The sequence below is a fragment of the Mesitornis unicolor genome, unplaced genomic scaffold (genome assembly GCF_000695765.1).
Source record: "Mesitornis unicolor isolate BGI_N332 unplaced genomic scaffold, ASM69576v1 scaffold4101, whole genome shotgun sequence".
NCBI classification, from domain to species: Eukaryota; Metazoa; Chordata; class Aves; order Mesitornithiformes; family Mesitornithidae; genus Mesitornis; species Mesitornis unicolor.
Window position 1 is genome coordinate 17,287 of NW_010164303.1, and position 54,185 is coordinate 71,471.

Here is a 54,185-nt window from a genome sequence, read left to right on the forward strand (position 1 = left end):
GGCTTGTGTACATGCACCCTAAAAAGGGTCATATAGGTGGACCTCTTACAATGCATCTTTATCTCTTTATTTGCTTTCTCTGTTTTCTTCTTCTGGTCAAGTGGTCTTCAACAAACTCTTCATTGCTTTTCATTTCCCTCTTTAGTCACCCAAGGTGGTTAAAGAGAGGCCTCAATATGAGTTTATTGCTGAAAGTGACAATAGTGTTGATGTGTGCTTTTTTTCATCCTGTGCTCCCGGAACCAAGGGACTGATATTGTGTTCATCAATCAAAGTGACTGATCTTGCAGTAAGGCTCAGTAATATACAGTGATCTCCCAGCACTGCTTATCTTCAATGGTTTTCCTCCTCAGGCTCATCTGGGAGGCCACGACAGGCTTTCTTGCATCCTCACTGCTGTTGCTGGTGATGTCATCAGTGTGATTTTCAATTAAGTTCATAATGAATGTCACACTCGGTATGTACATAAAATATGTATCACATTATTAACAGAGCCTGTGACCAAAAATACAAGATTGCTGTCCATTTTGTATATAAAATGAACAATCTCCGATACATAACAACTTCTAAGTATTGGACTTCAGAAGGTGTTCTGGGAGAAACAAAATGCATTTCACAGTTGCTTCTGCATGTTTGCTTCTTGTATTTCACTTGGTGAAGAATGAAAATGCCCTGGATTCATTTTTGCATTTACAGTATTTAAGCCAATTTCATTTTTAGCCAGTTTTACAGTGTTTTCTTTCTAAACATCAGAAGAGGATTTTAAATTGCTTTTACAAAAAAGTTTTCTTCTTGTAATGTGAAAAGGCAATTAGAGCAGCTGCTGTTAATGATCTTAGTTTTATGAAAAGTTATTCTCTTGCCCTAATATTTAATTCAGTGGCAATTAAAGCTGAACAAATTCTGTAAGCTAATATAGTATGTTTTCCTAGATGAACACATATAATTAATGATGGACAGAAAATCAGCTTCTATATATATCAAGACTGAGGAGCAACACATTATGCACTCAGTTTGCAGCAAGTGATGTGAAAATAAATAAGGCATTATAAATTAATCTTGAGAAGAAATACAGAGACATTGAAATCAAGCACGTAAGTAGATATTAATTATGATGACCGATATTATTTTCAAGTTGAAACCAAAAGATCCTAATACTCCTTTGAGATCTTCTGTGAGAATGGCTAAAGAAAACTTTATGCATTATCTTCTGTTTTATTATTGCTAGTATGTTCTTTAAAATTACTTCAGGTCACCTTACTGAAAGCAAAGATGATGCAATTACTACAATTTATTAAACTTGTAACTTTAATAATTTTCTGGGAAAATGAATGTGTCAGTATCATGCACAAGTATAAGCTAGCCAAATACAAGAGTGATAAACAAACAGATCGGAAAAGCTAAAATATAGCCATATAGACTGAGAGGTACTTTGAGGTAGTAATTCTGCTGCTCTTGCCCTTCTGGGTAACTTCAGTATCTTGTGACTAAAACCATTTGAAGCTTTGCTACTGGGATTCAGAAGCCCAGATGGATACATATATGAAAACGGAGTTGTTCTGGATGGCAACCACTTCACTTCAGAGATCGCAAAAGTGTAATGGAATTGGTGCAAGCATCAGATCTCCCTGTGAAACCTGCTTATTCTGCTTAAGCAAGTTTTTGTGAATTTGTATGTTGTTCTTTATGAAATGAATAGAGGAAAGGTTATCAAGGGCATCAGTGGACAACATACTGAATTTTTTAATTATTCCTGAATCTTGTTATTTACAAAAATACCAGCTAACTCCAAGGACATCTTACTGTGGAAGTACCAGGTTTGTTCCTGAGACTTTTTTCTAAATAATGGCTGCATTCTTGGTCACTGAAATAATTTAGAGCTGTACATAATGTAGGCTGGCAGGAAAAGTGCATGAAGACTGTCAAAGTATTCTGCATTAGTGTTTGTAGATAGTGGATAAATAAATGTGTGTATGTCTATATGTGTAGACATAGTATTGTCTGTTTTTAAACCCCTGACCTTCTCTGTCCCTGTACAAATATTTTTCTTTAATACCATGGAGGTAATTATGCACAAACTTTGCAAAATTCCTATGAGTACTCCAGTGCATCTTCAAATACTCTCAGCAAAGTTGTGTATCTATTTAAGCTCCATTTTGAAGAGTACATATCTGCGTATGTCCAAAGCGTGTGTACATGGCTTAAAGATACACATTAGTCTTTTGGTCCTAGCAAAGAAGAATATGCGTAACCCACTGCTTTGCTAGATTTTATTATTACTGTCATTCCCTCTGGGAGTGATTGTATAGGAAAACAAGCTTCACTGTTTGAAATTTTTCTCACATGCTGTAAAATTCTGATCACTATGTGCACTCCCTCTCAAGCCAATGGGACCACATACATCAGTATAAAGCGCACAGAATCATTTGCTTGCTCTTCTTTAAAAGTGCTATTGTAAGAACTGTGAAGGATTTTTACAACACCAACCTATCTAGTTACTTCTAATTGCAGTAGAATATAAATTACTTTGGGCAACATAGAAAGAGAGAACTGATGAATAAATATTTTAAATTCATCTCTTCGAATGAGAAAATTGCTTTTGGAGGAATTGTTTCGTTTACACTGCACAGATGAATATCTAGTCTGACCTTTTAAAGAAGAAACCATGGGGCTTAACACAAGCATTTCTGTGGTGATGAGCACCACTTCACTTTCTTGCTTACTCTAATAACTTCTTCACTTAAGATCTGAATATGCATAAGTGAGAACATAAATGTAAACATATATTCTTATAAACATGCAATCAATTCAATTTCTAAGTCAGAATTGCGAAGCTCTTTAAAATACAGAGTTCTAACCTGAGAGCTGGGAGGAATGATAGCCACTTTGCTTCAAGTGCTGAGGGAAATAGATAGTTTATGCTGGGGTTTTGTGTTTTACGCCAGAAGGATTGGGGAAGAATATGCAATGTGCCATAATTTAAGCCCAGTGGGCAACTGAACCCCACAAGGACATTCACTGACTTCTTCCCCATCCACAGTGGGATGAGGAGAAGAAAAATATCACAAAGAGATCATGGGCAGAGACAAAGGACAGGGAGGGTTTTCTTGCTACTCATGGTCACGAGCAAAAATCAGACTCTCTCACCGGAGAAAAATCAAACAATTTGTTACCAGTAGCATCAGAATAGAACAGTGAGAGTTACAAACAGATCTTAAAGCCAGTACCTTTCCCCATCCTTCCCTTCTTTCTGGGCTGAGCTTTGTTCCCGGTTTCTTTACTCCCCATTCCCCAGGTGCACAGGGATGGGAATGGGTGTTGCACTCAATTCATTCCATGTGGTTTCTGCCACCTCTTCCTCTTCAGGGGTAGGGAGCTCTCCTTGCACTCTTCCTCTGCTTCCACGTAGCAACCCTCCCACAGGAGAAAGTCCTCCACAAACTTCCCTGTGGGTCTGCCCACTGCTGCAATTTCCTCATGAACTACTCCAGTGTGGGGTTCCCTCCTGCATGATGTAATCCTTCCCACAGACTGCTAAAGCACACACTTCCCATGGAGTCACAGCCTCTTCAGTGGCAGCCACCTTCTCATGTGGATCTCTGCTCCACCATTAAACCTCCACAGGCTGCAGGTGGGTCAACCTGTGCTCTCACCATGGGTTGCAGTGGCAACCTTAGGCTCCACGCACCTCCTCCTCCCTTCCATTCTTCACCAGCTTTGGTATCTGCACAATTTTGTCCTCACAGCTCGCTTCTTTTTCCTTTCTTCACTGCAGGTTTCTTCTGCTGGTTCCAAAAGAGTTTCTGGCTCTCTCTCAGTCTGAAGCTGCAGCAGGGCTTGAGTTTAAGTTGGGGCCAAATTGGCCTGGCTGGAACTGGTCTACCCCTCCCGCACCAGAGCTGCACTGGTCAGGCCCAGGGGCAAGAGAGGGTGGAGCATGCTCTGCATCCTTCTTAAATACACCAATTCACAGAGGTGCTGATTGGCTTGGCCTTAGTTAGAGGTAAGTCTGAAATTGAAGCCAGGGGAGCTTCTAGCAGCTACTTACAGGGCTATCTCTATAGCCCTCCCCACTACAAAAAAAACAACCCAAAGCCCCTCACAGAAACCCAGAAGGATTGGGAAAGAAATAAAATAAAAGGAAAGAACATCATATGCAATGGAAGAAGAAATTCTGTAATTCTAGTTATGATCTCACTGGTGTGGAAAAACTGACAGTCATTGCTGCTTCGGGAGAACAGGACTCAAAGTCTGCTAAGTGTGTGAGGAAAAAAATGTCCCCAGCATCTGCCCTTGTATTCTACACAAATGCAGTAAATGTGTATGCTCTGAGTACACATTTACATTTTGGACATTGTGATCAAGTAAGGATCCAATCTCATATCATACTATGCAATGATACAGGAGCCAGGAATCATAAATATGTACCCTTATGTAGATCTTTGTAAAAGTGAGGGTATGTAAGAACATTCTTTGTTTTAATTTTTATTTAACAAAGAAGATTAAAGGGCAACAGACTGGGCAGAAAGTTTATCTGAACTGCCATGTTAAGTCAGCTTATTTTGTTCACTTTTGACATAATTCTCATTAGTCCAATGAGTAAAACAGAATAAATTGTTCCTTTGTTGAATGAGTAGAAGTACAGGTGAACACTTCTGCTAGGTGATATTATGAAAGATAGTAAAGCGTTGTGTTTCAGACATTCTATGGCAGGTAAACTACTTTCTCTTTAGAGATTTCTTTTTGTCTTGAGCACTTCTGTTTGAATAAAATGTGTAGTCATCAATAGTTTCTGAGCAGCAGTTAGGAATAATTGAAGGTGCCTGGAGTATGAAATAGGCATTTGATGAGCCAGTATCATGAGCCATTGATGACTGTACAGTGACATAAGAACTTGCATCCAAGAGAGAATGTGATAGAACATGTCTCTGTATCCAGTACCTTCATGTCATTACAGATATCCTGAGAGTTACCACATGCTGAAGTTAGGCTGCTTACTGTGTGGAGACACTGGAGAGTATGAGTAGCTCACTGTCAAACACACCTTCTATTTAAAATTTTACAGAAACTTTCAAAGAAGACTCAATTTTTTACCTAACATCCTGCCAGATTAAAACTGATTTAACAAAAGTTTTCTAAAACCAAATTAAAGACTGAAAAACGTGAAACAGCTACTTCTTAAATTTAGGTAAGAGTGTTGGGTACTTATTGTGATGGAAGAGGTGAGATTACTTGTAGCAGGGGAGAAACAGGGCCTTTTGGGGATTGTAGAAAGGGGAAGATCAAATATTAAAATAATGAGATATCAGAAGTTTCTTCAGTGAGTTGTTAAAAGGAGACACTACACAAGGATGCAAGGTTTAGATCTTGCACAAAAGGGGAAAAAAACCTCCCAGACATGTGCTTCTCTTGTAGTTAGTATCATTAGTGTGGTATTACAGATTCTAGTGAGACAGAGACAAGACCTTGAGATCCCTGAATATCTTTCACATATTCAACTCTCTTATTTCCTGGTAGGCTGGCAGGTAAATCTGTCATTTGAAATGTTCACCTGAAATCACATTTAAAGTTGACTTTCCTTATTTACAACTTCTTTTCCTGCTTTCTTTGCCAGTTTACTTTCTTTCCTCCCAGCTCAGCTCCTCATCTTTTCCTTGCTGCAGTCTATCTGATATTTCTTAAGCAAAACAGGGTGTTATCCATGCCTCCCACAGTGCTAAAGACTCAGTTTCTGACTGCAGGAAAACGCAATAATGTGTTATAGAGGAAAAATTATTTTACTGTATACTGAGTCACTGGCAGAAATAGACTTCATTGTTATAATTACTTGACTACACTTTTGAACTATACAGATCTAAAATGAGCTGAAAGCATGAACTTTTCATTCCATTTATGACATGTCAAGAATCAAAGAGTATTTTAATTATTTGGTCAAATAACTCTACATTTCAAAACATACTGCAGGTCTTCTAAGGATAATTTAGAATTATATAAAGCAATTGCAATACACATTAAATATGATAAAAGCTTTCATTTTTTTCATGCCTTAAACATGTAGGATTAATGCTTCCTTGCCTGTTGTTCCCTGTAATAAACATTTGTTTCTTTCCTAAATTTGTTTGGAAAAAGTGGAATATGATCCCACAAAACATCAAAGAAATCTTGTTTTAATTAATAATTTCCTATCTTATATATCAGTCTTCCATATCTTATTAGTTAAAAGTGTGATTTGCCTGGGCAGAATTTAGATTACAGAGTTCAGGAAAAAACACAGAAAACTTGTTTGCCGTTGCCTTGCATCCTCAGTAGCAAATCTGGGGGATTTAACACAGTATACAATGATAAGAAAATACAATGGTGGGAGTTCAAATCAATTTTGCCCTGTTATAAGTAACAAAGAAGAACGTTGGTCTATTATAATGTCTCGGTAGTAATCAGTGATCAGTTAGCCAGACTTACTTATATCACTTACCCTGAGTTCTCTACAGAGTGGACAAGTCAAGTGTCTCTAAATGGGATCTATAAAGTGCATTTCCTATAGTTATGGCAAGAAATGTTGAGAGGAATAGGACTATTGCTAAAATCTCACATTCCTCTGAGGTTTAGGTCGATTTCTCAGATTGCAAAGGAAATATTTCAATTCACACAGTATCACAGCTCTGAAAAACTGCTTGAGTGTAGTATCGAGCATCACAAGTATATAGGTAACTACCTGTGTAAAGCAGTATCTGGAAGAATAAATTCCTACTCTCCCACACCAAAGAGAGAGCAAACTGGGTTGTTCTCTTTTAAAATATGATCAATAGTAGCAGGAGTGGCTTTGCACTGGAATTTCCCTTGCCTTTAAAGAGCTGATCAGTTTTCGTACCTACCTTATTTAAACCTTATCAGGATTAAGAATCTCAAGGAAATCACAACAGTCAGAATGAAGTCATCACAGAGATACTGAGAAGTGGTTCCTTGATTTGGGTTAAAGCCATAGCTGAATTCTAGTGAAGTCCTTCGGGAATCCCCTTCTTATGTATTCTTGTAGTTTTGTTCCTTAAATATGCGAAGGGTGATTCATAAAGTTTCTTGTTTTACCCACACACACACACACATATATAATATAAATACACACACACACACACACACACACGTCTTTGGTAAACTACATGCTACTTCGGAGATTTCAGCCTTCATTTGCATGTTAAAATGAAAGTAGATACAAAGAAGCCTGGTATCACAACTATATTTTTTTCACTTAATAGAATACGATGTGTTCAGCATTTACAACCAAGTCAGAAATTATATTTCTGCTACAGTTCCTCACTTTTTTAAAAAAAGTCTCCATAAAAGCTAACACCATTAATAGTTTCATGGGAATCCTACTAGCAGAGCAACTGTGCAGCAATACAGAGGAATATTTAAACCAAGCAAACCTTGAAGGCCAGTCTGGCACTTTCTATAATCTACTTGCATAGCTGAGACTGTTATTTCCCTTAAGAGGATGCTGAGGATTTCTGCAAGTTTAAAATAAATTGTAACTAAAAGCCAACCTACAAAAAAAAAATAATCCCAAACCAACAACAAAACAGCCAAAAAAAGCCAGTGTAACAAACTGTGTAACTGTGTTTCCTCTTATTTAAGTTCTGCAGCTTCTCATCTGATGTGCAAATTCTTGACTATAATTGAGAGAGTTCATTGCCAAACACTCGGCATGATTATTTATGTCTTTCCTTCACACGTCATGTAGCCACATGCAGAGGAAAGAAATTATTGGGTTAAGGTGGATGTTGAGAAAAATGTGTTTGCTCATTTGGAAACTGGAGTTTATTTATAAACCCCACAGATGGCTTCTGATTCCAGTTTTTGAAAATAATTGAAGAAATGTGTTTGATGCTGAATTAAAAGATAAATTTAAGAAGTTAATTTCTGTTTATCTAGAATGAGTATGAGTAGGTGGTGATTACGTGCAAATGATTACTGACTGAGACAACACATTTTTAATTGCTAAGTGGAAATTAGTTCTCTGTACATATCATGGCTCATGTGTCCTTTCTCAAGCTTGTATCTGACTTGAGATTATGGCTTAAAGTAGGTTTCTGAATTCTCTCCAGGCCCACCTTTTCTCTACTCTTTGCATCTCTTTCCACATAGCAGCAATCATCAGAAATGCAAATTCTAGTGTGTCCTTGATTTAACAGAGAAGGCAGGTTGAGGTTTATAGAAAATCTTAAGACCTTTGAGTTTCCTTTCCCCTCTAAAATCTGTTAGATTTTTGGGTGTAATTAGGGATAAAAGTCAACATAGTATTTGTCCTAATGAGGGATATTAGTTTACTGGAAACAGTCCTACATTTGTAAGCGTTCAGCCTTAGGGATAGGTTTTGATTCCTAACCAAAGCTGAACTTTACAAACAAAATTGGGACACCAAGCTCCTTAATATTAATACTTCAAGCATGAAACAGATCAAATTTCTGAAACTTTATTTTCTCCTTTTGTTGTACTGTTACGTTTGAGGCTGTTGAGACATACATCTGAGTGCTGTTTGAATGTACGTTGATCACCATTCTTCTGAAGATGTGCTGAACATCTGAATTCAGATTGCTTTCCACACAAACTTGCAGACTGGCAAATAGATAATAGATCTCAAAATGCTGAAAGGGGTCAAACTGTCAGAAATTGTGTTTGTCTTGGGAAAAAGTATTTTTACACTGATATGGGAAAGACATCTACTCAGGTGAAGAAAATACTTCTCTACCTCTAAGAGGACAACTCCATCTTGGAGTTTTTATATTCAGGGACAAGGGCCCAAAACCTAAATACAGAGAGTATCAAACTGTGCCTCATGATCCTTGCATAGCTTCATTTTAGGACTACTTAGCAATGGGGATAACTCAGCTGGAACCAAATCTGGAGAATTTGAGTCTCTGCCTGCAGGAAAGAATGACTGAGACCAGTGTTGTTGGGTTGCCCTGCGTGCCCATCTCAACTCAACTCTGCCCCAGAAAGAAAAAGAAGCCATCATCATGTGAACCTTTCCTGGAAATTCCCCCTTTTTCCCCAGCTCTCTATAACTTGCCTCGTGGCTCTCAGATTTATGAAGATATTTTAGCATTGCTTGCATGGTTAGTGTTGCATGGCTAAAATCATGTACATGAATGATCACTGTAAAGAGTCATGTGAAGGACAATGTATAAGTACATTTTTCTTGAGATGTCTGTCCATCTAGACTTGATATTTTCAGTGACAAAGAACATATTTCTTGACAGATCTTATACTTGTTCCTTACTCTATTACCATATTTACGGGAAGAAGGCACTATATTTTGTGTTTCTGAGCTGCAGCTCAGAAATTATTCATTGACTACATTAAAATAATGCCAACCAGAAAATAATGTGTTTAGCCCAGTTCAGGTACCCATGTTTCAAATCCTGTGTCTCTTTTTTTCTATGATTTCTTTCCCTCTGTACCAGTCCAATCATAAGAATACATGAAACAAGAAAGAGCTGCACAGTTATTATATCCAATATTCCTTAGCACTGCCTACCATTCTAAAAAGTGACCATTATTTGCAAAGTAATAGCTCAGTGCTGAAAGCATGAAAGAGTATGTAATAGCATGGCAATAAGAGTCTATCTGACCTAAAAGATCACTATATGTCTCTGTGGGAGAACTCTTTTTTGTATCAATTTGTTTCTTTACAATGCCTGTGACTTGAATTCTCAGTTCAGTCAGGCATCAAACCATATATTTTCTCTTGATAATGTTAAAAGCAACTACCAAATCTGTGAGACAGTAGAAATTATTCCAAGTTCTTGATCCTGTGAGGCTCTATTTTCATTGTACAGCCCAGAACACGGCGCCGTCTTTTCATGACAATGGCCCTGAGTGGGGGGAAGTGTAGATAAGTTGGTATTTATTCTGGAGCACGAAAGTTGGTATTTTATTTTGGACCATTAAGAATGAATCTCATAGAGTCATACTCAAACTGTTCCTCTTATTTCACCTAGTAATTGGCTGTCTACTGATAATCTCTCATGGGTCAGGGATGATTAAATGGATTCTTAAGGAATGTAAAATCCAGGATGTCTGGGAGTTGGTCAATAACATGAATAGAGATGAGACAGGTTAAAATACAGAAGTTCTTTCCCATAAAGTAATTACTCTGTGTTCCAGAAAACAGGGAGCTACTGGCTGAGTTTCAGCCTTAAAGCTGTGTAACTGAAAGCACCCCTTGTCTGCAGTAGAGTCTCTGAGGAGTGTCAAATTCCTACCATGATGTGATTAATTCCTAGTGCTGGTTTCAGTGACCATTCAGGTGTTTCAAGTATAATACTTGAGATGTGGGATCCTCTTAAATGAATCACAGACTCATAGTTAAAAAGCTCTAGTCATCTCATCCATCATTCAGCAAGGATGAGCATATTCTCAGATGCTATTCCACTGTGTAGCTGGTATCATAGCAAGACCTTTCTAATGTTCAGCTTAATTTTTTTCCTGTCTGAATTTTATTGCTTACTCCAGTTGAGTCTCAGGAGGAATTTTTCCTAGTCTTGCTTGGCCAGACTTCCTGATTGGCAAAGAACTTCTTATTTGGCAAGGCAAAAATGTATTAGTGAATAGGCTGTTGCTTCAGTATCCATACCAGCAGATCCTTGCAAAAGAAAAGCAGGGAGATGGGAAAAGGACAGGCTGTCCCAGACTTCAGTGGGAGATATCCCCTTTCTTATCTGAAAGGCTACAAGCAGCATTACGGGTGACTTATGACTAAATCCTGCAATGTGATGTGTTCTTTAGGTAAGCTCACCTCAAGAGACTAGGGTCATCACGGCAATGTACAGTGAAAGACGACAAAGAGATGTACCCAGCTGATACTTCCACATGATGTAATGCCAAACTATGTAGAGACATCGGCTCCTTAAAGCCAAAGATCACTACCAGAATGCAGCTGGTCCTAGCTAGTTAGGTTTATCTGCAAAACTAATTAGCTTGTATGCAATGCCATACAACTGTGGCTACAATGTTTTCAGCTCTGAAGCAAGCTCAGCTGACAGCAGGCTAGCTTTCTTTGCTATGCAGATGTGCAAATACATGCTAAACAGGCCTTGCCCTGAGGAAATGAGAGGACCTCGATTCTCTCACAATAGTGTCAAACAAAGCCATTCAACCATAGGTTCGGTTTCTCTCTCATCTAGTATTTTCCTGTCTAAGCAAAATGGAGCAACCTTCAACACAAATGCTTGAGAGACACCCAGCTCAAGAGTCAGTGCACGCTCCTGAGAGAGCAGCTGTGATTGAAGGTCATAGCAGGTAAAGGAATTAGATCTGTCTTCCACATCCCAGATGAAAATCCAGTACAATCAAATACTCTGGCCTCACTAGCCCATAGGTATGCGTGTAGTCATATAGTTTTGGCTGCATTCTAATTCAAATAATCACAATCTGAGTAATTAAGACTGTGAACTATATTTGCAGTTAGAGAAAGTTGATATTTCTACTCTCTGAAATTCTCATACTTAACAATATTTTGCAAAGGATCTGCTGTGCCCTCTCCATGATTCACCCATATTTTGGAAGGAAATGAGTAGTCTCTTGAGAGGTGTAATCTGAACCTCCTCAGACATTCAGTAAGAGTTTCTGGCTACATGTGACTAGCAGCATATGGTGGTTTTTTACCTTTTTATTTCTCAGGTTTGTATGAGTGCTTCAATTAGTTCTCTAATGGGCTAAGCTAGAAAAAGTGCAAAGTATTTTGAAACTGCTAAGTTCAGCAAAGACTGGGCCATGTGAACTGGGTTTCAGATATCTGTCTGTAGAGAAATGTGTGATTAAGAAGAGATGAAAAACTAGCTAGACTAGGATTGAAGAACGAATTTGAATATGGGAGGGAGAAGTTAAAAAGGAATCTTTAAATAGTTGAGATAAGCTTCAGTGTCCTTATAACTTTATTTGAACTACAATGTTAAACATTCATTGCCTGTCTATCTCACATCTATGCCCCTTGAGATATACCTCATACAATTCATCACTTAGGGAGTAATACATTTGTAAGAGTTGATGTTGATGTAGAGCTATCCTTCCTGGGCCAGCTAATCAGACAGTGACTTTCCTCCTGTAAAAGGGAAAGAAGCTTTGCACGAATGCACTCAATACATTTCATTTTGTCCCAAGACTCTCAAAAAACTGTTTAGTATGATACTGGGTTTTTTTTTGTAATGGATAGCTATTCCTGATTGCTAGATAGTGGTATTCCCTACCCATTCCCCTAGGGAAACTTTTCATTAAATTCTTGTAACAATTAAGGAAAGATTGGTTATAGAAAGCAAACTGGGTGGAGTATGAATCCCAGCAAAATCTTTGTGTATAAACATCTTTATCTTAATGTGTCTTGCAGAAGATAGGAAGAGGGGCTTTTTACTGATGGGACTTCCAGTTGCAATGGACAGCAGATAAACTGCAGAGTCTCTTGCTAGTTCCCATATACATTTGCATATCTCTGAATTCGTTCTCATATCATGTCTTTGAAACCTCAGATGACTCAGACATAGATGATTTCTTGTAAATTCAGTGCAAGTTGGCTGAAACATTAACATCTCAAGGAGTCTTAATAGCTTTCCAGATCCAACTTGTTCAAAATGCTGTTCAGACATGACCTGCTTAATCCTTCCAACGCTCCAATAAAATGTTTAGCATACATAAGTAATCTTTTAGAGGTGAACAAATAACTCATGATACTTTATTTATTGCCAGTTTGCATTTCTGCAAATTAAAAGTTTCTGAACACTTTGCAAATATTTTAGATGTGCATTATCCAGAAGAATCTGGTAAATTACTGAACGAATAATGTTTTTACCAATGAATCACAAATGATTGAAAATTGGTATGCTGGAACCAAAAAATATTTGTCAATAGGCTTGGTCAGCAGTGATGACCATGTAATACTGTGTCATTTGATGATCAGTGTATTTAGATAAATTACCAGCATAGTGCAAATTTTGTAATTTAAAACATGAAAACGTAAAACATTGACTTTCTTCTTTTCTGTACAGAATTTCTGTTCAGCTGGTAGATTCTGTGACCTCAAACATCCCTCAAAAGGCAACCCAAAAGGACTGCAACTGAATGCAAGCACATTTTCAAAATCATATTCAAGTTAATTTTTTTCTAAACCTCAGCAAGTTATTGTCACTCAGTATTACTAAAGACAAAGCAAATAAGCCATAATTCATATCAGCTTTTTGTCTGTAAGAAACACGTTCTCAAACACAGCTGTGATGTTCTAGGTATGTAGTGAAAGTAATACACTTGAATACATAATTGAACTCTTACCAACTATGCAATAATATCTGAAATGTTTAATTTTAGTTAAGTGTTTAATTTTAAATTTTAAAATACTGTCTTTCATTGTTACTTAAGCCAAGTTGTTAAGTAGGCAATGGATGTGTGGTATAGTGTGACAATTCCCAGTTTTAAGATTAATTCACTGTGTTGTAATAGCATTCAGCTCCTCCCTTATCTATTTCTCTACCAGAAATTCAGGAACATGAAAATGTTCAAAAAATGAGTTTCTGTCTCACTGATTTTATGAAGTCTATTTTCTGTGTCTCTGTCCCAGCCTCACCCAAAACTCCTGCCTGCAGTCACCCAGAATTACCTTCTTTTGCTTATTCATATAGAGAAAGCAATTTCTCTCAGAAGTAATTGTTTATTTTCCTTGACACTTCCCACAGAAATTACGTAGAGCTCAGAAATGAAAAATGTTTCCCTAACTGCTGCCTCTACACGCTCTGAGTGAGCTCTAAGGGGCAAACTTTGTGCATTTCCTGCCTTCTGTATTCTCCATCAATGGAGGGGCACTTAGTGTCGTTCGGACCTAAGGCACCTCGTTGGGCTACCTGTTTTCCAGTTGGACTCAGGAAGACAGTCGTCATGGCTTTGCCTGGGTATGCCCAGGTGAAAAGGATCAAATCTTAGTAAACAAGCTCTGCTGTTCCACCAGGAGAAGCCAAGTTCATTGATTCCTGGCTGTATTTAACCCGCACCGACTAACCGAGTTTAATTTTTTTTTCAGGAGGGCAAAGGGGATAGTTGCTGCTGATGTCTGCACATCCAACAAGGCAAAAGGACTACCCATTGGAGGACTGCTGTAGTATCACCTATAAGAGGTGTACATTAAGGTACATTACCTATAAGAGGGGCAGATTGCTTGGTGTATATTTTACCCAGCAAGTTTAGCAGTCCAAAACCTAACACTGCTATGCCTGTCAGCCTCCTCATCCTGTTCATTGTATGAAGTGCACACACTTGCACCTTCCCTTCTAGAGCCAGACTGGAACCAGCTATTATCTTTGTCTCTGAAAACAAACATGCCTATTTTGGTCCAAAATTAGGATACTTTTCCTTCCTTTCCACCTTTCACAGGGGTTACAAACTGACTAGCAGGGAGACTGCTAAAATTCAGTAAGTTTCTGTTTATATGCATACCAGGTCTAGTTTTAGTGTTCTTCATAACTGGAAAAGGCAGGCTTAATTATTCATTCCCACACTGCTATGTTTAGGGCACAGCCTAAATGTGGCTATGCTATATGTGGCTATGGCAAGACTGGCACAAACAGACCTGGTGTGAGCAGAAATTATTCCATGAATGAATCCAATGAAACTTTGGTTTTCGCCTTCTTTAGATAGGAAAATATTTTATCAGTGGCTATAAATCTGATGTAATCCCTTTATCCTCTCAGATTATACATATACAGGATAAAAATGTATCACAGTATACAGAATTATGGATACTGAGACTAAACCAAACACTGTTCACAGCTGGCTTGACTCAAAATTCCTCAAAATAAGTAGAAAACTTCCCTAGACTTTGAAGTGCTCTGGTCAGGGCCATATTAGGCATAAGACTCCCCTAGGGTTTATCTGTCGGTACAGTCAACAGCTTGCTTATGCAAATATCAAGTGTTTCCTGAGTTGTGAGAATGTTTGCATTTTGTAAAGCTCACCTGCTCTTCTGGAGCTTTAAATGTTTAATTATTCCAACATGCTGCATAGGAGGAAGAGTGGATGAGAAATTATGGAGGCTGAGAAAAAGGAGAACTGAGTGGAGACAAGAGACAGTATTTGAGCCAGAAGTCAAGAAGCAAAATCAAAATGAAGAAAATGGAAAGGCAGTGGGGAGGAGAGTAAGGAAGACAAGAAAGAGCATGTCCTGGAGATGGCCTGGTATAAGCTCGATTTACCTGTTGTTAAACTTCAAATGAAAGAAATGATAGGAGGAATACAGAATGCTTAGCGCAAAGATGGCAGCTCATGCTCTGATAGATCAGTTTTCAGGTTCTTGTTGCATGGTGTGTGCTGGGAAGGCTGACAAAGGGGAGGGAGAGGCAGAGTCAAACTGAAATCACCTACAGAGAAAAACGTGTCTCCACTTCTCTCAGTTTCCCCTGTGCTCTCCCCATCCCCCAGCCCCACTACACAGCTGTTTGTGGCTCAGTTAGTCACTAATGCGTTCAGTGTGTCTGTGCTGCATGCTTGGATATCTGGTGGCAGTTGCTGCGTGGAGATTTTCTGCCCCATCTCCAACAGTGACATAGTAAATAACTGAGTATAGCAGTGGGATGCTGTGGATGAGGACTGGTACTGTGAGTTTCTGTCTGTGCTCTGCTGGGAGCCATATGGGCTATGCCAAGGACTGAGTACCTTGGGATGGTGCAAGGAGCAAGAAAGCTGATGGGGCTGCGTGGTCTGCCACAGGAGTAACCTTGCTGCAAAGAGTTTCTTATGGCCTACTTGAGTGATTCTGGCTGTTAAGATTTTTGTCAGTGCTGGATTAGTGACCTGTTTAGGGATCTGGGGCAAACCAGTAAAACAGGCTGATGTATCCATGCTGTAGGTGCCAATCTGGGTTGCTGCCTTTTTCAGAAGTAAACAACTAGGAGCCATTGTTCGTCTTCCTAACTCTCTGCAGGACACAGGCTGTAAATTACATCTAGGAACAAAAGGTTGATGGCAGTGGAACCGGGTGCCCAACTTTCCAAGGGAGTGCTTTGCCCTCCAACCAAAAGAGTAGCTTATATGCCTTCCCATCATCACTCAGAGCCTAAAGAAAAGTGTGCAGTACAGGATTAGATACACTGAAGCATTTACAATTGTTTCCATTAGAAAATCTGGTTTCAGAGTTGATCATGGAAATTAAATCCAGTCTGAAATGCATGAAACAAGGTTACAGTCTAAGGACACAGGAGGAAATCTTATTAAAAGTACCATATCTTATCGAGATTACAGTTAAATGGGTATAAAATCCTCCCTCCTCCGCCAAAACTGTCTTACAACCAGTCACACAGACCAGCTGTAGTTTATGCAGAATGTACACTGCCATGACCAGAATTAAACAAGCTTTGTGTGTTTTATATTCACCAAAACTGTTCTTCAACCCCCCCTAACAAGCTTGAAATTTCTACCAAAATATGTTCAGCAAAGGGTATTTTTAATTAAAAAAAGGTCTTTTTGCTGATAATAGAAAAAAAGGTTTTCAAATTAGGAGCTTCCTTTTTTGAAGTTTCTGGGTTTTACCATAGAAATGCCAGCTATTTTGACAGAAACAAAATTCCATTCTTCCATCCTTTCAATTGTTCCCATTTGATGGTGAAACTGATCTCCATTGGTGTCATTTTTTTAACATAAGATCACGTACATTCACTTCCTGGTCTGTCTACATAATAAAATCCAAATAAATATACATTACAGGGAGAGGCTGCCCCATGGAATTCAGTGGAATTTTGGCCTTTGACTTCAGTTAAGCCAGAATTTCATCTTCTATGGGGTTTCCCACAAAAACATATATCGTCGTAAGCCATGCATGTTCTTCTTCTAGGGCTCTAGCATATGTACTAATAGGGTTTTTATCAAAATTAATTGGTGCTGGCTACAGTTCATGTATGTGATAAAATCACAACTGAGTTATTTTGGTGTTACTGTACTATATTGCACAATCATAGATTCAATATTGGCTGTGTCAACACTTTTAAAAATACTAGGGTTTTATCCTTTTTACTTGTATTGTTTCATTCTCTTTTGAAAACTTAATTTATTTGGTAGCAGTTATTATTTTACAAATTTTCAGTGCCAGTAATTCCACTGCTTGTTGACAAGGGAATACGCAAATTCCAAAAGCTCAAACATTTAACAATGTACTGTTAACAATAATGTCATGGGAACAAATACACAACGGGAATAAACAGAGAAGCTCAACTTAAAGCAATGTTCTGCTGCATTTCCTCAACTGCAGATTTGCTTTAGGATTTCTCTGTTCCTATATACTAAGAAGTTATGTGATTCTCACAGAGAAATCCCCCAAACAAAAAAATACCAAAACAACTTTTCCCAGAGCTGTACGCCTTCTCTGACTAAATTTTCTAGGTAACATCAGGACCTATATCCAGGCTAAATTTGGACTGCTGTCTACCTCAGGCCAACATATTTTGGGGTGAAATTCCATGTTTGATGTGGGAAAGAAGGAAATATTTTTGTGTCAGCTTTTTTATTTATTTGTTAAGGGTAGCTCTTTGAAGTGCTCAGTGCCTTGGAATGCAAGGCAATGTGTCTCCTAGGCAGGCGTGTAAGCAGGCAGATCACAGAATCATAGAATTCTCAAGGTTGGAAAAGACCTCTAAGATCCTCAGATCCAGATGACATGAAATGGACAAACTTACATGTTATATACATACAGTTCATTAATTATTTTTGTGGTTTATCACATGAGATGACGTACTGGGATGAACTACTTTTCTTGTATACACCTGTTTTTCCTTTTGCATTAGGTACTAGCAAATCCATGCACCTGGTCTAAACGTGCCTAATTCTAGCACAATTTTATAGGGCAGCAAGCAAGAGAGAGACTTTCCAAAATGGAATACCACCCACCCCTGCCAAACACACACAGAAGTACGGAGAAGTCCAAGATACATATCAAATAATATTCAGTATTAAGAAAACCTGTTCATCACCTGATGTCAGAAGGGCTAGAATTAGAAACTTCAGACCATGAAGACACTAGGAATTTCCACTACTGGTAAAATAAGATTTCTACCTTTGTAGCATTTGCTCACATCTCTGAAATGGACATTATTCTCCATTCACCTGTGCCAAAGAGAACTTATTTTTATTTTTTTTTATTCCACATAATTGTGAATATAAGATGTTAACAGAGAGGTATTTTATGTTCATAAAAAAAATAAGACTCAAAGATACCTAAATTTTAATTAAATATTCCATTCTATTGATTCATCCATAGGAATTAATTTTAAAAGCTGTTTAGCAATTGAAGAAAAAGATAAGCTTAGTAAACTTACCACATGCATTAACTGTGCACCAGCATTTATATCCCACTAAACTTCTTTCATATATTTTAATGCCAAACTCTCTATAGCTATAGATGTACAGGAATTCACATAACTGGTTTTTTTTCACTACTATAAACAGTAAGGTGTATAGAAGATTGTTTTTTCCTTGCTTTTAAAGCCTTTTTTTTTCAAAAGAAAAAGTAGCATATTCACTAAATAAAACATGTTTTAGCTGTAAGTTCAAAGTTACTAGATTCTTAATAAAAAGATCTCCTGTGCTTTAAGGAAAGATTTTTCAACCGTGTCCCATCAGATATTCTAGACCTGCTGGAAAAGCCTGTTGGAACTTGTTGCTAAACATTTAGCTCATTGGGTAAAGGATATCCAGCCATGTCTAAGTCAAAAGTCAACGAAAAAGCAAAGTCCCGAAGACCTCTTTGTGTAACGTTCTCGTGCCTGTTGCTGGAAAGGCCTGTCTGTATTTTTCCATTGTTTGTGTTAGCAGAGATTTAAAATTAATGAGAAAATTCTTTCAAGTGCGATGATTGACAAAACGGTAATCTGATATAAAACTATTCATTTCAAATTTGCCAAGGGAAACTGTAATCGGGGCATTACTGTCTGTCAGTCATTGCCACATTGGTTGTTAAAGGTGAGATGTACTGGCTTTGGTGAGCCCTGACTAACCCCTTGTTCCACTGCACACAAACCACTGTCGCAATCCTGCAGCTGTGGAGAGAGGCCAGTGTATGGAGACACCATAAGAAATCGTCACGGCACACAATAGACAAGCCTTTCACTTATCTACAGAGGCTTCGAGGTTTTCACCAGGGATTTGATGGTACCTTATACCATCAATAAAATAAAATATCAGCCTGAGTCCTCAGTATCACTTCTGGCACTGGCATTAGTTACCATTTTGGTGGGAGCAACCTTTGCAGAGAAGCCAAGGGTAGCATGGGCTGTGGGAGACCGAACTGCCTCGACTTACCTTCTGCATGAGATTATCCTCCTGGGACACGCAGAAACATTTCAGAAAAGCTCATTGCAGAGCACTCATTCTGCTTGCTCTAAATTGAACTGCAAAAAGAGAAAACTGTGAAATGGAACTAAATAAGCAAAATATTTTGAGTTAACATCCAGGCAGTTGTAGATGCTCTGCTGGGGTTCAGAAACTGGCGTTTTCTTTTCATCTGGTTTGAAATAACGAGATTTTAAAATGCAGGAGGGAAAGCTTATAACAAACAGGGACTTTCAGAGCTCACTCATGAGAGATTTTCCTGCAAGTGCAGTAAGTATAACTTACTCGAGTAAGAAGAGGTTTAGTGCCTCTTTAAAACTGAGTGTGGCTGCTTAGTCAGTACTCGCTCCCCTCCTACCGCTCCTTCTTGCTCTGCTGGGTAACTTTTGTGCAATATGGGTGTGACTTATGATGGAGCTCCCCCTCCCAGTTATGTCATTACTTCAGTTCCTTTGAATCAGAATAAAAAGTGCAGCAAACTTCAGACTCATTGACTGCAGGCTTAACAAGCATTGGGACTTATCTGCCTTCCGCAGCTTGCAAGGATCTCTGGTTTTTCCAAAAGAGTTCTGAGGAAACAATGGCCAACTTCTGCTTATGGGCAACTTTTGGATTATGTTTGCTGAAGCTTTGTCTTACAGAAACACGTAAGTTTTTAATGAATGAAAACACTTATGGTTGCTAATAAGTTGATGCTTCAGACAGCAAGAGCTCTCCTGCTAGACAGCTAACAGCTTTCTTGCATCTAATTTTACATAAAGTTTTATTATTTGTAAGAGTTATCAGAGATGCTGTAACCTCAGCCGTGCTGATCTGTACAGTCACAGAAAGCTGTGTGTTACTTTTAAAGGGCAATTCTAGATCTATAAAAAGAGAATTGTTACGTGTAAACTAAGAACAGAAGTACATTACGGAATTTAGAATCACTCTGGTAAAGCTCAGTTCGACAGCGTGAATGCTGTTACATACTTAGTGTGCTCTCCCAGCTCCATTACCGACAGTAGAGAAAAGAGGGGGGGTGGGGTTTACTACACACACACACACACACACACATACACGCAGACCCGCAGCATACAACTCCATTCCTGTGTTTCAATGGACTGAACTAACTACTAATACCTACTGCATTTAGACACAGCCTTGCTGAAAAGCAGCAAAACTGCAGTGATCTGTGACTGAAATTTGAAAAGCTTTTGTGCCAAGCATGGTTGTTTCTAGCTTCCTAAGGCTTCTTTGGGGTGTACTGACAAGATTTTGGAACAAAGGGGGTTAGAAGTGACCACAAAATTCAGTTGTCTGTCAACTAGCTTTCTGTAGCTTGGTTATCTGCTTCAAACATTTGTATTTAAAAATGAAACATTAATAGAAAGAAAAAAAAAAAAGAAAAAAATGTATGTCCAAAATGACAAAATGCTTTTGAAATTTCACATGGCGCAGGCTCAACCACGTTTTAGGGAAATGGCCATGCTTTTGACAGACTCCCACTGTGACAGCAATGGCTTGAGGCATTTTGTGGTTAGGGATAACAATTATGCTTCTACATTATTTTATCTACTCATCTGTCCCAGGAGTCTAACAAAATACATTTTTCATGGCCATTGTCACCCAAGGGCTGTGTGTGTGTGTGTATAGTAAATGTATCTCATTTGTTTGAGCAGCAGTGGATACTTCTGTAATGGTTGCAGCGCTGCAGGGCTGTGAATGGGTGTGTCAGAGTGAAGTTCCCAGTGCATCTGTGATAGCTGAAGCACCCTCATTGCTTTTCTTCCTAAAATTGTCTGTTGTACTAAAATGCTCTTGCTAAAACCAAGTATATGGATAAAGGCCTTAGAAAAAGGGGGTATTACAGGCAAATAAAGTAGGTCTGAGATGTGTTTAAAACTGGCTTGGTCCAGGTGCACATGCTGCATAAGTATTATACTTATTTGGTTACTGACTCCTCAATTGCTTTCTCCTTTTATGAGCTGCCAAGAGCATCCTACAGAAGCAAGGTCTGCACTGACTCTGAGAGTATGCATTTTTACAGTGAGACACAGCAGAAAACCCCACCATCTCGTCTTCACTATAGTTACAAAGAGTATGTCAAACTTCAAATACGCCCCACAGGGAAGTTTCTTTAACGGCTTAGCTAGGCATTAGACTCTAGCTACAATATATTTTAGTTGGTATGCAGTACATTCCAGAATGACTTTGTCGTCAGTAATGACTTCAAAACAGCAGTTAATGGTGGTTTTATTTTCTTTTTTTGAACCAGTGATTTTGCTGTGTATCATAAAGTAGTGGCCAGTGCTGTTGAGAAACACCTTGCTTGAAGACAAAATTCAGAGCTGCTCCTGAATTGGAATTTTGATTCTTTTAGTACAGAATTTGGCAAAACTAGAAAGGACCTGGGATTACTGTTAACGTGATTAACAAAGGAAAGATGAAGTATAGAGAGCAGTTGAAAAACTTATCCTGAGTTCTGTGCTGTTGTGACCATACTACCACTGACGTGTAAGCGAGGTGATGGTATTGATGTGACTTTTGTTGTCTAAGGAGTCTGGATCCAGGAGGATATAGATGCTGACATCTTGGTTAATGATGACTCTGGGGGAGATTTTCCGCTGAGCACTACGTATCTGTAAAAGTATTTCTCTCTTAGTTTTCCTTGTTTAACACAAAGTGAATCCTAGAATTTTTACTCCCAAACTGGAAGAAGCTGGAATAGAAATAGTAGCAAAGATGAAATGAAAAGAGGGAGAATGAGGCTACCAGTGGAAGGGAGGAGCTTAGCTGTTAGCACTGGAGAGGTTGCTGGACTCTCTGTCCAAGGTAAGGGTCTGACAGAGGGCTGCTATAGCTATCAGTCAGTCACAAAGGAAGGGATTTGCCTGCCTCTTGGCTTATGTATCCATCATGTCAGTTTGTAAATAAAGCAGTTTGAAGAAGTTCTTTGTGCTAGTTTGTTTTCACTTAGTCCTTACAGTGTGTATCTTGGCTATTTTCCTAAAGCTGCAAAGTAACTAGACTTACTAAAGTTCACTTGAACTTCCATCATGGTTTAATGGAAAGGTTATGTACCTGCCCTTGAAATACTCTCACACACAGAGCCAACAAACCATGATAGAGGATTGTCTTGCAGCCTTTGGAGAAATGTTTGTTGATTCTTTAGTTACTGGTGTTCACCACAATGCAGAACCATTACCTTGAAAACAGGAAGTCAGAGAAAGGCTTAATGAGGAAATATACCATCATACAATAGAGGAAGAACTTTTTAAACTAAATGCTTTTAAAACCATGTGTAGCTCCAGCCAAAGTTAAATGAAATGTTCCCCCACACCTCGTGTGTCTTTCTTCCCAGAACAGTTCCCATGACTTCTATAGGCCAAGACTTGAAGACAGTATTAATATTGCAGTTACTCATCTAGCACCTAAACATGCATGAGGTTCTACTGTAGCAAGAATGTGCCAGGAGGATGAGATGTCCTGAGATGCTGACAGACAGGTATAAACAGCAGAAAGCATCATGAGCTCGTTACTGCTAAAATACTTGTAGAAAAACTGGGTTCTCAATAATTTCATGAAGGGGTAAAAAATGCTTTCATTGAAGGACAACTGCCGTGACAAATGAAAGATCTTGTGGAAGTGAGCAGGAAATATAGTGGAAAAATGTAGATCTCAAAGGGATGTTTGGCTGTATGGCAGGGAGAATAGTGTACTGCAGGAAGCAAGTAAAATAAGTTATACAGACAGCATGAAGTATTCAAGAATTTAATTTAGAGAAGAAATCTGAAATGTATCCAAGCAAGAACCTAATGTAAACCTCTTCAGACATTTCCACTGATTTGGATAGCAACTGTCAGGAACAGAGGGAAATAAATGAGGAATAAAAAAAGACAGCAGCAGCAATCAAGTTAATGTGTAATAGAGGTGGAGCCTATAGATACATTAAAAGTTAGAAAAAGTAAAAACTGCATTGTTGATATGGCAAACAGTTTATCAGCTGTTAACACGCAGTTGTCTCTCACTCCCAGGGAAGTAATAATCATTTCAAAGCCATCAGACACTTTAATTATCAGTGACCACTATGGCTGCTGCTAATAGTGGTAGCAGAGGGGATTGTGTCAGTCCTGAATACTTATCAGTTTCCTCCCCGCCAAATCACAGGCCTTCCTACAGTGGCATCAGCAGCAGTATCAGTAGCAGCTGGCTGTGATTTTCCTCCTTTGCTGCAGCTGCCAGAGCTGGCCCCACCCAAGGGACGGCAGAGCGGCTAGTCCTGTGATGAGTCTGCAGGCAGTAATGTGAAATGGCAACTGAGAGAAAGAGGGGTTTTCCTCACAGAATCTTTTCAGTTAGACGGAAAGTTCAGTTAATTGTGATTTAAAGTTCAAAGCTCCGTGACTGTTTCCTGCCTAATGAAACCTGCAGTCATTTTTGGAGTCTGTGCCTACAAGTAAGAACTCTCTTTTGTACGCACTGACTTTGGGACTTTCCAGTTCCTCTACATGACAACACTGGCTGCATTATTTAATTCAGCAACCCCATTTCATTACAATAACCTTCAACCCTCACATTGTGAAACAGAAAAAAGAAACAAAGACAGAAATGAGTTGAGGAATAAGCTACAGTTTTAGCAATTACTAACATGGAAGATCAAGCAACCACACTAATTCAAAGTAAAAATCACAGAGAAGACCTGAATTTTACTTGCATTTGCAGTTTGAAAAAAAACTTTGCTTCACGTTCTTCTGTCCTTCTATTGATGACTGAGCTAAGCTCAGTAGCTGGAAGCTCTAAGAGGCTGCGTTGTGTCTGCAAAAAAAAGAAATCAGACACACAGCAGCTGTGGTAAAACTTTCGGCTCTGTTTCTGCTAATGGTACTGTTCCAAAAGCACTGTGAGGTGGTTATAAAAGAGGTTTCCAGGGTACAGACTAACAGCTGCCTATGAAAAGGGCATTAGCCAGCCATCATCAAATATACGATTAATGTCTGTTTTACTAAATATTTGCTTTCGTATGTAAGAAGCTGTCCTTGACAGAAGATATAATAGTAAAAGTATGTGCTGTGACATAGCTTTTGTTGATTATATATCTCACAGTGGCAGCATGTTAGCAAAACAGGTTCTCAGAAGTTTATTTCCTTAGGGGGCTTTTTTATTGTTATTTTTGTTAACAGCTAGGTGTCTGTAAATAAGCAGGGTGTGGTATGTGTGGGTAGATGTAATGAACAGTTTCTTGCAGTGTTCCCATACTAAAATGAGAAGTGAACTGGAGCTCAGCGTATGGGCTGTGTCCACCCAGGACCCCATAGGCAGAAGTAAGCTCTGTCCAGGCAGCAAGCAAGCTGCTATCCAAATCAGGGTCTAAAAGTCAAGTTTAAGTTGGCAGCCTCTCTGAGAGTACATATCTTGCTGCTAGGGAGGCTTATAAGCAAGGGATTGGCATCACGCCTGTCAGAGCAGCATGGCTGCAGCCATCTTCAGAGAGCAGGCAGAGCCCACGTGCTCACTCAAAACAGACTAAGCAAGCTGGCAGCCGCTTTCTACGACATGTAATACCATAGTTCAACAGCACGTAGAGGTGATTGTGATGATAGTGACTAGTTCTTTACGTACTCCTTGCCATCGGCCGATGCACATATTATAGATAAGATTGCGTACCCCTATCACAGAATGAGGATACTACGGCAGTGATACAGTACATCACTGCTGGGGGTAGCCAGGTTTACCCAACTCCATCGCCGTGCTTTGGGTGAAGCTTCTGCACGCGGAATATGGAAGAGTTAACTAGGCAGGTTCAAGGGAAAGTAGTATTTGCCAATTATAAAGAGACATAATTCATTAATGATGAAGACACGGAGGGTGAGGCCTGAACTCACCTTAATGTTTTGCTTTCACTTCCCTATTCTTCCTCCTGGCGTTTGATTAGGTGTCCTCCATTAATTTACACGTTCTTTTCTGTCTTTCCCTCAGGCATGTAAGTATAGAAAAAAAGCCTTTTTTGCTAATGAGTTTACATATTTATAAATGTAGGTTTTAATTCTTTGTCCCTATATATTACTTATGCATAAATTCCACATGTAGGAACATTTAGAACTTGGAAGTGAAATAGTATGTATTCTGTTCAAATCAATTTCTCCAGTAGCAGCGCTATAAAACTCAGATAAAACTTTTCTTTGTTGCTCTGACAGTTTTATCCTGTTTAGTTTTATGTATGCTAGCTGAAGACTGGCAGCTATTTTCAGTTCAATAACACTTCCTGTTAGAAAACAGCAAGTGTGAAGTATAGTTTTCTTTAAAAGTTCTTATTCAAGACATAACTTTTTATATTTAGGGATATTTAAAGTTGTTTGGGAAATGAGAACTGATGTAAATCTTTTGTCCTACTGTCCACACTTCTTTAGGTTCAAAAACTTTAAAAATTACTTAATAGTTAACTGAAGAATGATGTCTTAAATTTAGTTAAGTTTCTCTCCTGTTCGAAGAAACACTTCTTAGTGAGAACTATCAGCTATCATCTCGAAATCTTGGAGGTATTTGTACATAAAGGCTTGATACTCTGGGAAAGTGAGTGGCGAGAGACATAAAATGACCCAGCAAGTCAGAGAAGGAGCCAAGAACAGACCACTGTCTCTAACCTGAAGGTGTGCTACTTGGTCATGAAGCCAGAAGGCCATATGGCCAGAAAATTACAAATCCAGAGAAGTTTGAGCATCACTGTGCAGCAACTATGTGTACCCATGTGGTACCCAGGTATATCTTTTAAATGTCCATGTATACTTTGGAACAACTTCTTGTGTTTCTTGCACTTATTTACTGTTTTCCCCACAACTTTATCTCCATCTCTCTGAGACATCTGGCTGAAGCAGCCTGGTAAATCTGATAGACTCTGTGTCTGTGATAGAACGTTATATCCATTTGATCCAGTAAAACTTCTGCTGAGAAGCTTAGTCATTCTCAGGCAAAATTTAATGTAGAGACCAGGTTCTTCTTCGAAGAGACAGGCCTCAGAGAAGACTCAAATGACAAGAAAATTCTATTATTCATGTTTTTATTATTTTCTTTTGATTTTCTTTTGATTTCAGCCTACTGTGCTGGCAAGTCTGACTTACTGACATTGTGTTCAACATCAGGCTAATAGGACAGGAGACTGTTATATATTAACAAAACACCACTCATATTGCACTAGCAAGAGTCACTTTGCCTTCTTCGGAGAAGCAAAATCTCTTCTAGCACAGAAAATAAGAATACTTTACTTGAAATCTCTTATTGAGCTCTAAACTTGTAAAGTCTGCTTTTCCAGAAAGTAACAAAATCATTTTATAGCCTACAGAGAATAGATACTCGGTGGTTCCAGATCATCACTGAATGGGCACAGCTAACATTTTAGACAGGCAGCTATCTAATTCACAGTTCTTGTATTAAAAGCAGTAACAGGCAGACATTGTGAGCATGAGACACATTTGCCTTGTGACTGCCTATAGAGAAGTTTCTTTCTTGTTTTCTTGGCTTGCCTCAAAAAATCCTGGATCCATTTTCTCATTGTTGTGTAAAATGTTTCGGAGCTCTTCTCAGAGTGTGTATGATGATTTTTGTGTCTCCTGACACTGCTATTAGATCAGTCCTATTCATTCTTTTTCTTATGGCTGTATTTCCTAACTGTTTGTTGGGTGGGAAAAGATCACAGTAGTTTTGCTTTATTTTCCCAGAAACTCTCTGACCTGCCAACTCTCACACATTATCTAGTAGTGATGTTGTTTGTGTTCACACTGAACAGAGCACAGCATTAACTGGCGTTTAAAACAGTGAAGCAGAGCCAGTCTTAGCACAACATGGAAGGGTAAGACCAGCACAGTTATTCAGTGTTTTCAGAGCATCTCTAGAGCCTAAGTGCTAGATAGCATTTTCTGTCTCTGTAGATTCATGTGGTTGAGAGAAAAGTCCCATGGTCCAGTTGTCCAGGAGGAGGCGTATCCTGTGACTTGGAGATTATTAAGACCAATGACTGAATCCAAATTTGTTTTCTGTTAGTGCTTTGCTGAGAGTATATTTTTATCCATAGTTCTTATAACAAGTAGTTTAATTCTGGAATTGAAAATCTTTTTTTCTTCTTCTTTTGTATTTCCTAACAGTTCCTATTATTTATATACATGCCAGTGGAGGCCAGCCCTATGGTAAATTAGAGTACACAATATATTACATACAGAACAATGTAAGACTGGTAAAATATTGCAACAGTGCCTTTAAAGATCAGTGGAATTTCTATCCAAAAATCTGCATTTGAAAAAGAATGAATTCTTTATTTAATTTTCTTTGCAGAGCAAAGGAGGAAAAGTTAAAAAAATTCTCCCTACCTGACTAGGTTAGCCTTCAAAATAAAATACAAACAATGGTATTTTCTTCAATTGCTTCTATGTTGTCACAATCCCATTTAAAAAATAGCATAGCCATAGCATCAAAAGTCTTGGGCCCAGCAAGGATTAGATTCATTAATAACCTACAAGAGTGTGTGTTGATAACATCTACTTGTTGATACACATCCACATCTTCAAAGCTTAAGGTGGGCATTAGTGCAGTGGTCTCTCCTCAGTATATCCTACAGCACATTAAACATTTGAAGGTTTCAACATATGCTTGAGACTTATTTCTTCTACTTATCATCTGCTGGATTCTTCTGAGTACCACAGAAGAAGAACTTGAATTCTTCTTGAAAGACATTTGACCACTGACGCTTTCTCAGTGTATCACTTTAGAAACAGGTGGTGTCTCTGATGAAACTTTGTTCTCTGTAGTGTTTCTTTTTCTTGCATAACATGAAGTTCGCGTAAATATTATGACATTTGGTCTAGAGCAGGTTACTGTTTTATCTGGTGTGTTTCATCAACACAGTCGGCACAGTTGGAATCGGGCTGAATGTTTTTAAATTACCTTAGAACTTAAAATTTCAGATCTAGATATTGTGTTATTTAACAGATTAAGATGATCCGAGCTAGTGAGAAAGAAGTGAACTGACAAATATGCTGATAGCAGACAATAATAACTAGGGGGGTTTGTAGCTCTTTGGAAGTCAGTGATCTTATCCCCACCTCACAGGTAGGGAAACAGAGAGAAAGGAAAATAAGTTACCGAGCAACATAGCTGTAAATAGAACAATTTCTCCTAAGTCCCACCCTGGTTTTCCATCAACAAGATTAGTGCCTCTTTCCTTTGAATTTCAGAAAGCTGCTATGATTTCACATACAGGGCTATTTCAGTGGAAATAAGCATTATTATTAGTCATAAGAAAGAAGTCCTTGTGCAAACATGCTTCTACTTGTACAGAAGTGAATAAGAGTACCAAGGACCAGAGCATTCTCTGGAAAGCTGTTATCTTAAAAACAGGAAACTCTCTTCAGTTGCTAACTGTTTGGTAATCCATCATTGAGCCTGGCTATGCAATCCTTACTTCAGCTGGACAATCCACGTCAGAAAATACTCTTTATGAGTAAGAGCTAAGCACTTTCCTAATTTTTGAAACACCCTTACAACCCATTGTTTGCAGACCTGCACTGAATTTATTAACAGTAACAGTCAAATACTTCATCTGACTTCACTATTCATAATGACCACTTTATCAGCACCAGTCACAATCATATGAATGCTGACTCACAGCAATTTCAAGGCAACATATCAACACTTTTTTTACACCGCTGACATGATATAAACATATCACAATGATAGTCATAGCAACATGTTCAAGTCCTAATGTGAGTCTGTCTTTTGCTTCTTAACTTACTGGTTTGGTATATAGAATTGATTGCTATATTGAGAGATATCTCAGTATCTCCCATCCTTCCTGCGCAAATAGTTTTAAGAGTCAGCTGAATCAGCAGAGTTTCAGAAATAAGTATAGTAAGGTGTGTCTAAGACACACTTTCTGACTGTTCCAGAAAGACAACAGAAATCTATACACAATGACTGATGTCAGATCATCTGGAAAAGTGGTTCCACGCTGCACCAGCTACTTCTGCTGTTCCTAAGAGAGGTCTCTGCTCTGTTTAAAGAACTTCCCGCTTTTATTTTTTGCAAGTACGTGCTGAGATCTTCTTACTTCTGATTTCAGAGTCCGTTACAGGCTTGCTTTCCTTTTCAGCTCTGATAGAAGCTTACTGGTCTTGATCCAGCTTTTGTACTGTATATAGTTTGCTGATAATGCTCATTATCACGTGGTAATAATGGGTCACAGAAGATGAGTTTTTTGATTTATCTAGTGTCCTTGACAGGCAACTCAATGAACTTTGCTTCAAGAATGTAAGTAGTTTCCTTGGGGGAAAAAAATCTTATGGTGCTTTATCAATAATAAATTACTACCTATGTAGGATTTTCTATTTATTAACAGGGCTTATTCCTGATGTGCTATTTGAATTGAGTCTTGCTCAGCATGAATCTGATTTCATGATGCTTTCCAATGTCATGAAACTCACAGTACCTGAATTGAGGTCTGCCGCTGTATCGTTTGCCATTCAAACATCTTTTTATTGTAAAATATTGTAAAATCCATCAAAAGAGAAGATTACTAGAATCAATGAGCATCAAAGCAAAATTGCTGGCTTCACAATGATTCCAGCACTTTTGGGAGACAATGATGCCTTACTATTTAAGAATTATTACATGCAAACAGTAGTGCATTGCCCTTACACATCTCCGCTGACTAAATATATGAAGGATTTAATGTAGCAGTTTAATTCACAGAATATGGAGCCCACATGCAAGTGAATCTTCACTGCCTCTCATGAATTAAGTTCAAATAGACTTAAAAAAAGTAGGAAAAAATATATTAAATCCAAAGTATATCATTATTTTCACCACATTTGTGATAGCACCAACATTGTGTACATATTAATGTTAATTGAAAACTCTAGTTATTAAACATACCTTTTTACTAAACCAATTATAAAAGATTAAAAACTAAGACTAAGAATTATTAAAGAAATTTAACTGAACATCTAGCTTGAGATACAAATAGCCTACATGCATCTTAGAAAAGTTTCTTGTTAGTCAGTATTTTCGGTATAAATCTCAAGATTATTGAAACTGTTGTATATGGATGGATAGAGTGACATAGAGTCCACAAAAATGGAAACATGCCACAAAAATTCCAGTAGAAGGTGCCTGCTGGCCTAGTGTTGTGGTTTAAGCGCAGCGCGCAACTGAGCACCACGAGGCCGCTCACTCACTTCTTCCACCCTCCGCTCCACATACCATGGTGGGATGAGGAGAAAATATAACAAAGAGCTCATGGGCTGAGACAAAGGACAGAGATGGGATCACTCACCACTTATGGTCATGGGCAAAAAAACTTGGGGAAAAACAAAACAATGTAATCTGTTATCAGTAAAATCAGAGTAGAATAATGAGAGATACAACCAGATATTAGAGTCAACACCTTCTCCCACCCCTTCCTTCTTCCCATGCTCAGCTTAGCTCCCGGTTTCTTTACCTGCCCCACACCAGCAGAACAGAGGAACATGGATGGGGGTTGCAGTCAGCTCATTCCATGCAGTTTCTGCCACTTCTTCCTCCTCAGGTGGGGTAGGGAGCTCTCCTTGCACTGTTCCACTGCTTCCACATGGTGTCCCTCCCACAGGAGACAATCTTCCACAAACTTCGACATGGGTCTGCTCATGGCTGCAGTTTTCCTCTTAAACTGCTCCAGTGTGGGCTTCCCTTCCATGCGGTGCAATCCTTCCCACAGAGTGCTGCAGGGCACCTGCCCATGGAGTCACAGCCTCCTCAGGCACAACCACCTTCCCATGTGGATCTCTGCTCCACCATTGAATCTCCGTGGGCTGCAGGCGGGTCAACCTGCCTTCTCACTATGGGCTGCAGTGGAACGTCTGCTCCAGCACATCTCCTCCCCCTCCTTTCTCCACTGACCTTGGTGTCTGTGTAGTTGTTCTCCTCACATCCTACTCCTCTCTCTGCTGCAGGTTGTTTATGCTGGTTCTTAGAGAGTTCCCAGCTCTTGGGCTGGAGCTGCAGAGGGGCTTTAGCTTAAGCTGGAGCTGGACTGGCTGGGCTGGGCCAGGGCCACACCACCCATGCCAGGGCCATGCTGGTTGGGGTCAGGGACAAAAGGGAGGGCCATGGCCTGTGCCCTTTTTAAATATATTATGCACAGAGACACTGACCTTGGCCTCAGTCAGAAGTGGGTCTGAAATTAGATCCAGGGTAGCTTCTAGCAGTTTCTTACAGGAGTGTGTCCACAGCCCCTCCCCTGCTACCAGAAAAAAAGCCAGCCTCACAGAAACCCAATACACCTAGGCATTCCGATTACAGGCTGTGGGATTCCTGCCTTTCTGGTATGAGGGAAAAAACAGAGGGAGTAGGGGATGTGACAGTGTTCTCTTCTATCCTCAAAAGCTTGCACTGTAACGTAAAGGTAACGTAAGACCTTTCCCATTGATTTCTATAGATTCTAGATGAGATTTGATTAAAGAGATTGTGTTAATCATTACACATTTTTTTACAAAGTGATCATTTCCAAAGGTAGCTTTTTGTTTGAACCATACTTACTTCATGTTCCAAGCCAAGTCTTTCTGCCAGCAAAAATACTAAGTTTGGGTTTTTTTGACTCTTAGTCTGTCCTAATATTTCCACAGTAAAAATTCAAGGTCTTCAGCAAGTGAAAATGAAATGTGCATGAGTTTTATGAGTTTCATGAGTTTTACATTTCATGAGTTTTATGTTTTTCAATAGTGTGTGGTATGCTTGCCTATGTTCCTGAGAGCACCATGGTTGCCATCCCTCTATTGAAAATATAATTATAGCTGAGTACTTCTTGGGTTTTTGTGGAGATGAACACATTGAGATGAACCCACTCTCCTCTGAAACTGAAGTAGCTTGTACACACAGCTGGATATGCAACTTTTATCTTTCATTATTACTTGTGAATTAAGCTCTTCAGATTTCTTCCATTGTATGTTCTTCAGAGAATGCTTTCTTCCAAGATTGTTTCTTTACATTCTCTTTCATATTCAGCATTTCTGATCTCTTCAAATCACACCATTTGTAAGGTCTTGTGGATAACAATAACCAAACAGCACTGCTAGCAGAAGTTACTCAGAATCCCATTGTGGAAAGGAAGCAATTTTTCAGTGTAACATCACAAACCGAGTCAGCTGCTTTTTGCTAACCATTGATTCTAATAAGTAACTTTCTTCAGTTTTTGGTTTTTATTTGATTATAATTAATCCAGTAATTTGTTAGGATTTAGAAGTCTTCCATTGTTGTGAAGACCTTTGGAATACCAGTGATAGTATATCTTATTCTGCTTTTCTGTGAAAATCACAAACACTAAAAAATAGTGTTTTATCCATGTTTAAAACTGTAAAGTTACATACAAGGGTTACAGCTGTATTTTTAATCTAAGAAATCTGAATTTAGTATGAGATATTAAATTATACATTACATTGACAGTTTCCATTCTCCATTTTGATTTCTAGCAAGCCAAATTCACCAGATTATTGGACAATATTTTAATCAATATGCAATTAACAACCATGATTCCTGATTTAAGTGTTTAATAATGTGCTACTTTGTACTCTTCTGTAAGGTACCTCCTTGTAAACTCGTGAAAGCAACTTCTACAAAAAGGTTGGGTTTCATCTTAGTTTTCTCAGATACTTGAAAAAAATGGAGAGGGGTTGAGAAAGAAACTGGGAATGAGTTCATCTGCTCTATAGAGATGTTGAGTTTGGAATAAGTACTGATATGTGTCCTGATTGGGCAGTCCCCTCTTGCTGTTATTTGTTACTAGGAAGTTCGCATGATTTATTTGACATGTCTTGCATTATGAGGCGTATTCTAAGCAGCTGCCTTCTTTTTGGTATATCTGCCAGACTAATGTTATCTTTGTTTTAACTGTCTGGCTTTCAGAGCTTTTGAAAAGATTCTTGCGGTTCCTTTCTCTGAGGTTTTCTTGCGAAGTGGCCTTTTTAAAGTCAATAGGTGTTCTACTTCTTATTAAATATCTGTTTTTTCTCTTTTTCAGTAATGAACTTATTGTACAAATGAACTTAAAATGTTGAGAATACTCATTAGAGGTTTTCCTGTATAACTCAGAGGAGCAGAGGAAATACAAAAAGCATATTTTTTTCAGTTTAGAAATTGTTTGCAAAAAGAAAATCTCAGTATCGTGTGAAAAAGTTTCAAATCACACCTGGGATTATTTTTGAGTAGCATACTGCAAATAACTAAAATTCAAAATCTGTCCTTTAATTGGACTTGTTAATCATAGGTCTGATTTTGTATTAATTTTTAAATTGAAATAACCACTGAACTTAAATCAGACTTCCTGTGACTTGTCAAAGCTTAGATGAGGGCTGAATGTAAAGGCTGTAAGAACACAATAAAACAACATGGTAATTCATAGGTCTTACAGCATTCTTTATCAGTAAATTTAAAATTGCTGTATTAAGGAGGTTAGTTGCAAACTGAGGTAAAGGGAGATGAGTTGCCTTGCCTTTTCCGGGTTATATCAGTGAGTAAATGACAAAGCACAGAATAGGCATAAGGCCCTTTGGTCTCCAGGCTGGGGATCTCTTTGCTGAGCAGCACTGTGTCTCACCTGTTTTTATCCCAAATGACTAAACAGTTTGGTTTCAGTCAAACAGTGAAAATCAGACTCCATTATTCACCAGTTTTGTTTCATGTACATTTCTTCACCTGGATTGCATGGAACTGATCCCAACTGATTCACTTCACAGTCCCTTTTACTCAGCCTTTGAGGTTAGACTACTCATTGTACAGCCTGAAGCTTTCCTAGTATTAACAATGAGAATCATGCTTTCATCAGCTCAAGGGGGGCATATCTGATAACTGTCTAATTCCAGGACTAGGATTTCACTGCCTGCAGTTTTTCCGCAGAGGTGCTGCACAGCTGTACTGTGTTCTGGTGGAGTCTGAAAACATTCAACTCACTATTGGGTAAAACTATTACAAAAAGAATAATATTAATGTCAGCAACAAGAAAGTTTATCGTAAGTGATGACATTTTATAGGCTCACTCAGGATGTTTACCAAAGCAACAGTTGCCAAGCAGATAAAGTATGTGTGGAAGATGCATTAGCAGACATTTTTTCTTCCCGCTGAAGAATGAAACAGATTTCTTGCACTTACTTGCATTTTGAGTGACGCTATGAATGCTTGATTCATTAATAGTGCTACCTCCACCCCCACTTTTTAAATTAGTAGCCAAGAAAGCTATCAGATTAAGAGACTGAAGATTTTTGCTCAGTGGTAAACACATACAGAGACAATGACTTTGGTGGACAGTAGACTGATTGTTAGGAAGAACAATTTAGAGGGAAGTCAACAGCTTGAGCTTTGTCCCACATCCTGTTTGCAGTGTGCACTTACAGAATAAACACAGAAATGTAACAATACTTATTAACATTTGGTTGAGAAAGGAGATCCTCCTGCTGCACTGTATTCCTCTTTGGCAACTGTCTATACCCCAGCCACATCTCTCCTTTTCATTTCAGAGATGCACTTGAGCCTGCTTGGATCACAGGGTTAGCATGGCTGTGTCGTGACTTTTGATGTGGTTAACAGCATACAGGACAGTGAGGAAGAGGCTATCTTTTCAAGCCAAATTACTAGATACCCAAATGTAACTGGGTAGTAGGGACAGCTTTGGCACAACTTCACATAAAGGTCGGATTTTATACGTTTGGAACTATGGAGAGACATCTTCATTTTCTTGTCACAATACCCAACTACTAAGAATATGTGGTCTCTGTTCGTAGCAGACACTCCTTGCAACATGCAGGTAAACTTTAAGTGTTTTCGTGGACTTCACCTTCTTCAAAATGCAAAGAATTTTTTTTCTCCTCTGAATATCAGCAATCTATTAGGGATGTAACTGGTTTTTTTCTCTCCCACAAAATTTCTTTAAACGTTTTCCTATGCCAAACTGAAATGAAAATATGAAATTTTTAAAAATTCTACGGGGAAATTTTGGACTAGGTTCCTTAAACCATCTACTTGTATTGCAACCCGGCAAACATTTAAACTTAACTTTCTTAAATTGTTTTATTTTATTTTGCGCAAATGAATTAATTTAGTTTCAAAATGACAGGCAGTTTCAAACTGAAAACCTCATTTTGCTTTATTTAAGTATCCACAAGGGATACTTCAAAAACCAGAAATAAGGTTTATTCCCAGGAAATGTATTTCCTATAAATCATTCTAGGTTTCACAACTTGGCGATACACCAAGGAAAGTATTTTGTCTGACAGCTCCCAAGAATCTGTAAATCCTTGGTTTCACTGTCACTATTTGCAAAAGCCTCACTTATGGTGTAGATTGCATATTTCCAGGTTTGTTTTGCTACTTTCTGAAAGGAATGGTGGCTAGCAGTTAAAAAATATCGTAGCTGGGAGAACAGAAAAACATCACTCAGCCACACTAAATGACTATATGTGTCTCTTTATTCATGGTGCTTTTCACAGAATCACAGAATATATGGAAGGGACCTCGAAAGATCATCCAGTCCAACCCCCCTGCCAGAGCAGGATCACCTAGACTAGGTCACACAGGAATTGTTGTGATGACAAAGGACTGCAGTCTCATAGACACATGCTTGCTTAACTGATGCGAATCCTGCAGAATTTGACTTCTAAATTTTGATCAGTGTGTAGTCATCCCAGTTTAGAGTCTGATTTTCTCAGCACAGTTTTCCTTTCCCCATGAAGCCCTGAGGGATTCAGGTATAGGTGTGTTTTGATGATGTTGACACGTGTCTATTAGTGACTGGGACTGGGATTCATTAATCATTTTACATAACCTGGCAAACAGCAATCCAGTGGTTTTCATCACTGCTGACCTGGGCTTTAATCCAACTTCTGACATAAAGGTGGAAGCCTCTGTATCCTATTACAGTTGCCTGGGCTGCTACTTGCTTTAGAAAATGATTTTACTAACGGCCTCTAAAGAAGTGGTGGAATACTCAGCAAATAATAATGCCATCCAGGCCTGTGTCTGTTGTAGTGTATTAGGTAATCACTGAATGATACTTTTATACATTCAAGTTCTCCCAGATGTCAAAATGGCGGTCATTGGGCTATCTTAGTATATCTGTTGACAAAATGTCTTGGATCTTGAAATGTTTCATCAATCCATCCCATGTGAAACTTTGTATTCAGAGGGCATTTCCTCTAGTCAGGAATAAAGTATGCATTCTTATTTAGCCATGAAGTAGTTTTCCTGAGAAACATTTGAAAACCCAAACATCAACTGGAGATAGGTCTGAACTGAGAGCAGAGATCTGAACTGTCCAGACCTCCTCAGATCCTGGGACTCATATGGCCGAATTTCCAGATTTGCCTGGAGAGGAGCCGTAGTTACTAGGAGTCTCTTTTGAACAGAACTTAAACTGCTTAAATATGCCACTTTTCTCTACTTCTTTACTAGCATGCATTAAAGCAGGTGCTAACACTAAAAATGTAGATATCAGCACTTAGCTAATTGTTGTTCCTGTTCAGAAGTGTCAGTACAAGACTAAATAATCTGTGATTATAAGGAAATGTTTACCTATGTATATCTGCCTAGATCTTGAAATCTCTTTAATAAATTTAGAAAATAATTCTTACAATAAATGTAAAATGTATATTCCATTAAAGCAAACAGAGAATGAAAACTATCTGCACTATCAAACCCCTAGTTCTGCCCTCATTTTCAGCCCCGATTCATCACATCCTGGTGACCTATCAATCATCTTGAACCACAAACTGAAAAGGAAAACCCCCACGACAACAGCATACTAACATTTCCTGGTTGCCATGCAATGCAGACTGTGGTTTTACCAGGAAGTCTGTTAACGACCTTGTGTCTCAGTAGTATTCTTTACAGGTTTTCATTTAAGGGGAGCAGTGTTTTTGCAAATCTTTCACCTCATTTGCTTTGGTGTATCTCTGCAGTTATTAAAATAACTTTTTTTTTTTAATATAAGACAGCATCCACCTTGAGAATCAAACCTCTGGGTATTGTCTTGGAAACAATGAAAAGCAGGGAACAGTGCATGAAACATTCATACAGTGGATCAAAAAATCTGTATGGAAAATTTACTCCGATGGGGAGAGTTTGCATGAGTCAGTGTTACTCATTATGTGTAAGGCTTGCAGAACCAGGGTGGAAATGGAGATTGCACCTGGCTTCTTACTTTGACAGCTTCTAACAAGCCTCTAGTATTAATAATCAGGGTGTAACTCACACTTTCATGAAAGGACAATGCTCTTCAGTCTATCTCAGCCAATTCTATCACACCAGTGGGCTCTAGCTAGCAAATTGTCTGTGGAACTCGAGTTAGTGATTTTGGCTGAAAAGCATTAATTGAGCCTGGTTTAGATACTTGAATGGCAATAGGAGAGAAAGGCTTGCATGTAGCTGTTTGAGACACATCATCAGAAGTTTCAGGAAAGACAGGAAAAAATAGTCTGTGCGAAAGTTAATGTTCTCCATGCTTGCAAAACTCAGTGCAGGCTTAGGGCCATTCCATGGTTTTGGGTTGAGTCACCCAAGTCTCGTGGTTTGGTTGAGATTAATAATGATGACACTTCAGGCATCTCTAGTACTTTTTGCCTTTTTTTAAGAGCTATTATTAAACAATTTTGTCTTTCAGCTGTAGCAAATCATGTGGATGTCAGGGAAAGATCATGGCTTGTCAGCCCTCAAAGCCTGCGAGCTATAAGAGTAGAAGTGAAGGTTTGAGTGCTGTTTGTGATTCTACTGTGATTCCACTCTGAATCAGCTCCTTTGAAGCTTCAAAAGGGTTGAAGGGATCAGTAATAGCCTGGCACACAGTACGAGTTTTGCACTGCCTTGTCTCTTGAAACAAAGAAAAAATTGATCTTTTTCATGACTGTTTTAAAGCAAGCTAAGTAACACCAACATAAAATTAATGGATTTTACCTTCCTGCACTATGGGAGAAGGTGGCATATGTGTTTAGATTTGAATTTAGCAATCATGTTTCTTCCTTAGCTTAAAATTAGTCTATAAGCCTCAGCATGGAAAAAATAATCTAAGGTGATAATTTTGTTTAGACTTCGTCTTTTATTTTGATAAGTTTTCTATTGATATTATTAGAAATATTTTCATTAATTGGATTGCCTGGGGTTTTCTCAACACCCACATGATCTTCCACGCTGCATGAGAGAGGCTTCTGGGGAGCTTTGGCCCTCCTGTGTGTGCATGCAGTGCAGCTGGCCAGCACGTGTGCAGTAAGCCTGCTTCCCTGGGAAGCGTCCTGGTGTACAGTATGTACGCTGCAGAGCCAGGCAGAGCATTTCCATGGAAAATTTGCATGCATGTAACTGTAACCCAATGAGTATCACAGAATCACAGAATCGCTCGGTTGGAAAAGACCTCCGAGATCATCACGTCCAACCGCTCCTGTCTACCCCCTAAACCATATCCTTAAGTACCTCGTCTACCCGCTCTTTAAATACATCCAGGGCTGGTGACTCCACCACCTCCCTGGGCAGCCTGTTCCAGCCTCTGACAACCCTCTCAGTAAAGAACTTCCTCCTTATCTCTAACCTGAACCTCCCTTGGCACAGCTTGGTGCCGTTTCCCCTTGTTCTATCCTCCATCACCTGGGAGAAAAGACCAGCACCCACCTCTCTACAACCTCCCTTGAGGCAGTTGTAGGTGGTGATGAGGTCTCCCCTCAGCCTTCTCTTCTCCAGGCTGAACAAGCCCAGTTCCCTCAGCCGCTCCTCATCAGGCTTGTTCTCCAGACCCCTCACCATCCTTGTGGCTCTTCTCTGAACACGCTCCAGAATCTCAACATCAGTAGTTGCATTAAGCCTGTTTGTGTAAATAAGTCTATTTGTTTTCAACAGTTGGGGTTTAAGGAATTGGTTGCCTTATAAGTGGGATTCTGATTATGACTATGACTATGACTCTGGGTGGAAATGGAGCGTACATTGTAATGTTTTAAAACCATGAATGGGCTGAGGTTAAGTGAAAGCTAAATCAAATTCACTCTAAACATAAGTGAACTTTATTTAATATTTCAGTGAATCTGGGGTGAGCTGCAAGACTCAAATGCAACCCAAAGCAAGTGGATGTGGTATCTACTTTCACAGCAAAAGTTCTTCAGAAATTATCCTGAAGTTATTGGAAGAGAAGTTGATGTTCCAAACAAATGTAGTTCCAAAATCTCTGAGCTTGTTACTTTTAAGTAATCAAACAGATCTTTGTGATCTAATACCCAAATTTAATATTAAGTCTTGGGCTCAGCAGAGTATGTTTAATTATTAACAAATTTAGGCGTGCTTTGTTCTACAGGGAAGAAAGAATCAAGAAGAGAAAACTAAAGAGAAACCCTTTTCTTGTCTAGGTTATTTATGTTTAATACAGCTACTTAATGGACAACTTCCAAAATAGCGTCAGGGTTTTATGTGGAACATTCAGAGCCAAAGTAGAAGTCACTTATGTGGCAGCTGTGAGCTCCATCTCTTAGCAGTAGTCATGAGCCACGTCCTTTGGTGCAGAGCAGCTATTCATTGTGTTGTCGTAAGAAAACTGCTGTTGAGATCTGTAACCTGAATGTCTGTTGACTATACTTGTGACTTGCAGGTAGACGTGATGATGGCTTTTGAGCATGGAGTGCTGTTCATTGAGTGGGTGGCCACAGAAGGCTGCTAGTCTTTCAGCTGTCCTCAGGACCAGTGCTATGCTTGTCTGTGTCTGCCACTTGTGGAAGCACTGCAGCTATTTCAGAATTTTATGTGGGAACTTGCTGAGACTATCATTCTGTGTTAATCCACTAGCTTCTCCTTGGACTGTGAAACTAAACCCTTTTGCAAGACATTGAGTTCCACAGGAAAGAAAAACACATTTGTTAGTGTCCTCTTCCACACAGGTCTCTCATTCTTGCAGTCAAAACCTCTCATGACATGGCTGTCATCAGAAAAAAATTAATAGAGCAGGAAAACAACTGTGTCAAAATAAAAGCATTTTGAGAAAACATGTTAGTCTTGCATGGATTTCATAAAACTACAAATTGTGTCCTCTCCGTATTTTTTTAATAACATATGATAATAAAAATATTAAGAACCGTAGTCGTCAAGACTGTTAAACAACTATGCAATATATATCAATTTTGTCTACATTAAATGTTTTTGTCAGCCTAAATAATCGAGGGGGACAGGTGGGAGAAGAGGTATTTTTTATATTCTTCCTGTGGAAAGGCAACTCAAGTAACCATAATGATTAATTCTGTTGCCTTTGGTAAAAGTATTTAAGATTGGATGCACAGCTTTTAAGCTCTTTTTGATAAGCAGTCATCAATATTACTGGATTCCTACCTAAGTTACAAAAAATGGTTGTCTTCTCATACACCACACAGTCTGTATCTAATCTGGTCTTTTATCTTCTTGATTGTTTCCTGTTATCTGAGGAAAGGAACATTGTGTTCAGCTCTGGGCCCCTCAGTTCAAGAAGGACAGGGAATTGCTTGAAAGAGTCCAGCACAGGGACACAAAGATGATGGAGGGAGTGGAGCATCTCCCTTCTGAGGAGCGGCTGAGGGAGCTGGGTCTCTTTAGCTTGGAGCAGAGGAGACTGAGGGGTGATCTCATTAATGTTTATAAATTTGTAAAGGGCAAGTGTCAGGAGGAAGGAGCCAGGCTCTGCTCAGTGACAGCCAATGACAGGACAAGGGGCAATGGGAGCAAGCTGGAGCATAGGAGGTTCAACCTGAACATGAGGAAAAACTTTTTTACTGTGAGGGTGCCAGAGCACTGAACAGGCTGCTCAGAGAGGTTGTGGAGTCTCCTTCTCTGCAGACATTCAAAACCCGCCTGGACGTGTTCCTGTGTGACCTGGTCTGAGTGATCCTGCTCTGGCAGGGGGGTTGGACTGGGTGAGCTTTCAAGGTCCCTTCCAACTCCTGAGATTCTGTGATTCTGTGAAATCCCTTGTAGTTTACACTGAGCGATACACCTAGATAGAATAACCTCCTTTTACCAATGAACAAAAGCAATTGAAGGAAGAGTGCACACCTTGATTACTATCACTTGCTTACACATTTATGCTATAGAAGAAAATAGAGCATCAAGCAAAAGTGACTTTAGGAGAGTTGCTTGTTATTCACATAGAACGTGTCAATGCAAATGTGCATTAGTTGCTTTTTGTCTCTTTTAGGAAAACATATCATCTTTTATTTCAAATAGATGGCACAGACAACCCTTTTTACTATTTGAAGACTGGTCTATTTTTCCATTTCTTGCATGTGGAAGTTCCATGAAAATTAAGATAAAAATGAGTCATGCTCCTCTACTCAATTGAATAATAGGGTATTCCAATTAAGTGTGCTTTGCAGTTGTCCTTCTAGTCTGGAGTTGCAATCACTTCCTTCTCTTAAGGAATAGGTGGGGCAGAAGCAAAACTAATTCACACTGCTTTGAAGCATCCTGATCTTTCACTGTTTTCTCTACACACATGATTATTCTTAATTGTATTAGTATCGTTTCTCTTATTATTAGCTCTTTGATGTATTTATTCATTTAAAAGGATTCACTGTGAAGAAATCACAGAGAGATAATTTAAGAACCTTATGATCATAAAAGCTCTGATTATAAACCATTTCATCTTTAAAAAATACTGTTATGAATGAAATATTTTGTTTTCAAAAATATTTGAATATTCAGATAGTTCTGCAGTAATGTGGTTTCCAAGACTTTCACAATGTGTTTACATTTTCTGCACATTATTGTTAATGTTATGTCAAAAGTGCTAGATACCTCACAAAAACATCTTGTATTGCTACTTTTGGAAAGGCTGAAGATTTGGTTTGTGTCTCAGCCCAAAGAAGGGAAGTATGAAGAAGGTGATTGAAAATGCTAGCTCTCTTTCTGAACAAATCGGTAGCTGCTGCTTGTTGCTGGTTTGCACTGAAAGCAATATGCTTGAAAATAAATAATTTCCAGGTCTTCAGTGAAGCATTAAGTCCAACAATTTTAAATTCCTTTTTTTTCTGTTCTTTTGATAACAGAATTCAATGTAAGTTGCAGATATGCCGGAGTTTTTCACGTTGAGAAAAACAATCGCTACAGTCTCACACGATCTGAAGCAGTTGAACTCTGCAGAGCTCTCAATAGTACCTTGGCAACGCTAGATCAGCTGAAGAAAGCTCATGAACTTGGATTTGAAACTTGCAGGTAAAGTAATGCTTGAAAAAGTAATATATCATGACAAGTCCATCCGTCCATGCTATAGTGTAATAATTACAGTTTACTTATATAGCTGTTAATCCAATAACTAGAATCATGGGTCGAGACAAGGATAGAGAGGGATCACTCACCAGTTATGGTCATGGACTAAAAACAGACTCAACTTCGAGAAAAAGTTACCAGTAAAATTAGAGTAGAATAGTAAGAGATACAGCCAGATCTTAAAGACAACACCTTCCGCACCCCTCCCTTCTTCCTGTGCTCAACTTAGCTCCCGGTTGCTTTACCTCCTCACCCAGCAGTGCAGGAGGACGGGAATGGAGGCTGAGGTCACCTCACCATATGCTGTTTCTGCCACTCCTTCCTCTTCAGGGGTAGGAAAACTTCCTTGCACTTTTCCTCTGCTTCCACGTGGTGTCCTTCCCACAAACTCCTCCAGTGTGAGTCCTTCCCACAGGCTGCTCCAGCACAGGCTTCCCATGGAGTCACAGCCTTCTTTGGGTGCAGCCAGCTTCTCTGGCATGGGGCCTTCCATGGGCTGTAGGTGGATATCTGCTACACCACTGAATCTCTGTGGGGTGCAGGTGGGTCGACCTGCCATCTCACCACAGGTTGCAGTGGAACCTCTGCTCCAGCACACATCCTCCCCTCCTTTTGTCACTGACCTTTGTGTTTGCGTAGTTGTTGTCTCTTATCAAGCTTGAGTAGGAGAGAAAAAATATACTGTATATAATCATCAAAATACATGCGGAATGATGAGTGAATAAGATAAATCAACAGACCATATACAAGTAGGTGGTTAATGGATTATACAATGTCAAGATCTTAGGCTCTGTTGGGAGTGTAAGTAAAGTACTTTATAATTCCACTTACAAGAGAGTTTCAGAATTGCAATTATCTGTATATATGAGCTCTGTACACCATAGATCCATTGTTTGACTGAAAGATACAGTAAAAATTTGTGGTTGAATGAATGTTGTATTGGAATATTTTAGTAAGCAGTCAGCTTTTGCAAAGTGATGTGTATTCTCTAAATTTGCTCAGATGTTATAAATTGACCCCCCCCTTCCACATTTCTGGGTGAAATGCCACTGAGCAATATGTTACACTCAAAGCAATGAAAATGTGACTCCCTGAAGAAAAAAGCAGCGAGTCTTTAGTGTCAGGTAATTAAACCTCACACTGAATAAAAAGTGCACTTGCCTCCTAGTCCCTCACTTTCACTGCCTTCCTCTGGAACCAATTGTCCTAGCTAAGAATATGGGTTTAGCTCTAGAAATTGCATCCAAAATGGTGTTGAGTGGCTGGACGTTCCTGTAGCTACACGAGAAAGGAACACCCGTCATATACACAAAGTATGCATAAACACATGCACTTTTAAAAAATAATGTGAGATGAAAATAACGGCATCTTGTAGCTTCTTCATGTTTGAGATATCTAGAATGTTTATGCCATCTGCTATAATGTGTAATGTGGTGTTTTATCCTCTGTTCTTCACAGATATGGTTTTGTAGTGGGGCATATTGTTATCCCACGAATCAATCCCTATCATCTTTGTGCAGCAAATCATACTGGCATTTACAAACTTTCATCAAACACAACTGGTCGCTATGATGCATACTGTTACAATGCAACAGGTATATGTATGTTTTTATGATGTATTTTAGATATAGGTTAAATAACAATAACATGTAATCTCCTATTTAAGGTACTGGTATGAGGGCTTCTATATTAAATATCTGGTTTTCAGCTGAGAAGAAATGCATTGTGTCAGCCTCTAGAAGTGTATCCATAATACCAGCAATGAATTTGAGTCATTTTGTCATTAGTGTGTTTTGAACAAAACTATTTTCTTGGGACTAACTGAGTAGCTAAAAAACGGTTCATTATAATGGCTCAGTGCAGTGAACCACTGCAGCAGTGAACCTAGAAGACATAACTAGGTAATGGTGCTTAGCTCACAATGGGCTTCTGTAGTTACTGTCGTTCTACAGTTATTTGTGTTAAGGGATGCTAGGATTGGCTGCCACCTGCAGCAGCTCAAAGGCCCAGAGTGGCCATCCCAGGCCTGTGGACGTGGGTGCTGCTCTCCTTGTTCATCCAGTATTTGCTCTGAGGCAAATCTCCATTCAGACTTTAGGCAGGTAACAATGCAGGATGGAATCCTGTGACAGATGCTAAACACAGTACTTGAAGATAAAATCTGGACTAACTTCAGGTTTCTTAAATATCAGTAGCTTGTTACATTCACAGTGGAAACAGAACTTACAGAAAGCTGTAGGCAAAGTTAATTGATTATTTGAATGGCAGTAACATTTTTTTTTAATTATGTTCCTGGTGGTCATATAATTAAAAATTGTCTTTTAATTGACATAGTATCAGATGAGCTGCCATCTTCTGTCCTGCTGCAGCCACCAGAGCTTTATAACTCCTCCTGAGTCTTACTCCCTCCTGGCACTATCAGCAGGTGGCTCGCACACTGGGCCCATGTGTGGCACTGCAGCCCTTTGGAGCAAGCCATGCTCACCAGACCAGGGTGCACACTGCCAGTGCAGGGCTCTCCATGGAGGGAATGGAGTCCTTCCAGCTAAAAAGGATTAGAGCTGTCACTGCCATCACAACAGTGAGGCTGGCTGCATTGAAACTGTGTCATGAGGCTATTATAACTGATGCTGATTGCAACCCTTTTCTGGAATGGTTATGGAAATGGAGAATTTTGTTGTTAGCTGACAGAACAATCTTGAAGCGCCCCACCTGGGAAGGAGCAAAAAAGTAGGTAGATCAGAGAATAATGTTTGATTTGGAAATTTGTTTTCAGTTGTCCACATCTGAAGCTGACATTTTGTGATAATGTACAATTAATATCGATTTACACTTTTTTCTAAGTTTACTCAGAGTAATACTTTCTATTTTTCTTCTTTTACAGAAACAAGGGATAAAGCATGTGAGCCAATTGAAAGCATAGATACTTCTTTCCTCAATAATCAGGGTGAAATAGGTACTGTATTGTTTAGAAATATCTTCAGCTTGTTTCATTTTTAGTATCTGGTTATCTTTTCTTGCACAAACAATTGCTAATATTAAAAATGAAGCCAAACATAAGAAAAAGAAATCAAGAGGAGTTGACAGCAATTAAAACAATTAGTCATTTGTCTTCCCCTAAAGGTGCTCAAGGTGCTCTCCTGAGGTTCTACCAAACATTTCTTTATATAGGTATTTGACATTTTTTTAGTACCTCAGAGCAGCTAATATTTCTTTGACGTATAAGACTTTACTTAAGACAGCAATCTTTCTCATTTGAGCTGCTGGATAGAAAAGCAACTGGAAGTGGAAGAAAACTGTCATAATATATTACTTGTCCCCATTCTAAAATTCCGATTAACTTTACAGAGGCCAAGATTTTGTGTTCAAAATCAAACTGTCTGTTCAAAATATTTGATGCAGAGTATGCTCTATATGTTTGACAATGTTAAGGTTTAGGGCTTGCCTGGCCACTGAATGATTGACAAATGCTCTCTATTAAGCCCTCTCAGCTCTCAGAAAGGGAAGTGAAAGAGAATAAAGTAGAGAGACTTACAGGTTGGAAAAGAAAACTGAAACCGTTTTAGTGACACAATAACAATAAAACACTCTCTATATATATGTGTAAATACATTAGCATATATACATTATTCAGTAGTGTATAGTCTAGACAGATTAGATAAGATGGCAAAAATGAATGAATTTATATTAATCCACCACTGTTTCTCTTTATATTTTTGCTATGGGGCTTAAACTGTTTAGCATTACTGAAATATACCTGTGTAGATCCTTGATAATATCAGCTGCTTAATTTCCTCTTTCCAACAGTCATTGACAATGCAGATGGCTCACATTATAATGCAGATGGCACACGTCATAGTGGAGAGTCCTCAACCTCCGGTGTGGATGATGACAATGTAGGTAGTGGATCAACACATGACACAACTCCCATGGATACCTCCATCAGGAGATCCAGCCCCTCGTACTATGGAAGTGCTACTCCAGTCTCACAGTTGCCAGATCATTCTTCTGGAGTGGGTGAAAAAGAAATTCCTAGAAAAGATCCTGGTAAGGACAGTTGGTTGCCACTATATCCCCTTTAAAATAACTGAGTGAAGGATTACATTGCTAGTTGAAGGGTATCATGAGGGAATGAGAAGTGCCATCTCTAATTTGTATCCTGAAGAAGTAAAAAGAGAATGTGTGTCTTTGAAAGAAAACATAAGCATTCTGAATTTCTACGGATTTTTTTTTTATTGTACAGGAGTACAAAAAAGTCACACAACATTGGCATATTTTCCCATGTAAACCTTCCCAGGATTTGAAAATAGATGGCTATAAGAATTTGCTCTTGTTCTTATTAAGATATTTATTTCATTAAAGGCTCAAAACATATCTAACTGTGGACACAGAGAGGTTAGTGAAGCTGAGGGTATGGGTATACAGAGATAAGGATAACATTCTCTTATCTGTTCTCTAAAAGGATGAATGAGAACGATGTCTTCTTACTACAGCATATTACAGAATGCACAGAGATAAAAATGTAGAATTAAAATGTTATTAATATCTTTTGCCTTTAGATGGTAAAGCCAGATTCTGTTTTCATGAAGCCCTACCAAATACAAATGCCATACTGCCATACTCTTTTCTAGGACATTCTGCAGTGTGGAAAGTTAGTGAATTAGAATGCCTTGCCAGTATCTTGCTTTCTAGTGAAAATGCCATGTATATTTATTACATTTTTTATGTTGCATGTGTGCCTGAAATTATCAGAGGTCTGAAAGACTAACTCCCATTGAACCTAAGGGATACAGATATACTTCATCTTCTAAGTACAGTAAAGTTTACTGTCTGACCTCTGACTACAGACTTTCTATCAAATCACCAATAACTTACCAGTGAAGGATACCAGTAGTTTACATAATTGTCCTCAATAAATACTGAAATTAAAAAAACAAAAAGAGCAGTAGCATTAGGATTATAACATGACTTTTCACTGGTGGTATACTCATAGGATTTTATGCTTGTTTTTCTATGTTAGCATCATGAAAGGTAAATCCTAACATTCTCTTCCTAAGGAACTAGGATCAGAGCCGTTCCCCAAGGTGTATGCCATGTATTTCAGTTGTTTGCCATGACAGCTCTTATCAGCTCTCCTTATATGCAGAGTTCAGATTTTTGGACTAAAATTACTTCATTCATTGCTCTAGAGTCCCTGTCCAGGTTGCACACAGGTACAATTAGAGTTTGAATCACATGAACAGATCATTGCCAGAATGTTTGTTATCATTGAAAATCATAATCCTCTTGAAATAATCTGTTTTGGAGATATCCTTACTATGTTAGTAAAGCAAGGCCATTTAGCGTTGAATTATATGAAGAACCTAGTCTGTATCTTTCTTCTCTCTTGCACCAATAAATGAAGGAATGAAGCTTGCGGTATAGAATAACTGAAGTAGTTGTGAGTGCTGAGTTGTAACTTAGCTAATGAAATAGTAATGATTCATCTGTATTAGCTAATGAAATAGTAATGATTCATCTGTCACCATACAGATGATGCGTTTTATCCTGTATCAACTGACGTCTCTTTGGTGACAGAAGCTGATGATTACCTTGAAAAAGATGGTGGACAGTATCCTGCAAGTACTAGTAAGATTTCTGTTTATATTAACTACAACAAATATAGGTTGCGTAGAAACTGCTTTCTTCTTAGAGCAGGGCATTCTGGTAAGTGGTGAAGTATACATGAACTCCAATTTTGGAAAGACATTGAAAGACAGTGCTTTCCAGACTGGTTAAGTCAGAAGTAAACTTCACTCTCTAGGATAAGGGGAGCAAAAATGTTTACTGTGTGTTTACTTCAATGTTATATCCGAGTTCAAAAATACTGTTGTTTCAAAAATATTGTCTGTTGTTTCCCACTGCTCTTTTATCACACCAGTTTACTCTATAAGGCACCGCAACTTAATGCAACTCGTTATCACTTGAAGTCAATTTATTTCTGAGGTAGAAAAGGATGTTTTTGTCAATTTGTGATGAAATTTTCTATGATTCTAATATATTTATAGTTGTGAATGTGGGTAATCCACACCAAAACCATGGCCTTGGTCACTAAATCAATGCTTTAAGTGGCAGTTCCAATTGCCAAGCCACTTGTGCATGGCAAAAAATAATTTTGTCCTTCTTGTTGGTAATATGCATGAGAAAGAATTGGGGCCTGTGGTGGCTCCACAGGCTGAGGTCTCAAAAGAACAGTAGCCATTTTCTCTGCTTTGTCCTTAAATAGCTGTACTGAGTGGGAAAAACTGCTCGTGATGTTTTTATCTGTGGTGCACAGAAGCTACAGCAACTGAAAAACTTTCCAAGTAATCTTACACATTTTTAAGTGGAACGATACGTATATTCACTCTAGTTCTTAAATTTAGAGTGTTAAATATCTTTGTCCCAGAAGAGAAAGTGATCCTGAAGGGAGAACATTTTAATTATGCAGATGAGATCTACAGAGGCATTTTGTAGTAAAGATTGAACTTATAGCAATGACAGTTTCTTCCTGCTGCCTCTTTTTTCCCCACCATGGAAGTCCGTGATAGTGAGAAATTTGCTTAATTGTTTCTTTGTTGCTGATAGATGGTCAAAGGGTCTGTGTGAATTGAAGAGGCATTACCCTTGTTACTGTATTTAGAAATCACAGGATAGAGTAAGAATTACTTATTAGTTAGCAAAAACTTACTAAAACCTAGAAATCATTCAACCAAGCATCTTGTCTCAGAGAATGTGAAGGTTAATACACCTTATAAATGGAAAAAAAAAATCTCATGTTGATTTTCCCCAAAAATTTTTAAAGGAAATAGAGAATTTTCTGGTGCTTGTTTGAAGTGCAATGTTTTGCTACAAAGTATTGCCTGTAAGGGATGGGGGAAATACCGCCTGGTAACAGTGGGGAGTTTGCCTGGTTGATTCTGGTGGTGATTTTTCAGTCATATTTATTTGCTTTTGCACACATATGTTACTTACTGATTCCTTGTGCAGATGTTCCTGTACCCCTTGCAAAAACCTGTGCATTGTTTCTAGGCAGGAAAGCTTGTGGCTTTCCTTTTACTACTTAATTATGCAATGTATTTATCCTAAATACGTATGTCCCTTCCTGTTGATAACAGCTCTCTCTCATAAGCATGATGCTTTTGCAGAGAGAAAACTAGAGCTATTTAAGATTTTAAAAGATCAGAATAATTATAGAGCTATATAATAAAAGAGGCCAATACTGATATGTGTCTCACAGAAGTGATGACATTGGCATGATTGCTTATTGGTTTAGGGTTGATCGATTGTTCCTCTGGAAAAAAAAATTATTATGAAGTTAGCTGGGCTTTTCTGATAGCTTTAGTTGTTACTCAACAGCATCAATTTAAAGGCAAACGGACACATTTAATTTAATTTTACTGCATTACAAATGAATGAGCAATTTAGCACTCCTTTCAGAAGTTAAGAATAAACTATGCATCTCCATGAGACGTTATCAAGCATAGGAGAAAGTTCTATGGAGAACAAACAAATAAAAGATAAAGCCATGCCCCAATGTCTGCTATTTACATTGCGCAACATTGCAGGCTCTTTGGAATAGCCTCGCCACAATTTAATCTCCTAGAGAAAAATCACACAGAAGGGAAACTAGAAAATTAATAAATAAGTAAAGAAAACTAGTTGGCATGTATCTTCAAAAAGATATGTGAAAGTGAGAAACAAAACCAGTGGCTTTCCATCTATATTACACATCATTGTAAACTTAAAGTTTGGTGAAAAGGTGCCTAGCTTGGTCAAAACACTTCTTTGCTATGGTTTTGAAGTGAGCAATTGCCACAGCTCCTTCTTCCTCAGATGATCCCCTTTCGTTATTGCACTGGCTTTGGACATTATTGGTCATGTTCTCCATCAAGTTCGGAGTCCAGATTAATACACTGCCAGCATTTTGCCATTGGCTTTCTCTCGTGGGTGAAACAAGTTTTTCTCTTTGTTATTAACAATTTACGGTTCATCTGTAGATGTGCCATGGATCAGATGTCATAAAATTCCATTGCTGATCGATGAGATACTTCCCTAAGTTATCAGAGCTAGTTACTCAAACAGTAACCGTGACACATTTGATTCATCTGTATATAATAGATATTTTTATGTTTGGGTAGATTTTCTTTTTATTTGGCTTGGAGCATTCCCTGAAAAAAATCTCAGCAATTAAAAAATTGTCCATACTTTGGCTGATATTACAGGATCTGCATTGACATTTTGTATGTGGAAGGAAGCCATGAATACATACTCATCACTTAAGAAAATGAGCTCCTAAGGCTTGTTGTGGAAAGCAGGTAGAGGTGAGAATTTTGCTGTGACTACAGCAAGTCAGATGGCAATTGTTTAGTTATTCAGTTATTTTTGTGATAACCACTTCTTTTGCCATTATAATTTTGTTTGCATTTCCATTCCAAGGCTCCAAATCTGAGACCAGATGGGTTTCCATGGTCTGTTGCTTAGAGATCAGATTTTGAATGTCCAGGTTTCACATTTTCTGACATCAGTGTCAGAGTAGTACTAGCAGTATTAAGTTTAGGTAGCTATTAGTGACTGTGAGAAGAGACTATATGTTCAGTCAAGGACAGCTTTTCAGAAAGGCAAAATCTGTTAGGCTTTGCTGCAAAACTAGCTACGCCTTGAAAAAGTGCAGTTTTAAGTCCATACACTTAGTACACTTTGCAATTTACAGATAAGCAAAACATAACTAATGCAGACCGAAGAAGATCAATTTCACAGAATCACAGAATATCAGGAGTTAGAAGGGACCTCAAAAGCTCACCCAGTCCAACCCCCCTGCCAGAGCAGGATCACCAGACCAGGTCACACAGGAACACGTCCAGGCGGGTTTTGAATGTCTGCAGAGAAGGAGACTCCACAAGCTCTCTGGGCAGCCTGGGCCATGCTCTGTCACCCTCACAGTAAAGAAGTTTTTCCTCATGTTCAGATTGAAAATTTATTTTATTTCTTTATTTTATTAATTTATTAATTTTCAGATTTATCCTATTTGATCATTAGAATGAAAATTCCTAGGTTTTGCATTTTCCAGTGCTTTCATATATTGCACAAAGATCAATGAAAACTAGTGTTTTTGATGTTAGACATCAAGGTATTTTTCTAAATTAATTATTTAAAGACTTTTTCCTAAATGAAAATGAGTACATGAAATCTTTTCCTCATCTTCAAGATATAGAAGTATGATGGTCTAAATGCTGATAAAAATATTGCTTGTGAGGAATTGCCAGAATAAAAATAATTCAGGAGAAACATTTTTACGTAGATTTTACTTTCATTTGGTGAATATGTGTATGACTTGAAGTGCAGCTCTTCTTGCAAATTCTGCTTTTCAGTTTAGTGATAAATAACTTCCTTAGCAGAGAGAAAGGTTAAACTATCAACCTGCTTGCTTGAAGGATTTCAGTTTCTATGATGTGCATACTTCTATTAGCTTTGAATGCTTTTTGTCAAAATATTGGGGTGTATTTCACACACAGTACATATTTTTATCTGTCACACCTGAAAATGCTATGCAGAATTCATTGAATTTACTGTACTTTCAGAGCTGGTAACACAATCTTATACTTTAGTAGAATGTTTCAAACTTCACTTACAGTAAAAGCATTGGATACTTTTGCTGTTGGAGAAATGTAATGATACCACAGGTTCACCCATTCACATGTGTACTCACATCCATCTCTAGTGGCATAAGCATTCTCAGGGTGCTGGTGCACTTCACTTTGCTGGAGGAAAAGTGTTTCTCAAGAAATAATGGCAAGATCTTGGTTAAATGAACCCTTTCCTAACAGCTCCAGGGCCTTACCATGACAACCTGGAGAAAGCCACCACCCAATCTCAGTGGAGTCCATACTCAAACCACTGGTGGTGGTCAAATCCTGGAGAGAAGACACAAGAACCCACGCAAGCAACCAAGGGTAAAGAATGTCATGCTTTGGGGGTGCCTTGATTAGGGACTGAATAGCCAGAGCACAAGGGCAGCAAGCTTCAGAAGCATTGAGTGAAAGGGGGGGTTGAATGTGTGGTATATGTCACTGCTTTTTGTTACCATGTGTTTGAAGTGTAAAAAGCCTGGCCTCTAGCTAACTGTGCATTTGGTAGTGATGGAGCAGCTGTCCACATTATTCATGTACTGCAGAGGTATTCTGCTTGTCTGAAAGGGATGAGCGTGTGAGTCATTTTGTGAAGGATATACCTGGGTTTTCCTTTTTACCTGTTTGGAGACAATTTAGAAGTAGACTATTCCAATGGGAAGGACTTGTGGGAGGGAGAAAGAAAATATTTTCAAGCCAGTGCACTGTGCTTGCTCTGCTAGAAGAGGACAGAGCATGGTTAGTGCTGCGAGCATGCACAGGGCACTGAAATGTAGCTAAGAGCCACAGTGGGGCAGCTTCAGCAGGGCCATGGCAGAGCGATGAATCCTTTGTGGGTGGAAGAACCAGAAGGAGATATGGACTGTGGGAAGCACAGTGCTGTACACTCTCCTCTCTGACTGTAAGGCTACGTGTAGGGGAGACAGGAAAGCATAACTGCTGTCAGCAGAAGACCTTGTGGGTTAGGGCTTCATGGCAGGTTTAACATCATCACAGCAGATGTGACCTCAAGTGGCTATGGTTCGGATGATGAAGACTCTTCAGAGGAAACGATTTACCCAACAGTGTTTCCAGGCTGGGATGGGACTGTGACCAAGCACAAGTATGCTCCAAGTACTAGTAAGGAACTTCCTTTCCCTTTGGATGGTTTCTTTCTCCTTTTTTAATGTCCTACCCAATGTTCCTATATTCTGTGAAAATTGGATGCTCCTCTCCTTGACTGTTCCTTCAGAAATGTCTCTTTTGCAATTGGAAAAGTCATGAGGCCCATATCAATAGGATGATTATGTCTTCTATCACCACTAAAAATTAATTTCCTACTACTTAAAATCAGTTTCATGCCTATTTGAATTCATGCATTCACTCATAATTTTCCAAGAAAAAATTATCTTTTTTCTATTTTTAATTTTTTTTTAAACAGTGTTAAAATAATTCCAGTTCATATTATTTATATTCTGTGTCTAAACAATAGTAGACTTCTTGTCCACGGAAGATGTTCAGGCACAATTTGGGGATGCCACACCCCAAGTGCCTTTTTCATTGGGAAGTGTCAGCGAAACAGTCTCATATTTCCTACCTTCCACACTCTTGGCATGCACTTTTCTAACATAATCTCATTTGTTTTGTGACCTTTAATTTTTAGGCATGATCCAAGACCATAACTCAAATATTTTTATATGTAGCTTTATTTTCCTGATGTGAATAGTTCCACAGTGATCATCTGATAGCTTTTTTTTGACTAAAAAACCATCCATACCCGAAATAATTTTGTCTCAAAAATAGAAAACCACTACATATGAGGATCAAAGCCAAATGCTGTGTTACTGATGCACACAGTCTGCTGCTTGGCCTTGTGACCAGGCAATGGCCCCAGCCCTGGGTGGTTTTTTTAGTGTAAATGTTGTCCTTAATGACTACACTCTAATAATGCTCTTCTTTCTACAATAA

The 54,185-nt window shown here is 38.7% G+C and overlaps 1 protein-coding gene across 1 annotated transcript; it reads left to right on the plus strand.

The window, feature by feature from the left end:
• Positions 1–19,846: 19,846 nt before the first annotated feature.
• LOC104548278 (CD44 antigen-like) lies at positions 19,847–53,357 on the plus strand (the record flags this gene model as incomplete). The annotated part of the gene is made up of 8 exons (XM_010194257.1): positions 19,847–19,994; positions 42,372–42,537; positions 44,050–44,186; positions 45,476–45,547; positions 46,399–46,638; positions 48,124–48,297; positions 52,437–52,562; positions 53,205–53,357. Coding segments are annotated over exons 1-8 (1,135 nt in total), but the record flags the coding sequence as incomplete, so codon positions are not given.
• Between the last annotated feature and the right edge of the window lie 828 nt (positions 53,358–54,185).